Source organism: Erinaceus europaeus, chromosome 5 (assembly GCF_950295315.1).
Source record: "Erinaceus europaeus chromosome 5, mEriEur2.1, whole genome shotgun sequence".
Lineage (NCBI taxonomy): Eukaryota > Metazoa > Chordata > Mammalia > Eulipotyphla > Erinaceidae > Erinaceus > Erinaceus europaeus.
The window spans coordinates 118,406,128-118,478,216 of NC_080166.1; the positions used below are offsets into that span (position 1 = coordinate 118,406,128).

The window sequence follows — 72,089 nt, forward strand, 5'->3', positions numbered from 1 at the left end:
CCTATCCGACAATGATGACATCAATAACAACAACAATAATGACTATAATATTAAAAAACAAGAAGGGCAACAAAAGGGAATAAATAAATATCTTTAAAAAAGAAAAAAATAAGTAAATAAATAAATCTTAAAAAAAAACACATCTTGGTGTTTTGCTTAAGAGATGCTTTCCTCCTAGGAAGTACCATATGCTTTTCAGATGATTCTAAATAGTGGTATCCATTGTAATGCTTATTATTCTTTTACCTTCTGAGGCATTGGTTATGATAGAGTTAAAAATCATAATGCATCATGATTTCATTTTAATTGAGTTAATTTTTTAAAATGAGTAACCTTTATTCATGAACTTTTAAAATAAGTAAATAATTCTACTAAGGTAATTTTGCAAATTATTACAACTCAGGAACTTTTTTTTTTTTTCCCTGAAGTCCTAGTGGCAGTTGTTAAAACATCAGTGTTTTGATTACTAAACTTATACATTTTAGTTGATTATTTAGATAATTTTTCAAGATTTTGGAAAGCATGTTTAAAATTCTTTATGGGTCATGACAAATTAATTGTTGTTTTAAGAACTGATACATTAGGTAGTATTTGGAGACTAAAGCATTCCAGAATCTTAACTATCTTGCTGTGTCAGTTGTGCTTTTTATTAACTTATTTCTCATTTTGCCCCATGAGTGGACAGAGAGTGTATCTTAACTCCTTCAAAGTCTCCTGAGATATCCAAATTGCTCAATGTCTAATGGACATTGCGTGTGGATTTTTGTTGCAATACAGTGTAGTGTCTTACACAGTACGAGAGAATTATGTTTGCTTCTATTGACCCTATTTCTTGATTTGAAATCAAGTCTACAGACTTGATTTTTTTTTTTTAATTGCCACCAGGATTATTGCTGGGGCTCAGTGCCTGCACTATGAATCCACAGTTCCTGGTGGCCTGCTCTCCTTTCTTTCCTTGCTCCTAACCCTCCTCCCCTCCTTTCTTAATTTAATTTTTTTCTTTATTTTATTTGATAGGACAGAGAGAAATTGAGAGGAGAGGAACAGATAGAGAAGGAGAGAGAGACACCTGCAGCCCTGCTTCACTACTCATGAAGCTTCCCCCTGCAGGTGGGGGCCAGGGGCTCCAACCAGGGTCCTTGTGCACTGTAACATGTGTGCCCAACCAGGTGTGCCACCAGCCAGCCCTACGTTCATTGTAAATATTTTGCTTTCATAATTCCTTGTTTTTAAGGGAAATTTATATTGATGCAGTGTACCAGAGAAATGGTTCTTCAGTGTAGCCTTCTAGTAGACCTAGTAGAGAACAAAAGATGGCATGACAAGAGATTACTTCAGATCTGTAGTCATGGAGGCATTCCAGAATGACCAGAATACACTTTGGGCTCTTGACATCTTCCTCTAAAAATAGTACAACAGCTTGGAAGAGGAAACATGCTATAGTCTAACTGCAAATCTGGGGCCTCTGAGTTCCTGAGATTGTAGTTTTTATGATGTGACACTTGACTGTCAAAGTAAAGGTTGAAATCACTAGTTACTGAAAAATGAGGAATTGTCTAGTGAATGAACATTAATACAGATATATTGGGGGAAAATCGGTGTGTAGTTTACCCAGATGAACAGTATGGTCGTCACTCACTTTACAACATGTAATATGACTAGTGAATAGGAAATTATTGGTATTTTTCAGTTTTTTGAACAGCTTGGCTTAGTTTGAAGTTTTTTTCTTCAGCAATTTCTATATACATATGTTGTTGAATACATCATGAAACAGTAACTGGAAGCCATGAGACAGTGACTATAGGAAACCCCATTCTTCCTTTTATCTTAATAATGATAAATCACTATATGATAGGCTTAATATATACAGGCTGTTTGCTGGCCTCTCCCCAGGAAGGGCCACCTTAACTTGGTCGAGGAAATAATTATGATTATTCTTTTAACATGTGAAAGAGGTACTTTTTGTTCTTGTTTGCATATTTCTAAATACCACTTAATTTATGATACACATATTTATATGAGTCCAAGAAGCTATCTCCACAGAAATGCTAGAAGTTACAGTATTACACTGTAGTACAAAGAGCATATGGGGGAATGTTTTACCCCAAGTGTTTTAAAAATTAATTTACTTATTATAAATGTTAAAAATTAATATTTACTTATTTATAGTCTTAAAATATACTTTCATACTTATTTTTTAGGACATTTGTTTTGAGTAATGTTTATTTAATATTTTTATTTATTACTGGATAGAAGCAGAAAGGAATTGAAAGGGAGGGGGAAGATAGAGAGGGGGAGAGACAGATAGACACCTGCAGCCCTGCTTTACCACTCATGAAGCTTTCCCCCTGCAGGAGGGGACCAGAGGCTTGAACCTGGGTCCTGTTGCACTGTAATGTGAGCACTTAACCAGGTGCACCACTACCTAGCCCTTAAATAATGTATCTTTAATGTAGAAACTGTATATTTAACAAAAAACAACCCCCTCAGATAACATACATTTAAGCATTTATAAAGTAGCAATCCTTTGCATTCCAATTACTTCTTTAGCTCTTGATAGCTTTGTAATAGCTTTAATGATAGTTCTGACTTTTCAGGTAACTTGTTAATATAAAAACAAAAACCCCATTAAGGTAATGTAAAATTCTATTTTACTATTCTCTCTCTTTTAAAAATATTTTCACAAGAGAGAGACACACAGCAGAAGGTCAGAGCACTGCTCAGCTCTGGCATATGGTGCTGTTGGACTGAACTTTTGACCTCTGTGGCCTCAGGCGTGAACATCTGGTGTGTGCTGCCTCTATGCTGTTTCCCTCATTATCTTTTCTCTTTTCTTCATTGACCTCACCTTATACATGTAGGTAAGTAAACTGGAAATGATTTTGTTGTCAGCAGTATACAAGTTTTTGATCGTTTGGAAATTTGGCACAAGTAGAGAACTCATAGAAGGGGTTTCCTCCTATTAAAAGGCTTCCATTTGATTTTATATTCACAACTATAAAATGAACTTTTTTTTTTCACAGCATCTGAAGTGACTAAATATTGCCCTTTGGAAAACCTGAATGCACTGTGTCTACCTCAGTTTACCAGGTTTAGCTGTAGGTAGAATGAATTGAAATCATATTTAAATTTAGCTCATAAATTATCTAGAATTGTTTTAAGTGCTTCCTTTTTCTCACTGTGCAGTTCCCCTGTCCCCATTCCTGGGGCTTGATTGCTCTGGGGTTGACTTTCTAAGTGGGGAGGGAGCACCAAATATACACACCTGTCGCACTAAAGCTTCTTATAGTATAGAAGTGCTCCTCTGTGGTGTGTGGAGGGCTGGAACCTGAGTAATGCAATGGCAAAGCAGGTGTCATTTTTGGAAGGTAGCTTTCTGGCCCCTCTTAAACTTTTTTTTTTAAACCTTCATTTTTAAATTTGATAGACCTATCTTTCCCTGGCAAAGTCATATTTTCTTGTTTGAGCCTCTGAGATGTCTGACTGGTTCTTTCTTTCCTGTCATATTTTCTTGTTTGAGCCTCTGAGATGTCTGACTGGTTCTTCCCCTCTCAGCTTAATTATACAATTATGTTTTACTCTAAGGAGCAGTTTCCAACACAGCACACATTTTCTTATTTTCTCAGAGCTTCCTCTATATAAACCAATATGACAACATTTAAAATTTTGGAGCCTTACTGTTCTGTGCTCATTCACTAAGAGCCAAAGTAGAGTACACCCTGAGGTAAGGTAGATAGGCTCTTGGAAACTGCAATTTTAAGTGAAATGATATATAAAAAAGAGTAAGCCTTCCAATTAAGTTGCTACAACATTTTTTCTCATGGAAATTAAGCCCAGTATTTTAACAGTGATGCTCAATTAAGGATGCTATCACAGGACCTGCTGTACTTGATGAAAACACAGAAATGGACACATCTGTTCATGTGGTAACAGGGAGCTTCAGTTAACACTGTGGACGTGATCCCTGTGAGAGCACTACTTGTTAGATGGTTTGTGTGTTGCTAAGACTTCTGTTTCAGTGCTCATCTCCCAGTATTTTGAATCTAACTTACTGAGAAACACAGCTGTAAATTATATTTATAAATGTACTCTTAGCTCTTGTGCTGCTGTCCTGACTTGTGTTTGTGGCTAGGTTGTAGTATGGTAATAAACATCTAGTGTATTGCTTGTCAGTGTTTTTTTCCTTTCTTTTTTTTTTTTTTTTGTGGTTCATATTTGATCTGAACTGATGGTCCATAATTGCCACCAGTGGGAGCAACAAATCCCTCACTAGTAAGAAGTGACTTTCCCATACTTTTAGTTCTTAAAAATGTCACATATTGTAAATCTGACATTTTGTATTTGTTCTGCACTATATTAAATATTATATCCAGGATTGATGCAGGTAATGTAAGAATGGCTTTTCAGTTCTGATTGGTTTAATAAATCCATTTGTCCTACTGGGTAGCACCATGGTACTGTGGATGTTCCATATGATGAATTTTCCAGATGATTGTGTCTTATTTTATGGATCTTTAAAAACTACTACTTTACAATTTGTGGACAGTATTTTAAGAGCAGTTTTTGGCTCATAGAAAAATTAAGCAGAGTAGAGAATTTTCATATACTCTCTATCCTCTTATTCCCCCCCTTTTAGCAATATTTTACTTTAAAAAAATTAAATTATCTTTACTTATTTATTGGATAGAGACAGCCAGAAATCAAGAGGGAATGGGGGTGATAGTGAGAGAGACAGAAAGACACCTGCAGCACTGCTTCACCACTCACAAAGCTTTCCCCCCTGCAGGGGAACAGGAGGCTCAAACCCAGGTCCTTGCGCATTATAACGTGCACTCAACCAGGTGCGCCACCACCCTGCCTCAATACCTTACTTTTTAACCTAACAATTCAGAAAACAAAAGATGAAGTGGGGGTAGCACAGCGGATTAAGCGCACGTGGCGCAAAGCACAAGGACTGGCGTAAGGATCCCGGTTTGAGCCCCAGCTGCCCCCCCTGCAGGGGAGTCGCTTCACAAGAGGTGAAGCAGGTCTGCAGGTGTTTGTCTTTCCCTCCCCCTCTCTGTCTTTTCCTCCTCTCTCCATTTCTGTCTGTCCTATCCAACAACGATGGCATCGGTAACAACAACAATAATAACAACAACAATAAAACAACAAGGGCAACAAAAGGAAATAAAATTTTTTTTAAAAAAAGATTGTTTTAAAAAAAAGATGAAGTGGGTCTGTTTTGTAGCAAGGAATTGCAGTTTGGGGACCACAGATCCAAGCAGAAACACAAATTCTGTCTCAATAAGGGACAAAGTCAGGAGGATTTTAATAATCACTTTATTAGAGAAATGTTGATTTATAAAACTGTTGCCATAAGTGTACAGTATATGACTTGATAGTACATTTCTTGTTACTGCAGAATAATATTCCATTACATGAGCATGCCAATTCACTTACCTTATTGAAGGCTATCTAAGTTTTAACAATTTATAAAGAAAGCTGCTACAAACTTCCATATGTAGGTTTTTGTGGGGGTCATCACTTGAGTGATACATAAGGGTATTATTGCTGGACTGTGTGGCAAAAGTATAACTAAAATCGTAAAAAAATAAAAAAGAGGTCAAACTACGTTATTGGCACTCATCACCAGAAACAAAGAAGAGCTCTGTGGCTTAACCTCCTTGGCATTTGGTGGTGTCGTTTTCTGGATTTTGCTATTCTAAAAGATGTGGCATGGTATCTCATTGCTATCTTAATCTCCCATTTTAATTAAGTTACTTTACCTCAGAAGGAAAGCAAAGATGGAGAAGGCGAGAGAGAGGGGAAGAGATTTTCAGCGCTACTTCATCACTGAGGCTCTCCCTTTCCAGGTGGGAACCAGAGTTTGAACCTGGGTGCTTGTACACTATAATGTGTGTGTTCAACCAGTTGTACCACTACCTGCCCCCCTCCCCCCCATTTCTCATTTCTTCCTCTCCTTCTCCTCCTCCCCTTCTTCTCATTTGTTTATTTACTTTTGCCTCCAGTGTTATCGCTGGGGCTCAGTGCCTGGACTATTCAACACCAGCAGTACTCACTGCTTCCAGTGGCCATATTTCCCTTTTTTTTTTCTTTCTATTTTATTTGACAGGATACAGAGAAATTGAGAAGGAAGGGGTAAGGACAGAGAGAGTAAGGAAGAGAGACATCTGCAGATCCACTTCAGCACTAGTGAAGCCTCTCTCAAGCAGGTGGGGAGTGAAGGCTCAGACCTAGCTCCTGTGTGGGCATGTGTGGTCATGTGTGGGCACGTGTGGTCATGTGTGTGCTCAGTCGGGTGAGAACCACCCAGCCCCCTAATTTCTCATTTTCTAGTGACATGATGTTGAGCACTTTTTATTTATTTATTTAATTAATTTATTTACTTTTTATCTTTGCCTCCAGGGGCTTGGTGCTGGCACTATGAGTCCACTGCGCCTGGTGGCCACTTTTTCCATTTTTATTGGATAGGACAGAGAGAAATTGAGAAGGGAGGGGGAGAGAGAAAGATAGACACCTGCAGACCTGCTTCACCAGCTGTGAAGCGACACCCCTGCAGATGGGGAGCCGGGGACTCAAACCAGGATCCTTGTAGGAGTCCTTGTGCTTCCTACTATGTGCACTTACCCCGGTGTGCCACCACCTGGCTCCCTTGAGCACTTCTTACGTGCTTGTCTTGTTTTTTTTTTTTTTTTTTAGATAAAATACACCCCTTTTGCTGTGAAGGTAGATCTGTGACACTTGCATTGCTTGGCCAGGGTCAGCTGAACCTGTGAAATGGATGGGCACAATGGCAGGTGGACTTGAATGTCACCAGACTGGTTCTATCAGTTTGGGCTCAGATTCTAGAAGCTGGTGCTAAAATGCTCCCCTCCTGAGCTGAACCGAATTGTCCGTAGTCAGTTCCACATAACAATAAAACCCCCCACTAGGTCTTCTGTCATTCTTTTGGACTTGTAATCCTTCCCCCATCCCAGAGTCTTTTACTTTGGTGCAATACGCCAATTCCAGTTCAGGTTCTACTTGTGTTTGCTCTTCTGATCTTGTTTTTCAACTTCTGCCTGAGAGTGAGATCATCCCATATTATCATCCTTCCGTTTCTGACTTACTTCACTTAACATGATTTCTTGAAGCTCCATCCAAGATGGGCTGAAAACGGTGAAGTCACCATTTTTGATAGCTGAGTAGTAATCCATTGTGTATATATACCACAACTTGCTCAGCCACTCAAAAGATAAAAAATTTTTTACAACCAACTCTTCCCTACTTTAAATTTTGTTAAAATCTCAGTTTCTTTCATGTACATATGGAGAGGTTCAGCAGTAACTTAAGGCATTAGGACCTGAAACTGGGAGCATATGACTTGGTCCAGTCTCCTCATCCAACAGGTGAAGAAACTGAATCCTGGGAGATTTTAAGATATTTTTCAAGGTCGTATTCTGAGCCGAGCAGTAGCACTGGTGTTAACGAATGCTGCAGGTAAGGTGTAAAGAAAGCAAGTGAAACAGCAACACATATATGAAAGATTTGTAAGCCTCTGGATTAATAGACTAAGATAATGACAGTAATGAGTAAGAAATATTAACGGATATCATAGGATTAAAACGAACATAACGTTCTCTGTGTATGTGGTAGATCTTTTCCCTTTATTACTTTATTAAGTCTATACAGTAGCTCTAAGATGTTTCCACTTATCATCATCAAAGAAACGGAGGTTTGTAGAGAAACTTTCACAGTCAGTTGACTGCTAAAAATAAGAGTAGAATGTAGGTCAGCTTAGTGTCCAGAGCCTATTTCTCCGCTGTGTTCCAAGACTATCTCCAACATTGTTAAATGTAAAAGTACACAGTCCCTGAGACAAATATGTAAAATGTATCCATTTCCAGAGATTATTAATTATTCTTTACCTTCCCTTTCTTGAAACCCTTTTAGCAAGATTTTCAATTTTTTTGTATATATATATATATATATGTTAATATTTATTTATTCCTTTTTGTTGCCCTTGTTTTATTGTTGTAGTTACTGATGTCGTTGTTGGATAGGACAGAGAGAAATGGAGAGAGGAGGGGAAGACAGAGAGGGGGAGAAAAAGATAGACACCTGCAGACCTACTTCACCACTTGTGAAGTGACCCCCCTGCAGGTGGGGAGCCAGGGACTCGAACTAGGATCCTTGCGCCGGTTCTTGCTTTGTGCAGCCTGCGCTTAACCCACTGAGCTACTGCCCAATTCCCTATTTTTGTGTATTAACACTATTCCCTCCCCCATACCCCAGTGACGCTGAACATCTACCCTCATACCCCCCAGAGATTTTACTCTGGTGCCGTACTCCAAACTCAGATTCTGCTTTGAGTTTCCATTTCTATTCTTTTTCTTTTAGCAAGAATTTTTAAACAAACTGTTGTGATATATTCTTATAGTATTTTGTGTTTAAAATGGTAAGGGGGAAACCGAGATTAAAGTGAATCTGGTACTATTGCTGCCATTTGCTGCCTCAGAGTGTCTCAGTATTAATCCACTTGTTTTCCAAATGAAACAAACCAGTCATCCTCAGCATTTCCATGGGTGATATTTAGACCACTAACAAGTGACACAGAGCTTGGTTATTTCTATTTATAAGACTCTATCAGCTCTCAGCCCACTGGATGACAACTCTAGTCATTAACTGGACATAAGGTCACCATCAGTTACCAGGAACAGGCCAGTGGGCTTGGTCCTGGCTAGAGGTTCTATTTGAGACACTAACCCAGAGCTGAGTTTAGTTGTGAAAGTTGAAACTGTCTTTCGGTTAGCACATATTAAATAATCTTCAAACCCTTTACACAAGTAACTTATCATGGTATGACTACTGTATTCCAGACTATGAATCCTAAACTACAATGTTACTATGTGGCTATGGGTGACCCAAACTTCATTGAGGGCTTGTTAAATACCTCTAGCTAGTTTTCAAACACATTAAAATATATTTTGTAGTGTTTCTCAAACATACTTTACCAAGCAAATCTCCTAAGTTTTAAACCTTTGTGTATTTTAAGCAAAATTTAACACATCACATCTTTGATTCACTTAGTTGAATCAAAGTAACTCATCAAAGTTACTGTTTAAGAACAATTTGGTTTCCAAGAAGTCTTCTCATGAGTCTTATCAGTCTTTAAAAACCTTCCACCTTAAGCAAAACATTTTCCTCCAAAGTACTGATGAAGTGTTTTAGTTTAGATTACTTCACAGAGCCCACATTTCAAAATCTATGCTAACTCTGAACTTAGTACATTATTCTGACTTTAATGTATAACTCATGCCAGTTGCTTCCATTTAAAGTAAGTATCCACAGAGAGCTTGCAATAAAATGTGAAAACATTTTATGGACGTTGTATTCTGTCTTCCCAGGGTGAGGCATGTGAGTTAAACAAACATATTAGACAAAATTAGCTTTATGGGCGGGGGGGGGGGGGCGCAGAGGTAGCACAGCGGGTTAAGTGCACATGATGCAAAGCACAAGGACCAGCATAAGAATCCCAGTTCGAGCCCCCCACACCCCCACCTGCAGGGGGGTCGCTTCATGAGTGGTGAAGCAGGTCTGCAGGTATCTATCTTTCTCTCCCCCCTGTCTTCCCCTCCTCCATTTCTCTCTGTCCTATCCAACAACAATGACAGCAGTAAAAGAAATAATAGAACAACAATGATAAATAACAAAAGGGAAAAAGTGGCCTCCAGGAGCAGTGGATTTGTAGTGCAGGCACCGAGCCCCAGCAATAACCCTGGAGGCAAAAAGAAAAAAAAAAATTAGCTTTGTGACCTATCATCTATGTTGAATACATATTCAACGTACATGTACACACTGATGAAAATATCTACAATTTTACAGGCCAGCTTCTTGTGATTAATCTATACTTAAAATTCTAACAGCGTGCTCCAGGACCTAGATTAAATTAATTATTGTGACATGGCTAGAATTGTTGTCATCTCTCTTCAGAGATGTCTTTCATCTGAGATTTAGTTCAGCAGGTTTTTGTTGCCTAGCAGTATGTCTTAGAGACTTTCCAGCTCTGTGTATAGTTTTAATTGAACAGGTTTATTGTATGAAATCTTAGGAATGATAAGGTCACTGCAGTAGAGGAAAAGGAAATATGCTGACAGCTAATTGGTTAGAATGTCCTGAACTAGTGACTCTGGAGAAGATATGCAGAACCATAGCAACAAGGAAAGGGGATTGTTCAAGGCACCTAGACACTGCATTCAGAAACACTCAAAGGCACCCTTTTCAGATTCTTATCACTAAATGAAAGACATACTTACTAATTCCAGGAAATAACTTCTTCATTCCATACCTTTAATGACAACTGTCATTTTTTTCTCCTAAACTCTTTAGTGTGGGATTGTTAAACAACGAAAACGCCTTTTCAAAGTGTACCAGTGTGTACTGTGCTAGTCTCTGCTAGAAATGAGCCCTTGGGGAAAAAAAGAAAGAAATGAGCCCTTGATTTTTAGAAATTATTTATAACTATTTTAGGAAAGACTGTATGATAAAATTCATTTTAAGAGTCAAGCTCTACAGTTTTGTTTATTCAAATCAAAACAGGAAACCTTGCAGGAAGGGAGACTTTTACTTTGTATTTTTTAGAATGAGAATTATTTTACTTTACAAAGATGATGGTTTTAAATTCAGTCAGGTAGCTTTTAGAAAGCAGTATTTATGGAAAGCAAACAAACTTTTTTTTGGAAATGTTCTTTGATTTTTAAAAATTTATTTATTTTATTTACTTATTTTGGAGAGAGATAAACTGAGAGGTAGAGGGAAGGAGAGGGAGAGAGAAGGAGAGGGAGAGGGAGAGGGAGAGGGAGAGGGAAAGAGAGGGAAGGAGAGAGAGAGAGAGAGAGAGAGATGTAGACTTACAAGTACTGCTTTACCACTCATGAATCTTTCCCCCGCAGGTGGGGACAAGAGACTTGAACTCAGGTTCCTGTGCCTGTATCATGTGCACTCAACCAGGTACGGTACTGCCTGGCCCAACCAATAACTTTTTAAAATTTCTGTCTCTCAAAAGCCCTTGTTCTATAAGTTGTTCATTTCATTGGACTTATTGGGATGCTTGTGCTGGTCCTTATTCCTGTAACCTTAGACCATAACCCCCTAAATTCTGGGATAACTCACTTTTATCAGTTTGATGTTTATGAGTTACATGTTATTCTTTTTAAATTATTTTTTATTTATTATTGGATAGAGACAGCCAGAAATGAAGAAGGAAGTGGGGAAACAGAGAGACACCTGCAGCCCTGCCTCACCACTCACAAAGTTTTCCCTCTGCAGGTGAGGACCAGGGCTCAAACCCAGGTTCTTGGGTATGGTAACATGTGCACTCAACCAGGTACACCACCACCTGGCCCCACTATTACTTTTCTTTTTTCTTTTCCAGTTCATGTTTTTCAATTGTCTGTGTTACACAATGATTAAAATAATCTGTTCTTCACCTCCTTACTTAAAAAAAATTATTTATTCCCTTTTATTGTTGCCCTTGATTTTTTTATTATTGTAGTTATTATTGTTGTTGTTATTGATGTTGTCATTGTTGTATATGACAGAGAGAAATGGAAAGAGGAGGGGAAGACATAGAGAAGAGAAAGACAGACACTTGCAGACCTGCTTCACCACTTGTGAAACTACTCCCCTGCAGGTGGGGAGCTGGGGCTTGAACCGGGATCCTTACACCAGTCCTTGCACTTTGTACCACCTGCGCTTAATCTGCTGCGCTACCGCCTGACTCCCTCACCTCCTTATTTACTTCACTAAACACAATCACCTCCAGTCCCATCCATTTTGTGCCAAAGAATACAATGTCATCTTTCTAAATCCCAGAGTAATATTCCATTGAAAATAAACCCCACAACTTCTTTATCCAACCATCTGCTGATGGACATTTATGTTGCTTCCAGTACATGGTTATTGTGAGTAAAGCAAGTATGAACATAGGAGTACAGGTAGCCCTTTGGATTTGTGTTTGTGTCTTTGGAGATATGCCCAGGAGTGGTGGGGGCCAGTGCGAACCTGGGTCACACACATGACAGAACAGCACACTACCCAGTGAGCTATTTCACTAGCCAGAACAGTTTTTATGTAACATGGGCTGTTAGATGTACATCTTTCCTGGAAGGTTGAAGTTTATATTAATAGTTTCAAAATATACTAAACCTCTCACAGTCTGGAGAACTCTCAGAAGTCTAGAAATAGACCTACCCTATGACCCTGCGATTCCTCTCCTGGGGATATAGCCAAAGGAACCCAAAACACCCATCCAAAAAGATCTGTGTACATATATGTTCTTAGCAGCATAATTTGTAATAGTCAAAACCTGGAGGCAACCCAGATGTCCAACAACAGATGAGTGGCTGAGCAAGTTGTGGTCTATATACACAATGGAATATTACTCAGCTATTAAAAATGGTGACTTCACCGTTCTCAGCTGATCTTGGATGGACCTTGAAAAATTCATGTTAAGTGAAATAAGTCAGAAACAGAAGGATGAATATGGGATGATCTCACTCTCAGGAAGAAGTTGAAAAACAAGATCAGAAGAGCAAACACAAGTAGAACCTGAACTGGAATTGGCGTATTGCACCAAAGTAAAAGACTGTGGGGTGGGGGTGGGGTGGGGATGGGGGGAGAATACAGGTCCAAGAAGGATGACAGAGGACCTAGTGGGCGTTGTACTGTTATATGGAAAACTGAGAAATGTTATACATGTACAAACTATTGTATTTACTGTCAAGTGTAAAACATTAATTCCCCAATAAAGAATTAAAAATTAAGTAAGCAGAGACAAAGAGGGATACTAACAAGAAGACATAGTGGTTATAAATATATGTGCACCAACTCAGGTGTACCCAAATATATAAAACAAATACTTACTAAACATAAGGGAAACACTGACAGAAACAAGTAATATTAGGAGATCTTAAGACTCTACTCACAGCAAGAGAAAAATCAGCTGGGTAAAAATAATCAATAGGAAAATAGCAGTCTTATATGAAACCATAGATGAAATGGACCTAGCAGATAGATACAGAACTTTACATCCCATCCCATTTACTGTTTTCTTTTTTAATGTTTTTTATTATCTTTTAATTTATTTATTGGATAGAGATAGCCAGAAATCAAGAGGGAAGGGGGTGATAGAGAGGGAGAGAGACAAAGAGACACCTGCAGCCCTGCTTTACCACTCGCAAAGCTTTCCCCCTGTAGGTGGGGACTGGGGCCTCAAACCTGGGTTCTTGAGCATTGTAATATGTACGCTCAACCAGGTGCACCACCGCCCGGCCCCCAATTTACTATTTTCTAATACTCGGATTCATTTAGTACAAATTGTGAAAATATTATTCTGATAAATTGTGTTGGTTTGCCATACCTGTTACTATCTCTGAAATACAGAAAAGTCAATTAGGTTTTTGTCAACCATGCAATTCATAAATGCCACCAGCTGATATACAACTAGTTGTTAATGACATTCATATATATGTATAAATGTATGCTTATACATGTATCATATGTATACTACATATATGATGTAAATGTATATCTGAAATGAACATTTGATTAAATTCTGCTTATGTTACTATATATATATATATATATATATATATATACTAAATCTCTCAATTTGAGGGTTTTTTAAAAAATTTTTTTTTGGATAGAGACAGAAAGAAATTGAGAGGGAAAGGGGAGGCAGAGAGGGAGAAAGAGAGACCTGCTGCACCCCTCTTGAAGTGTTTCCCCTGTAGGTGGGGACCGGAGGCCCAAGCCCTGTGATATATGCACTCAACCAGATAGATGCACCACCACCTGTCCTCACTTAACTTGGAAGTTTGGTGTTTTTGTTTGTTTGTTTGTTTTTAACAAATAGGGAAGTTATTTCATGTTTGAGTGGCATGGGTTAGTCATTAATGAGAGCCTCACTATTTGGAGCAGCAGAGTCATCTTGGAGCAAAGCATGCAGGTCAGGACTGGGGAGTGTCCCTTCTCCCTGCACCCGTTGCTCCAATGTCCAGGAATTCTAGTTGCCAGTCAGTCCCACTATTGATATTTTGGCTTTTACTTAGTCTGAACATGACACTTCTTGAATGACTTAAGGCACGTTTAATTCCTGTTTTGACTTCTCCTCCAGTCTTAAAATAACCCTTACTTCTTGACTTAATATGTATGTCTTACTGTCCACTTCTTTTTCACTTATCAGTGGTCCCCGTGCTGGTTTCTACACTGTGTTAAGCCCTCCCCCTGGGGAGGCACACAGTCATTCTTGCATCACTGTGGAGGTGTTTGGATAGCTGGCTGCTCCCATGAGCAGTGCTGCTGCCTGTTGATCTTTCCTTGTTGATGGCCGAGGAATAGAGCTCTTCAGTCAAATGGGAATAGACTGTTAAAGGGAAGACCAAGATTAGACCAGAAACTGAGCTATCAACAGGCACATATTAAGGTGTAAGAGCCTTATTCAAAGAAAAAAACAAGGGAGGAAGACAGAGTTTATAAAGGAAAGGAATTCCTGGGGGCTGGGTGGTGGCACACCTAGTTGAGTGCACTTATTACTATGCTAAAGACTCTGCTCCAGTTCCCCACCTGCAAGGGGAAGCTTTGCAATCAATGAAGCAGTACTGCAGGTGTCTCTCTTTTCCTCTCCCTTTCTCCTCCTTCCCTCTTGGTTTCTGTCATTATTCAATCAGTCAGTCAATCAATAAACATATTTTGTAAAAATTAATTTTATTTACTTTATTTTTATTTATTATTAGATAGAGACAAATTGAGAGGGACTGGGGAGATAGACGGGGAAAGAGATAGAGACACCTGCAGCCCTGCTTCACCACTCGTGAAGCTTACCCTTGTAGGTGGGGACCAGGGGCTTGAACCTGGGTCTTTCTGTACTGTAATGTGTGTGCTTAAGCAGATGTGCCTGGCTCCTAAAATATTTTTTTAATATTTTTTTTTAATTTAAAAAAGGATTAATTAACAAAACCATAGGGTAGGAGGGGTAGAACTCCATACAATTCCCACCACCCAATCACCATATCCCACCCCCTTCCCTGATAGCTTTCCCATTCTCTATCCCTCTGGGAGCATGGACCCAGGGTCATTGTGGGTTGCAGAAGGTGGAAGGTCTGGTTTCTGTAATTGCTTCCCCGCTGAGCATGGGCGTTGACTGGTCGGTCCATACTCCCAGTCTGCCTCTCTCTTTCCCTAGTAGGGTGGGTCTCTGGGGAAGCTGAGCTCCAGGACACATTGGTGGGGTCTTCAATCCAGGGAAGCCTGGCCAGCATCCTGATGGCATCTGGAACCTGGTGACTGAAAAGAGAGTTAACATACAAAGCCAAACAAATTGTTGAGCAATCATGGACCCAAAGCTTGGAATAGTGGAGAGGAAGTGTTAGGGAGGTACTCACTGCAAACTCTAGTGCACTTCTGCTTTCAGGTATATATTTTGCAGTAGTTTATGGATACGTGTGAACATATGCTCTCTCTCACAGAAACTGGTGTATATCTAGGTTTTGGGACTTTGTTAGAAAGTGAATCACCTGAGATGAAATTAGAGTATACTATGAAAGGAAAGGTCTCACCCGAGTAATGAAGCTGAAGGGTTGTCATTCCACATGTGAAGTCTCTGGACACAGTCTGAGGTGAAGCATGTTGAGGTGGCGATCATTGTGTTAGTTAGGTTGTGATCGGCAGATGCAATATTATTTGATATGGATTGGGAGAGGCATACGGGAAAGTGGGCCCTATCCAAGGGTTCCAGGACTGGGGGAAATATAGGCTCTATAGTGGAGATGTGAGGTTCCTGCTGTCTTAGGGTTCAAAAAGACAATCGATAGTTAATGTTATCACATTATTTGGTAATTGGGTTAACTTTGAAAAGTCCTTTTTTAGGGTTTGCTGTGCAGTACCCAGTATCTTGTATATAGCTGTGCTATTGGATGCTTCTGATCTACTTGGTCTAGGCTTTTGACAGAGTCCGCATATCAAATACACAGCCTATATATTAAAAAAATTCAGTTTGTGTTTTGAAAAACTTTGAGACATACAATTGATTTTCACCCCCTCATATTAATTAAATAGTGATTTATATGTCTACATTTTGCTAGGAGTGTACATAAACACCATTCCCACCACCAAAAGACTGTGACCCATCCCTCCCGCCCACTCCCACCCCCCACTGGCCCAGGAAGCTGCATGTCTACCCCTCACCACAGGGTTTTTACTTTGGTGCCCTACTTACAATTTGGTCAGGTCCTGCTTTAAGTTTCCCTTTCAGGTCTTCTTAGTCAACTTCTGTTGATGAGTGGGATCATCCCATACTCATCTTTATCTTTCTGACTTAGCTGACTTAACATAATTCCTTCTAGCTCTGACCAAGATGGGTCAGAGAGGGTGGGTTCATTGTTCTTGATAGCTGCATAGTATTCCATTGTGTATATATACCACAGCTTTCTCAGCCACTCATCTGTTGCTGGTGGGAATGTAAATTGGTACAGCCTCTGTGGAGAGCAGTCTGGAAAACTCTCAGAAGGCTAGACATGGACCTTCCATATGCCCAGTAATTCCTCTCCTGGGGTTATACCCCAAGGACTCCATAACACCCAACTAAAAAGAGGTGTGTACTCCTATGTTCATAGCAGCACAATTCATAATAGCTAAAACCTGGAAGCAACCCAGGTGCCCAACAACAGATGAGTGGCTAAAATATTTTTTAAAAGAAAGGAACTCTCACATATTCTTTGACTGGGTCAAGAAGACTGACATGAACTACACATTATTTGTACTTAATACATACTCCGGTTCAAACATCATCTCTAATTTTTGGTGCGAGACCTACCAGCTGTTTAAATAAAGAATCTGTTTGCATGATCACATGAAGAATTATGGTATTGTGAAAACTTTAATTCTGGAGTCCAAACTCCAGCTCCAACATTCCCAAGTTATATAACTTTGGGCAAATTACTAATTGTCTCTGTGCCTGTTATCACACCTTAAAATGGAGATGATGATAATAGTAGCACCATCCCCAGAGGGCAATAGAGAAGGCAAAATGAGATGCCGAATTGAATGTGCTTATTGATTTCTGGCACCGTAATAAACTCTCAGTAAATGTTAACTGCAGTGGTGTGTGCTACAGCTGGCACATGACAGGCTTCCACAAGCCAAATGTTGGGCACTAAGGGCTGTAGCAAGTCTTCCAATTGTTGATGGGATGAACTTGGCCATGGTAAGAGTATATATATAGAAATCAGTAAACTCTCCAAGTCAAGCTTCTTTCACCCAGTCCCTTGGAAGACCAGATGACCAGCATATCAGTGGTTAGCTACTTTAATATTACATGGAGTTTGGCTGCCTGTTCTAGCTTCGTCAGTCCCACTGAAATAAGTAGATACACAGGATAACCCCTGGTCTTTGTCAGCCCTCCTTCAGAGTGAATGGGCTCAGTTTGACTTGCATAAAGCCATTTTTAATGTGTGGGGGAGTCAAGGGCTCTCTTATGAGGGCATACCCTCTAGATTAGAGATACTTTCATTGTAATGCAACAAATTTCAGGACTTCAAAAATGGACCACAAATGTTCCATTGGCTTTTTACTCCCTGACATATACAGCCAGGGCTATATTTAGAAAAATGCAAGTCTTTTGCCAAAAGTAAGATTCTTCAGCTGTCCAAAGACGGTCAACCTTAACATTAGCATGACTTGTCATTGTAGTAGATTGTGTAGTGTTTTGCCAAGAGAGCTACTTTTCCTGCAAAGTATGAGAGATATAAGGAAGAAAGGAAGGGTTCTACTCTACTACTTTTTTTTTTTTTTAAATACCAGAGCACTGCTCAGCTCTGGCTTGTGGTGGTGGTGGGACTTCGGAGCCTCAGGCATGAGAGTCTGTTCAAATAACCATTATGCTGTCTTTACTTCTAGTACTTCATCCAAATTAAAAAAAAAATTGATGACTGGTAGTAGCATCCTTTTGAACTCTTGCCTCAGTTAGTACACTGGGGTCAATTTTTTAAAGAAATGTTTAACCTGTTTTGAGAGACTTGTATTTGAGATTCAGTTGCCTTTTTTGTTACACAACTTTTTCTCCTCTAGATGGCGAGCCCTGGCAGGGTAGGAAGCACTCTAGTGATTGCTGCCACCCCCAGGGCTTTGCAGATTATAAGTGCTCATGTCCCAGTGATGAAAGAGAATCTGTAACCCCACACGCAGGTCTCCTCTTCTTCCTTGTAATCCTGTCAGCAAAGCCACTTGCAAGAACACCGACACGCAGAAACATTCTACCAAGTTACAATGGCAAAGCTTAGTTGGGAAATTTGGTCCTGAGTAAACCATTCAGGATAAAGCTGGATGTCTAATGTATAGATGTGGTCTACACACTCCCTTTCATTTGTATGTAGCTTAAGGGAACCCTGTTACGGCTGCTGGTTGTTGGGCTGTTGATAAACTATGTTGCACGCTTTCTCAAGAGGTTCTGGTGGCTGTGCGGGCCATAGTAGTTACTACAGCTTTGCAGGTACAGCAAAATTAAACTCATTGGTCCCTGCCCCCCCCTTTTCTTTTTCTTTGGACAGGACACAGGGGGAGAGAGTGAAAGACACTTGCAGTACTGCTTCACTGCTCATGAAGCTTCCCGCCTCCCCCTGCAGCTGGGGACCAGGTGCTTGAACCTGAGTTCTCGGTGGCTTGATTTGTATGTGCCATGCATGCTAATGCAGGCCTATAGACAGTTACCTCCTCATGGCTGTGCAGGCTCCCTGCACTCCTCCAGGGCCACGCACAGTTTTTGAGTCTCACTTGGAACTGACTAGAGGATAGACTTTTTTTTTCCCACCTATGAACCAGGCCTACCTTGTAAATCAAAAGACACATCTTAATTTGCAGTTGTATATTAAATTCACACATTTCAGATGGAAATTCACATGGTCTCCTTTGCATTACTCACACTTAATAGTAATTTCTTTTGGCTTTTGCCCTTAGGGTCTCTAAGAATGAAAAATTATATTTGAGCTCTTTATTTTGACCGTTCACAGATTGTAAATCTAATTAGTTCTCTCTTTTCTTTTTCTTCTCTCTCTCTTAAAGTAGCATACACACTTCTCTCTGAAAAAGACTGGTAAGTAAGAGCTAGGTTTACCTTATAACCACGTTCGTCTTGCCTAAACGATCCTGTCAGTTAATTCAAGGACACGCATCTGTTACTCTGCTCTTCTTCTTCTAGCGTTTGCCCTTCTTCCGTAGCCAGTTAATGGCTTTGAAAGTGAATGGGATCCATGTGGATTCAGTCGGCTAGGAAGGATCGTCAGTTTCCCCAATGAATGGGTACTCACGGGATGCACCACGGGAAGGTCGATCCAATGCATCCCATTGACTGCATCAAGTTGACGCACACCGCTTGGATATGGCACCCCACCTGTGAAACGGCAAGTAAAGTTCTGTCCAGGGTAGGTGATGCTTTAAGATTCGCCTAGTTCAGAACCGAGAGGGACCTTACAGAGGATTTAACCCAGTGTTTCTCATATAGAACTAGAGAATCTATTTGCTCTGCAGTAAGTATTTAAACACTGTGCTTTTGTTTAGATAAATAACCACAAAACATAATTACAGTCTGCCCACACTGATGATCTTTCTAAACTGAGTGAGGTGAGATTTCCCAGGCTTGGCTTCAGGAGTAAACTCAGTTCCCCTGCGCACTTAGAGGAGTTAAGCAATGAGTGATGGCCCAGTGCCTCTGGGCGGCACTTTCAGAGTCCTTAAAATCAGAGACGTGGTGTTGGGGCCTGCGGATGCCTGGATTGTTCCATCAGCCCCAGATTCCTGCAGGAGTCCCACATACTCACTTTCCTGGCCAGAAGCTGACATGAGGCCAAAGAAGGCGGTCTGACTGAGAACGCACAGCAAGACTTCGCCGTCATACTCTCTTCATGACACTGATTCATGAAAGTGGTCGAAAATCAGTTTTGCTCATCATTCAAGTCAAATGTTTGTATAGTTCTTGAAATCACACCCCATCTGAGAGAGAGAAATGAAACACAATCGGAGTGGTCAATTTTAAAATGAAAGCCAGATCCCTTTCCCCCCTCATTACATGCACATTAGACAACTTATGAACATTGATGACGTAGCATCAGCAGAGCACCGAGACTTGCTCAGTACTCGAATCACTCTCAGCTCCTGCCAAGGAGAATTACTTAATACAAATATGTACCCTGTGCAGTCAACTATGTGATACTTTCCACTTTTTGTGTGGGGAGCAGGAGGTAGGTGACTCTCAGCACTGGAAACATTAAGCTGGGTGAGAGTGACCCAGTGGGTGTTTCATGGACTTCTAGTGTTCTCATGGTGCCCAACTGGTCAACAAAAGATAACAAAAGCTAACACTCCCAGTGGAAAATATGAATAACCCTTATTTAGCTGCTCACTTTCCCAGCATACCACTTTTGCTCTGCAGAGATTACAAATACCGAGGTCATGACCAATGCGGGTGGGGGGGGGGATAAAAAAGGTGGAGATTACTTGAAAAGCTACCAGTAGAGAAAAGAGGCAAGATATAACCTGTCATATTGTGTGAGGGAGGGGTGGGTATAAGGGAGACAAAGTGTTTATTCCAGCAGAGGCTCACAAATACCATGAGGAGGAAAGAGGAGGTATGATTGCTTTGCTTGTGCGCCTCAGTCAGTTACTGATGTACAGTGTCCAGACTGGACCAAAGGGGAGCTTTGGGGCCAAGCACTGCTGGATGAGGACACAGATCTTAGTAGTGATCACTCTTTGCATCTGAAAACTTCTTATACCTGATACCAAAATAAAGGATAGTTTGCATCCATCAGTGTCTTAGACAACACAGACACAAAAGGAGGGCGTTGTATGTAGGTTGTCAGCCATGTTGAGACTGAGGCATACATAGGCAGTGCTAGAGGGTAGACAAGCACCTCCTCTCAGCCCCCCAGTTTCCACCTTTGATCCATAGCAGTGAGAGGAGATCAGGAGGAAAGGATGCACCTGAAAAGAGCTTTTTAGGAACTGCTTTGGGGGCAAACTGACACAGCCCCTTTGGAAGACTGTATGGAGAGTCCTTAAAAAATGGAATTACCTTAGATTCTGCAATAGCATTCTTAGGCATTTATCCAAAGGACACTCAAACACTAATATGAAGGGAAATATGCACCCTATGTTCATAGCTGCATTATTGATAGTAGCCAAAGAGTGGAAGCAGCCTAAATGCCCATCGTCACATGACCGGCTAAAGAAGTTATGGGGTATATAGTCCATGAAATACTACTCTGCAATAAAAAAGATGATTTGGGGGGAACAAAATGGATGGAACTAGAGGTGATTATGTTTATCAAACTAAGTAAAGAGATGACATGCAACTACTGGTTGGTTTCACTCATGTAGAATCTAGGGAACGGATACACATGAACTCACACACAAAAAAAAAGCAGGGGGCTGGGTGATAGTGCAGCATAGACCAGTGCAAGGATCTCGGTTCGAGCACCCAGCTCCCCACCTGTGGGGGGGGGTTTGCTTCACTGGCAGTGTCTATCTTTCTGCAGGTGTCTGTCTTTCTCTCCCCCTCTCTGTCTTCCCCTCCTCTCTCCATTTCTCTCTGTCCTGTCCAACAACAAAGATGGCAACAACAACAACAAGAGCAACTAGGGCAACAAAACGAGAAAAATGGCCTCCAGGAGCAGAGGCCTCGTGCTGCTGGCATCGAGCTCCAGTGATAACCTTGGAGAAAAAAAAAGCAGCAGAACAAAGACTTTCTAAGACTTGTGAGAACTATGGTGGTTATCTTTGGGAAGTAGGAGACTGGGAGCACGGAACCTTGGTGGTGGGTGTGGTACTATATACCCTGTAATCTCATAGCCCACTATTAATCACAAATGAAATGTGAAAAAAAGAAAAAAATCTGCTTTGACATCTGAATAAATTTTGAACAGTCCCCTTTCTGTTCTTTCACTTCTTCCCATCTCCTAAAACATCTCCCTACAAATCAGCTGCTCCGTTTCCCTGAGTTTCCTAAAACTCTGTTACAACAGCTTACTCAGTCTTCCTGAGGACTCAAGCCATCTAAAGCCAGGGAGAGATCTTGGAAGCCCACCCACCCACTCAGTCCACCACTTGTAGCACTTTACTCCTCTGTGGTCTAGCACTCAAGCACTTAGCACAGAACGTTACAGTTAGGTTTCTTATACATCTATCTGTCTTGGCCCCTTAATTGTAAATTCCAGGGAGCTATCATGCTTCACCCCTCTCCTACTGCCTAGGATCAAGCACTTCTCACAGACATGAATTAGGGAGCCCAGCAAGTGCTCACAAACAGGGATCTTTGTCACCTTTGCTTTGCTCATTGATGCATGCACAGGATTTAGAGCAACACTGGGCATAAGCTCAGTCTCTATGCATACCCGATGAGAGAATGTAGGGGCACATAGACACACAGTCAGCTGTAACCTTTCATTCTCAATGTGCCTGTGTCAGACTGGGGAGTTAGCATGGTGGTTATGCAGCAAGTTTCATGCTGGCGCACCAAAGGCTCCAGATTCAATCCCCAGAACCACCAGAAGCCAGCGTTCAGCAGCGCTCTGGTAAGGCAAAGCAAAACAAAACAAACAAATTTAATGTGTCTGTGCTGTGGACAAGTCACTAGCTGGTTGTTCTAAAATCAGCAGGAACTTCACAGCCTTTCATTTTGCTTCTCAGTTCTTGATCAGTTACCATCTCTGGTCACAATATGGATTCATTCAGAAAAGCCCTGATGGGACAAGGACATTGGATGATCCTCTGAGGGAGGGGACATGGCCCAGATGTGCTAAATTCATCACCCACAGCAGGAAGTTAGATGTACAGGCTGATGCTCAGGCTAGAGCTTGAACAAGCTACTTATGAGACTTAGGACTTTGTGAACTTAACCCGTTTTCTCAAAGTCTTGTTTTTCTTGTCTGTATCATGGGGAATAAAATCCACTCCAGGGGTTAGATAGATGCTGCAGAACACACAGTCCCATCTTAACAAATGCAGCTATTGTTATTATTACTCCTTCACTCAGGCCTTGGCTTAAATAAAAGCCATGAGAATGGAGAGGGAGAGGGACTCCTGAGGGGGGGGGGGAAACCAAGGAAAAGAAAAATTCAGAAATCGCTGAAGGCTTGCCTTCAAGGTTTAATTCTTTTGTATGTCAAAGCACCTGTTCCTATTAGACAAGTGAGAGCCTTGGAGGGGGCGATGGTGGCCCTGCATTGCTGAGGGAGCTCTGGTCTCCATGGTAACAGCACATTAGATTCTGATGCAGGCGCACCTGGTATTCTCAGGTTGCTCCGCCATATGGCACCTCATAGATCTCATCAAGGAGGGAAAGAAACCACCTTGACCTCTTCTTATTGTGCAGGCATACGTGCCCACCCCCACCACACCCTCTCTCTCTAAGTCAGGGCTGCTAAAAAGCTAGAAGCTTCCATCACAGAGACTGGAAACAGTTCCCAAAGCCATTTTGTCAAAGATCCTGAACAGTTCTTCTTGCTTCAAAGAGGTAGCCTAAAGAGAAGTACCTGTCAAATACATTTGTAATTTGCCTTTTCAAGGAGACTGATGCAGAATGAGATGCTACCCACCCTCCAACATACGCATACGCACACGCATGCACGCTGTTACCCGACTGGTTAATCAAGCAGCCCCATTCACAAGCCTATGGCTGAACCCCATCCTCAACCATGATTCATCTCATGACACCATTCGTGCAAGTGGCCTCTCGAACCCTCCCTATATACAAATGGCCATTAAATGCTCTGCTTTGAACTGCTTTAAAAGGAAAAAGACAGATTTCCTGGTAGGATTAGAAAAAGTGCAGGCACAACCAAAGAGTTATGGCTGCTTAGAGATTTCCTGCTCAGTTTCAGAAACAGATGTTTGAAAAACTCCTGTGTTAAAAGAGATGTCAGGAGTTGGGGACAAAAGTCACTGTTCCTTGCAGCATATCAAAGACTTCCATTTCAATGGGCATCTTATTGATTTGGCTGCTTCACACCACAGCCCTGCAAAGTCCATTTGAATTAACCACGCATGCTGCTCTGCCATGGTTGGGTGCGACTGTAGTGCCTTGGGTATGTCATGCTTCATAAAGGGTCTTTGAAGACAACATCTTAAAAAGCCACGACTGAGAAATGTTAGGATTTAGGTCCTACAAGTGTCGGTGGGTTCATCGCCTTCATGGCAGCTTTTGAAAAGTAACATGGAGAGTCTACTGAATGATAAATAATAATCACATGCATCTGTCCAACTTGGGAAAGTGAGCAGTGCTCTATAAAGTTCATATTTTGTGTTTGAAACTCATTCAATGCCTGGGGTTATGGGTAATCTGCCTCATTTTAATTTGTGGGAAAGGCATTATGTTTAGAGCAGTAAAAACTCCTCTTTCCATGTCATAGTATTAGCTTTCATTTGTGGGAAAAATACTCTGTTTGAAGCAATTAAAATTTCCCTCCCATGTCCCAGCAATCTCTAGGCAGGCTTACTGCTTTCTCTCAACAGCTTCCCGGAGGGAACTCCAAGGCTGTTTGTAGTTCCAAAAGGAACTGTCAGCCTCTTAGAACAACACATCTGACCTCTCCTAAACCTGCCAGGTGGAGTTGGAGTTCCAGTTTAAGCAGAGATGAAGCAGCCCAGTTTGTTTCAACTCTTACTGCTGAAAGACCACAGCCTGAATGTAACACTCAAGCACAAGAAGATTCTGGAAGGCAGACTTCCTGGCCTGAAACACAACTAAAGGGCTGGGCTCCTGGGTTTCCTTATCACCGTTGGCATCTTCTCCATAAAATTCTCATTGGGGGCTGCCAAAAGGCCCAGACAAGAAAAATCTTCAAGCAAAGCTTGTTCCCGTAGCCAGGAAACTGAGAAACGGGTGACGTAAGAACAGAGAGCCTTTGTGACAGTCCTCCTAGAACAGTCAAACAGTGGCAAATACACACTCCTTGCTTTCTGAATTTCCTTGGGGTCAAAGAAAGAGCTGGCCTTTTACCACAACCTCTGTGCCCCTGGGAGTGGGTGCTAGCTCTTTAACCTGCTGTTTGACTTGGTGGCAGGCAGCTCCCTGTGCTGGGAACTCTGTAGCCCAGTGGGGAGTTGGTCTTCCATCCTCAGCTTAGTGGAAGTAGGCAGCACTCCAATTTCCCGGTTAGGGTTATGCTAGTGGAGCCCAGTAGTTAGCTGGGCCTCTGCTTACCTGGTGTCTAAGAAGCAGAATGAGGTGGGAGGCAGGGTTAGTTGGTATGCTGAAGGGCCAGCAGGGGACTCAACTGAGTTTCAATCCCAACCCAGCTGCAGCAAAGCAGTGTGAGTCAGCCTTTCATCTCCCCTCTGCCAGGTGTCAGTGGGACCCCAGAGGGAGACAGGCTTATTCTCATCCTTGGAAGTGAGGGGGGAGAGTGGGATTTGGTACCCTTCATTTACTGGGGTGGTATCTCCAAAAGACCAAGTGAAGTTTCGATGAGATAAGCCTAATTGATGTGGAACCCAGGCCAAGGCATATCCTAGTTAAACTTTCAAAAGACAAAGACAAAAACAAAAACAAAACAAACCAAACAAACAAACAAAAAAAACCCCTTAAAATCAGCTATAAGAGTAAACAGCACATTTCTTACAGGGTCATAATCACTTGATGATAACAGATTTCTCATCGGAAACTATGGAGGCCAGAAATAAAGGTACAACATGTTTCAAGTATTGAGAGAAAAGGACTGGAAAAATATAAACTCTATATCTAGAGAAACACATTTCAAGACTGAAGCAGGGGCTGGGGAGATAGTGAAGTAGGAGTGCACTAGACTTTCATGCTGAGGCCCCATATGTTTCAAGTTCAATCCCTGATACCACTGTATGTCAGAAGGGAGTGGTTCTCTCATCCCTCAAATAAATCATCTTTGGGGGGGGGGAGATTGAAGGGAAACACAGGTCCATAGTAAAGTGCATGAATCACAGGCATGAGGTCCTGGGTGATTCACATACACAGAAAGAGAGAGAGAGAGAGAGAGAGAGAGAGAACATGAAGGCATTTTCAGACAAATAAAATCCAAGATTTCATTTCTGGTAAGCTTATCCTTTTACAATGGCTGGAGAAAATGCTCTATACATACAGGAAATAATGATGACACACAGGTTTGGAATTCAGAAGGGAAAAACAAAACATCAAAATGGGTAAAGATAGAGTGAGTAGACTTCTTCTCCAGAGTATCATTAAATGTATTTAATGGTTGAAGCAAAGACTGTACCACTATCTGATTTAGTATTCAGTATTTATGGGGGAAATACTTAAAGTTTATATTTGAATGGGGATGGGACCAAAATGAAATTAAGGTTCCTCTGTTCCACAGCATAAACATCATGCTGTGATAAGTTACATATGTATATTATAATATCTCTAGCAATCACTGAGCAAACTAGATACTCTAAAACAATATAATTCTATAATGATAGAAGCCTAAATAACGCTCAAGAAACACAGGGGAAGTTTAGAAAAGAGAAATGAAGGAATTAGAAAAATTGGCAATGGTGATGGAGTCAAGATGGCTGAATGAAGACAGCACCTAGGCTAGCTCTAAAAAAAAAAAAATCTCTTGTCTTCCAGGAGGTGGCACAGTGATCAAGTTCTGGACTCTGAAGCATGAGGTCCTGAGTTCGATTCCCTGGCAGCACATGTGCCAGTGATGTCTGGTTCTTTCTCTCTCCTCCTATCTTTTTCATTAATAAATAAATAAAATCTTTTAAAAAGTCTCTTTAGATCCTAGCATTTTAAAATGGAATTCCTTTCTTCTGTACCCCAAAAAGAATTTTGGTCTATACTCCCAGAAGGGGGAAATGTTAGGGGAGATGACCAGAGGCATCTGAACCCCAGTTCCATCTAGACCTGAAAATTTTGTGGCCAGGAACCTTTGTTTATGTACTGTCACTGAGAAGGAAGAGAATCTGGAGAACACCCGAAGACGTTAGGCCCTGTTTCTCTTATCTTAGAGGGAAGTGGAAAAAGAAAAACACCGGAAGTTATAATAGGTGTGGATATGGCTTAGAAAGGAAGTGAAAGCAGAGCCTTATTATTGAATTAAAAAATGGGCATCAGCTTCTATATTTCCCAAATTAAATTAAATTAAATTAAATTAAATTAACTTTCCTGATTAAAAGTTTCAAATATTGGGGCTGGGCAGGGCTATGAGGAATATTTAGACAGACTTGGTGGGGGAAGCCTTTAATAATGGAATAAAATCACTAATTGAGTCTTATAAATACAAAAATAAATAAAGTCATGGCAGATGTACTCAATGGAGAATTACTCTGTAGTTAAAAAAAAGATCATGATGTGTCCTTTGGGACTGAATGGATGAGACTGGAAGTGATTATGCTTAGTGAAGTAAGGAAGTGAAGGACAACTACAGGAGAATATCACTCATAAGTGAAATACAGAGAATTGAAAGACACAAACTTTAAAAGAAGAAAGAACATATAAAGTCAACCCATATCTTAGGAGAACAGTGGAGGTTACTGTAGGAGGAGCACGGGGGCACAGAACTTTGGCGGTGGGAGTGGTGTGGAATTATGCCTCTATTATCTTATCACCTTGTAAACCACTATTAAATCACGAATAATATATCTTTTAAACGGGGCTGGGAGGTGGTGCTCTTGGTTGGCCTGGGTTCAAGCTCCTGCTCCCCACCTGCAGAGGAGATGAGTAGTGAAGCAGATGGGCAGCTCTCTCTTTCTCTATCTCTCTCTCCATCCCCTCTTAATTATCTCTGTCCTAGCAAATAAAATGAAAAAAAAAAAGGAGCAGTCTATTTGTAAAGCCAGTAACCATGGTTGCTATAAAAATTAATTAATTGACTAATTAATCAACTAGTATGAAAGATATTGTCTATAGAAATTCAAATACAACATCACAGATTAAAGGTAAAAAAAATAGTGCCAAAGGTAATGATAATAATGATGATGATGCTTAGGATGATTATATTGATACTGGGTAAAGTAAAATTCGTAGCAAAGAAAATTATTGATAGTAGATACAAAGAGAGACAGAAGGTTCACATCATCAGGAAAACAATAAGTAGTAAGATAAAGACAGTCCACAGATATGGCTGAGATATGTCTCATCCTCACGGAAAGTGAGAAACTTGGGGGCAGATACCAGTTATTATTTTCTGTGTTACTCTTTCATCCCATCTGCCTCAGGAGGTGCAGGTGGGTGGTTAAGGAAGTTATGGTGTGCATGTGTGAGTGTGTGTGTGTGTGTGTGTGTGTTGAGTGTGTGTGTGTGAGAGTGTGTGTGTGTGTGTGTGTGAGTGTGTGTGTGTGTGAGTGTGTGTGTGTGCATGTGTGAGTGTGTGTGTGCATGTGTGAGTGTGTGTTGAGTGTGTGTGTGTGTGAGAGTGTGTGTGTGTGTGTGAGTGTGTGTGTGTGGATGTGTGAGTGTGTGTGCATGTGTGAGTGTGTGTGTTGAGTGTGTGTGTGTGTGAGTGTGTGTGTGTGTGTGTGTGAGTGTGTGTGTGAGTGTGTGTGTGTGAGTGTGTGTGTGTGAATGTGTGTGTGAGTGTGTGTGTGTGAGTGTGAGTGTGTGTGTGTGTGTGAGTGTGTGTGCATATGTGTGTGTGTGCATGTGTGAGTGTGTGTGTTGAGTGTGTGTGTGTGTGAAAGTGTGTGTGTGTGTGAGTGTGTGTGAGTGTGTGTGTGAGTGTGTGTGTGTGAGTGTGTGTGTGAGTGTGTGTGTGTGAGTGTGTGTGTGTGAGTGTGTGTGTGAGTGTGTGTGTGTGAGTGTGTGTGTGTGAGTGTGTGTGAGTGTGTGTGTGAGTGTGTGTGTGTGTGTGTGAGTGTGTGTGTGTGAGTGTGTGTGAGTGTGTGTGAGTGTGTGTGTGTGTGTGCGCGTGAGCGCGCGCGTGCACGTTACTCTGCTGTAAGAAATGATGACAACTTCTCTTTTGCTCTAGCCACCTTGGATCACCTCAAGGATAAGCCAGGGAGAGAAGGATGAATAGTGGATAACTTCACTCATTGGTGGAACTTAAGAAACACAGGATGAAACAGATGCTCTTGGTCTGGAGAAGCAGATCCAAAGACTCTAAAAGGGGAGGCAGGAGTGAATTGAAGGGGTGGGAGACCAGTGGGCTATAGTGAAGAAAGTTGATAGTTGGGTGAATGGTAACTAAGGAGTACAGAGACAGTAAGAAATGTCCCCCAACCCCCACACACTCAGTTATTTCCCCTAATAAAGTGAATTTTTAAAAACCAACAAACTTTCATGTATTTATTTGTTTGATAGGACAGAGAAATTGAGAGGGTAAGGGGAGGGAGAGAGAAAGGGAGAAGGAGAGACAGCTGCAGCACTGCTTTACCACTTATGAAGCTTCCCCGTTACAAGAGGAACTAGAGGCTTGAACTCAGGTCCTTGTGCATAGTAACATAGGCACTCAACTGAGTGTGCCATTATCTAGCCCCTAAGATATGCTTTTTTTTTCTTAATTTTTAAAATTTATTTTCCCTTGTGTTGCCCTTGTTGTTTTTTTATTGTTGTTGTAGTTATTATTGTTGTTATTGATATTGTTGCTGTTAGATAGATAGAAAGAAATGGAGAGAGGAGGGGAAGACAGAGAGGGGGAAAGAAAGATAGACACCTGCAGACCTGCTTCACCACCTGTGAAGCGACTCCCCTGCAGGTTCAAACCAAGATCCTTAGCCAGTCCTTGAGCTTTGCGCCACATGCGCTTAAGCCAACTCCCAAGAGATGCTTTTCAAGAGAAGATAACTAACAAAAGTTTTCTGCATGTGGACTCTGACTTATAGGACACTCTCTCCTCCTGTAAGGGCCTCAGGACTGAGGAGACCCTAGTTATTCATGGCGCCATGCCATACTTTGTCTACTGAGACACTCTTGGAAACAGAGCAAGTGAAAACTGGTCCCCTGTTTAAGTTGAGATGAGATGCTAAGGGGGCTGAATTTCTTCTTATTTTATTTTATTTTATTTTATTTTATTTTATTTTATTTTATTTTATTTTATTTTTTGGGGGGGGGCTGAATTTCTTAAAGGGCTCACCTCTGGCCTTTGGGTAACAGGGCCCTAAATGTGTGGAGTCTGCCCTTCACCTACTTTCTAGTTCTCTTAGGTCCTCCCAGGAAGCCTAGGGGCTCTTATGCAAATAGCTTCCCTGCTCTCCCGGAGACATGTAGATTAGGCCCCACAATGACCCCACACCAGCAACCATTTCCATAAATAATCCCAACTCTAAGATGCAGAGGGTTGACCAGCATGCCATTTGATTAAATAATGCATTGAAATGCAGTGAGAGGTCCCATCTCATGATTAGAATGTAAATCTGAGCGAGCCTGGCCAGGAACAGAGAGAAGACTTTCTTGGTTGTATCATTACGATGTTCGGTGATTGGAAAGGAAATTATTTACTTGGGAAATCTCCACAGTGACATTATGAGATCAGTGGTACATTGCTAATGATGTCTGCACTCTTGTTTTATAGCTTGGTATTTGCTGAGTGCCCAAATTTATAGGACGGGATGTGGTACAGGTTTGCTCTAAGTCACCAATGCCCTTGCAAGTCAGACTGTGGGGGCAGAAGAGGGCTTGCTCTTTGGGTCTTTTTTGGGAGAACCCAGAATTCCTCCCAACCCAGCGGACCTCAGCTGGAACATTCACAACTAACTTTCCTGATACCCTGCTGCTTTATCTCTTCATGATGCCATGTGGTCATGACCATGACTCCCTGAGCCAGGCTTCCTCCTCACAGCCATGCCCAAATGGTGCATTGACCACATATCATATGGGCAACCCCATATCATATCATATTGACCCCCCCTCATATCATATCATATCATAACATATCATATTGACCCCCCCTCATATGGGCAACCCCACTGCCTCTTCCCTGGGCCTTCCCTCATCATTTGTTCCTGGGTCCCTTGATTGACGTTGACACTTGTCCTCATCCCCAGCTTTACTGTTCATCGAGGCTTTGGCATGTCTCATGAACCTTTCCACTATTTCATTAATTACTTATTTATTTTATTTTATTTTAAAATTATATTTATTTACCCTTTTGTTGCCCTTGTTTTTTTATTGTTGTTGTAGTTATTATTATTGTTATTATTGATGTCGTCATTGTTGGATAGGACAGAGAGAAATGGAGAGAGGAGGGGAAGACAGAGAGGAGGAGAGAAAGATAGACACCTGCAGACCTGCCTCACCACCTGTGAAACAACTCCCCTGCAGGTGGGGAGCCTAGGACTTGAACCGGGATCCTTACGCTGGTCCTTGTACTTCGAGCCACATGCACTTAACCCGCTTTGCTACCTCCCGACACCCTATTTACTTACTTATTTATGTTTTATTTGTAACCTGGGTCATTGCTGGGGCTTGGTGCCTGTAGGACAAATCCACTGCTCCTGGTGGCTTTTTTTATTTTCTAATTTGATAGGATAGAGAAAAATTGAGAGGGAAGAGAGAGATAGGATAAGAGAGAGAGACATCTGCAGCACTGCTTCACCACTTGTGGACCTGCCCCTTGCAGGTGGGGACATCAGACTTGAGCCAAGTCCTTGTGCATGGTAATCAGGTGTGCCATCACCCAGCCATCTAATCTCTCCACTTTTGATCGTAGATATTCTAGAAGTCTGATTCACCCAGGGAATCAGCTCTTTCACAGAAGCCCATCATACTGGTTGCTCCTGCTTGGCAATGATTCCCTTCTTTGTTCCTTGTCCCTTAGCACTGAGCCTGAAACTCCCTTTAAGCTTCCCATAACTCTGTTATGAGAGGGGTGCCCTTCCTTTCTGTCCTGCATAGTCACTGTGGGGCTTTTATGTAGCAGGTAAGAGAGCACAGTAGTTACACGTGTGCATTCTGGAGCCCAGCTGCTGCCTATCTGCAGGTCCCAGCTGGTCCTCCCTCTACCATGGGGCCCAGGGTAAGTCTCTGACCCTTCTCAATTTCGGTGCCCTTATCTGTGCAATGGAAAGATTAGCTGTCTTGTGAGGTTATTGAGGAGAATAAACCAGTTATTGCACTTGAAGCACGTAGAACAGGGTCAGTCTAGAGTTTAGTAATATGTAGTGACTTCTATGGGTCTGCTTATGTTGCAAAAGGGAAGGAGCACGGTGAGGGGGCACCTGTCAAGGGGTGAGCAATAGGGAGAGATGGGGTCATACATGCTCTCGCGGATCTTGTGCTGATTCTAGGTGACGCCCCGCTCCAAAGCAAGCTCAGCTTTGTCCTGAGAAGGTATTCTGGCTGGCCAAACAGTTCAGGGTTGTCTTTTCATCTTCATCCGCACAAGAGGTATGCTTAGCATCTAAGAGGAGAGTTGAAAGCCAGCATCACCAGGCAGGCGGCCTCTGCACTGAGAAAAACCAAGAAGAGCTAGGGGTAGGGTAGGGGTGGGGAGTATCTCCTGGAGGGAAAGCCTTGGGATCCAGAGCTCAGGCTAGAGAACTGTAGGTGTGCAGTGGGAGGTTTATCCAGGCTCTGCAATGAAACTCTGCTGACCTGCTTTTAGGAGAAACCAGACTACTCTGATTTGATCCTCCCTTCAGTCAAGGGATTCTGAAGAAACAACCTGGCCAGATCCTCGAGTACTATGTAATTATTTATTAAGACCACTTAGTTAGACAATTATATTCAATGACTTGAGCACTTATGGGATGGCACCATATGACTTTTTTCCCCTATGTGTCTTGCTAACCAGTCTCACAAATTTTGATAATAAACCAAATGGAAGGTAACAGACAAAGGCAGAAGAAGCAACATAAGAACATAGGATACCCTCAATAGAATGGATAATGAGAAAGAGGAGACTAAGGATTAATTTTTTTTCTTTATTGGGGGATTAATGATTTACAGTCAACAATAAAATACAATAGTTTGAACATGCATAACATTTCCCAGTTTTCCACATAACAATACAACCCCCACTAGGTCCTCCTCTGCCATCATGTTCTGGGACCTGAACCCTCACCCCCCCACCCCAGAGTCTTTTACTTTGGTGCAACTATATGACTTTTTTAGTCTCATCAGCTTTTGACTTGTTAGAATAAGACGACAACTTCCAAACTCCTTACAAGTCGACTGGAAAAAAGATATGTCACCCATTTATTTATTTATTTTAATATTTTATTTATTATTAGATAGAGACAGACAGAAATTTAGAGGGGGAGATAGGAGGAAATAGAGAGGGAGAGGAGAAAAAGAGACCTGCAGCCCTGCTTCACCACTCATGAAGCTTCACCCCTGCAGGTGGGGACCAGGGGCTTGAACCTATGTCCTTGTGCACTGTAATATGAGCACTTAACAAGATGCATCACCACCTGACCCCTCCATCCATTTATTTATTGCAGAGCTACAAACACAATTTCACTTATTCAGGCTGCTATTTCAAATTCATCTACACACACACATACACACACACACACACACACACACACACACACACCACAGCACTGGGGCTTCTCTGGTGCTGTAGCGCCTCTCATATGTTTCTGGGGCTCAAATCTGGGGCGCGATATGGCAAGGCATCTCCCATACCAAATAAGCTATTTTTCTAGCCGCAAATCCTTTTCTTTAAACAGACTTAAAGCATATTATAAAAAACACTTCAAATAGTTGTTTCTGCAGGTTTTATTACAACCAGACATATAGCAGTAATTGAAAAGACTTAAAAATGATAGGGTTTTGTGAGAGACATTTTTTGTTACCAGGGTTCTTGCTGGGAGTTGGTGCTGGCACTATAACTCTGTCACTCCCCGTGGCCATTTTTTCTTTCTATTTTCTTTTCCTTTCTTTCTTTCTTTCTTTTTTTTTTTGCCACTTGCGTTATTGCTGGGGCTCAGGGCCTACACTATGAATCCACTGTTCCTGGAGGCTATTTTTTTCCCTTTTGTTGCCCTTGTTGTCTTTATCATTGTTGTGGTTATTATTATTATTGTTACTGATGTCCTTGTTGTTGGATAGAACAGAGAGAAATGGAGAGAGGAGGGGAAGACAGAGAGGGGGAGAGAAAGATAAGACACCTGTAGACCTGCTTCACCACCTGTGAAGCTACCCCCCTCCAGGTGGGAAGCCCAGGCTCGAACTGGGATCCTTATGCTAGTCCTTATGCTTTGTGCCATGTGCACTTAACCTGCTGCACTACCCCTTTTCTTTATATATAGATATAAAGATATAGAAGGAGAGAGAAAGATAGGCTGACACCTGCAAACTCTCTTCACTTTTCATGAAGTATGCCTCTGCAGGGGCTCAAACATGGGTCCTTATGTGTGGTGATATATACACTTAACTGGGTATGCCACCACCCAGCCCCTGTGGGAGGCATTTAAAATATTTTTTATTATTTATTAAATTTGCAGGGAAATCTACTTTTATTAATGTCAAGGTAATCATTGTATAATTTATCAGTTGGGCATTTCATGAGTCCTTCCTTCCAGCCTTTCTTTCTTTCTTTCTTTCTTTCTTTCTTTCTTTCTTTCTTTCTTTCTTTCTTTCTCCCTCTCTGGGAGTCTGGACCAAAATTCTTTATCAGATGCAGAAGATGTAAGGTCTGGCTTACGTAACTGCTTCTCTGCTGGACGTGGGCATTGACACATTGATCCATACTCTCAGCCTATTTCTGTCTTCCCTAACGGGGCAGGGCTCTGGAGAGGTGAGGTACTAGGACACATTGGTGAGGTCATCTGCCCAGGGAAGTCAGGATTAAATCATAGTAGCATATGCAAATTGGTGCCTGAAATTGGTGCAAATTGATATGATATAAAGCAGGACAAAATATTTAATAAATAGGAATAATAACGTAGGAATAGAGCAGATGGGAATGAAGGTTTTAAGGTAGATAGATTCTAGGAAGTCTATTTTAAGTATGTTCTTAGGAGCCCATGACTGTGGTAATTTTTGCTGAAGCTTGCTAGCAAACATGCAAGTGGACTAAAAATATTGTCTGGGAAGATGGTATCAGAGTTGAGAATAGGACTAGAAAGCTGGATCAGAGCAGAAAGTAGCTCCCAAATTTGAACAAAATATATAAATACGGTTAGTTACTTACCATGTTGATCTGACCCAGGGCCCATAACTACTCATTACTTAGGCATAAGAGCCTATATAATATGCAGGAGGCATTTTCAGGAAACATTCCTTTAGTCCTGGAACAATCCTCACAAAAGACTAGGGCCCTGCAGATCAGCAGAACCCATGAAGGTCAGTGGAAGATTTGTCAGCTTGGTAGACATGTAACTTCTACCAGTGGTAGCTTTGTGAGTGGGTGTGTGAGTGCACAGGCCTGGGCAGATGTACAGAAAAATGTCTTTGGAGCTTAGTATCCTTGTCTCAGGGCTCATGGACTTATTCCAATATGTTTTACTACTCTGATTTTTTAAAAAATATTTCATTGGGAGGTTAATGGTTTACAGTACATTTGTTGATACCTGGCTACAAATACTCATCTCCCTGTGACAGGTGTCTGCAAAACACTCTCACCCCAACCCATTAGCACAATTAGAAAGACTTTCTCCCACTTCACTCTGCATGGACTTCTGTACTGCAGTTTGCCAGGGGACCGAATTACCATTGTGAATATTATCAGCGTGGACACGTGGACTTGTTATTAGGCCAAGAGTTTGTTTTTCATTTCATTTCATTTATTTATTTATTTTGGTAACCCTGTGTGCTTAACTATCACAAAATTAAATTGCAGTTTTCAACCCAAATAGGCTATTTCTGCCTGAGATCCAAGGGCCCTCAAGTTTTGAAGATAAAAGACCAGGCTGTTTCACAGCTCAAACTTTCCATGACACGCTGCTGAGATGGGGGGTGGGGGTGGGAGGGAGTGTGCAATGTTTGGCCTGTTCTAAGGAGTTCATTCTAGGGAGAGGTGTCTGATTCAGAACCATCAGCCCCAGCTTTCTGAAATAGCAAGTAAACACAAGTGGCCCACAGCTCTAAGAGTCAGAAGTGAGTACAGGATGGAATTGCAGTCTGCACGCCACAGAAAAGGGGGGAGAAGAGGAAGCAGTGAAGCAACATGATTGAGCCCACTGTGGGTGATGGCTCCAAGGGAGAGGGTGGAATTGGTGGAAAGTGGGAAACTCCTATTTGCCAATGACAACACTTAAAAAAAAATTAAAGACCTCATGTAGAAAACTTGATTAAGGCCCAAATTCAATATATAAATGTTTTTATTTTCTCAGTGAAAACAAAAAAGTCTTAATTCACACATTTGTCATGCTCAGCAGAGCCTTAGGAGAGGTTAATATAGAACGTATTAGAGAATTACATTTCACAATTGCGAGGAAAAAGAAAAAACATTAGCAGACAAAGGATGCTCTCCCCTACCCCACCCAGTTTATTTCCATGCTCTGAGTATACTATTAGTTCCAAGAGGAGAGAGAAGACAAAGATAAAAGCTCTTAAAATTTAGGGCATAATAGAAAATCTTCTTCTTGTGCAATATTGTTTTAAGTTAGTTTATTCCAAAGATGGGTCAGGATGCCAGCTTCAGGTTGTGAAATGCAATGAATTCTCACCCGGGATCACTTCTTAGTGGGAAAGCAGGACCCTTGAGAAAGCCCTTTGACCCTGTGTGAAAGGGTACAAGGACATGTTCGTTCCTACCACATACTCACGTCTTTAGAAGTCAGCAAACACAGGTGAGCATTTGCTGACTCACATTTGAGCCAAGTTTATATTATTATTATTTTGCCATCATGTTAATTAGTGGCTACATAACTCCATTCCTCCATGCAGTGTGTGCTTTTTTTTAACAGAAAGAGAGAGAGAGAGAGAGAAGGAAAGACACTTGCAGCACTGTTCCACTGCTTGTGAAGTTCCCCTGCCCCTTCAAAGTTGAGATGGGGACCTGAACTCAGATCTTTCTGCATTGTAATGTGTATGCTCTGTCAGATGAGCCACCACTTGGACCCAGTTGAGTCATTTTAAAAACAGTTACTTAAATCACCTATAAACTTAGACCAGGGAGAACAGAAGCAACTGGTGGTGTTACTATATGCAAATAGCATTAAAGGACATAAATTAGGGTGAGGTCTTGTATTATACAGCAAGTCCTAACAATGGAATTTTCAAAGTTAATCCGACTGTCAAATAATTTGGTTATAGCAATAACTATCTATTGCCTTCTTAAACCCTAAGACAGCAGGAACCTTCCCCTTTCTCTACAAAACCCATATTTCAGTCCTGGAACCTTTAGGGTGAGGCTTACTTTCCTGCATGCTTCTCTCAATTCACACCAATTGATACTGTATCTGCTGATCCCAGCTTAATCCGTACAACCAGTGCCACCGTGACATGTTTCACTTTGGACTGTGTCTAGAAACATAAGGTATGGAATATCAACCCTCCAGCTTCATTATTCTGGTGACACCATTCCTAGCTTATGGGACTCCTTAATTCTATTTCTGGTGGTGCACTTCCTAAAAAGCCTAGAGATAGATCAGGACCTATGAGATAGGGCTTATGTAAACATGTATCCATAAGTTGGGGGAAACATATACCTTAAAGCAAAAGTGCACGAGTTTGCCATGAGTCAATAAGTGCAGCAAGCAAGTAGAAAGATCTAAAAAGACAGCAGAAAGTACCTAATAAAATAGTTTCTACTTAGATCTAGACACCCTCCTCACCTACTTCTAATTTCACTTCCTTCAGTCACTCCAAAGATAACTTTGTCAGACACAGTAAGGACTACAAAAGCTGAATAAGAGCAAGAGACTGGCACACTTTAATGATGACTCTTTAGTCACTACCAGGCCACCCCATCACCTGGGGCCCTAGTCAGAAAGTCTTGGGATTCCCACACAGACATGATGGGCCTAGACCTCTAACAGATCCCTCTCTCCACTGCCACTGGTCATCTCCATCAGAAACAGCATAATGAACCCCTTTGGGGGCCCCTACAGGACCTGGCCCTCAATGTGGATCAACCATGGTAGAGAATGTTCCATTCTCCAAAAGGAGAGTGGGCAACATACTCTACCACTTGAGGAAGATGGCTCTGAAATTAGTGCAGCCTGAAATGTCCCTAGCCGTGACCACATTTGGGAGCTATTCTCTTCCCTGACCCAGCTTGCTAGTCCTTTTTCCAACTATGACACCATCTCCCCAGACAATACCTTGGGTCCACCTGCATGTTAGCTCTCAGACTCAGGCAAAAGCTAGTATAGTCATGGGCCCCTTGGAATAGACCTAAAATAGACCTACTAGCTTTTTCCAAAATGGAGACCCCCCAAATCTTCATCTGCAATATTCTTTCCTTTAGGTTCATGATTAGTCAACAATTTGTTTTATTTTGTTGGTTTATTTGTTTGTTTATTTATTGTCTCCAGGGTTATCAGTGGGGCTCGGTGCCTATACTACAAATCCACTACTCCAGTGATTATTTTCTCGATTTTTTGGGGGGCATAGGACAGAGAGAAGTTGTGAGGGGACAGGGAGATAAAGAGGTGGAGAGAAAGATAGACACCTGCAGACCAGCCTCACTGCCTGTGAAGTGGACACCCTACAGGTGGAGAGGTGGGGGCTTGAACCAGGATCCTTGCGCTGGTCCTTAGACTTGGTACTATGTGCACTTAACCCGGTGTGCTACCATCCAGCCCCCTGTTCTGCTCTATATCTTCACTCTTTTTCAGCCAATAGGTTCCAAATGCTGCCATGATGCCAACCGGACTTCCCAGGGCAGACGACCCCACCAATGTGTCCTAGAGCCCTGCTTCCTCAGGGCCCTGCCCCACTAGGGAAAGAGAGAGGCAGGCTGGGAGTATGGATCGACCTGTCAATGTCCATGTTCAGCAGGGAAGCAATTACAGAAGCCAGACCTTCCACCTTATGCATCCCATAATGACCCTGGGTCCATGCTACCAGAGGGTTAAAGAATAGGAGAGCTATCAAGGGAGGGGATGGGATATGGAGTTCTGGTGGTGGGAACTGTGTGGAAATATACCCCTCTTATCCTATGATCTTGTCAATATTTCCATAAATAAATTTTAAAAATGTTAAAGAAAAAGAATATACTTCAAACTAAAATAATAATAATAATAGCAACAATAATAATAGTTACTTGTATGCCACCTACTATCTCAACATCAGTTCATTTAAAACCGGCTATAAAAGATGGGGTGATAGCTCAATGGGTAGAGTGTATGCTTTGCAAGTCTAAAGTCTCAGGATTGTGCCCATATACCACCTCTGGTCTCTTCCTTAATCTCTCTCTAACTAAGAAAATATTATAAAACAAATGATTTAAGAGAACCATTTGTAAGGATCATGAGCTAACACAATCGGTGCTTCACCATGCCCAGGCTCATGCCTTACTACCACAGGGGATCCTCTCTGCACTGGAAGAAGCTGCACAGATGGGGCAGTGCTGTGGTCTCTCTCTCTCTCTTTATCTCTCTCTCTCTCTCTCTCTCTCACACACACACACACACACACACTCACACTCACACACACACTTCAGCTGTTTCTAACTAAAATAGAATGAAAAAGTAGGCCCCAGGGCAGTGGAATCATGCATGCAAAAAATCCTGGTCACACACACACACACACACACACACACACACCCCTCAATAGATGAACAGGAACCCATATAGCAGCTGAGGAAATGACTCAGTGGGCAGAGTGCAGGACTTGCATGCATTATGTCCTGGGTTCAATCCCTGGCACTAAATATGTTGACACAGAGCTCTGGTTCCCTCTTTCTTCTTCTCCTCAACCTCTGTAACACCACCTGCTGCACGTTGGTGAAAACAGATGGCAAAACTGGGGGCTGCCTCAAAACAAAAGCCTCTGGAACTGATGTGGAGAACATTTGGACTCTGACAGCCTCACCAGAGTGGTTGTGCAAACAGCTATAGGCCATCCCTGTCCAAAATGTATTTATAGAGCAGCCAGTGTTGCTGGAGGGGGATGTCAGACTGTGAGAGGTGAAAAGAATAGAAACCATTTCTGCTCCTGTGTGTGTAAGTGACAGTGGTTGTACTTCTAATGCAGCTCACAGCACAGGCTGGCCCTTACTGTTTTTATAATTATTATGCCTTGCTGAGAAAGCATTTATGGAGTGAGTGAATGGCTCACATACGTCTAAAGGCAGGTGTGTTTGGTCCCTTCGCAGTGCCTGATGGCACCGCATAAAGGAACTACGTTCACATCCATGTATGGCTTGGCTAAATGTGCACATTTAGGAAGATAGCTCATCGGGGATGGTGTGTGCCTTGCCATACTGACACTAGGTTCAAGGCCCAGCACCACACAGGATGTGCCATGGTGGCTCTCCCTCTCTCAGTCAGTCTTATTCTCTCTGGAGACCTCGACTCATAAAAAGAAATATGTTAAGAAGGGGGCAGGATGGACTCCATGTGTCTCAGCTCTCTGTGCTGTGCTGGCTCCTCTCATCTGTCATTCTGCTTGAGTGACCTATTTGCTGAGGGTGGGGAGGCTGAGCATTAACTGTGCAAAAGTATCTGCAAGCAGGTCTTCAAATTTACATGAATAAATGCTGGAAATGTAAAGGGGCAAGTCTTTGTTTTTGGTGTGAGGACTTGAATGGGCTTTGGGATTGGACAAATGAGATTACCCTCAAAGTTAAGAAGGGAAGCATTGAGGGGCAGAGGAAGACGCTTGGAGAAAACCCACTCAGATCATCCTAAGTAAAACAAACAAACAAACAAAAAAAAACCTTCCTAAGTCAGTGTCATGAACAGCCACTACTCAAAACTCCCCAGACAGAAATGGACACAGTTTGCTAGAGAGAGTTCATATTCCCTGTGTGAGTTCACCTGTCCTTTCTAGGGAACCCGCCAGCCTACTGAGGAAGACACATTTCATGGCAGCAGTTCTGGTATCAATGAAGTCTCTTAATCCTTCTCGCTTCTCCCAAGCACCAGCCCTGCTCTTCCTTATGGGAGCCATCTTTTCATCCCATTGCCACATACGCTTCACCTCAACTCATGGAATCTTCTCTCTGAAACCTGCTGTCGCTGCAGTTTTTACATGAGATCTGGTCCATTCAGAGTGGCAAGGATGTAGACTATGGCAACGGTAGTTACTTATTAATATTATTTATTTATTTATTTCGGATAGAGACAGGGAGAAATTGCAAAGAGGAGAGAAGAAAGAAAGGGGGAAAGAGAGACACCTACATCATTGCTTCACAGCTCATAAAGCTTCCTCCTATAGGTAAGGACTTAGGGCTTGAACCCAGGTCCTTGTGCACAGTAACGTGTGTGCCCTCCCAGGTGTGCCAATGCCCAGCCCCAGGCTACAGTTTTAAAAGACTCACTAAACGGATGTGTTTTGCTATCCCACAGAAGGAAAGGGGAGATTTCCTCTTGGTGTCAGTTTCCAGGCATGGAGAAGAACATTACCCTCTGCTTCCTTGTTGCTCTACTGCTCATGCCACTTCCAGTCCTCAGGAAGACCAATCGTTTTTGTGAATTGATATGCAGGCACATGAGCTGTTATTTGCTGAAATCATTCCCATTCTTTCCTCTGACCAATCCACTGTGGTTGAAATAAAAGAGAAAACACATTTCCCATCTCAGTGAGGAGCCACTGCTATTGTAGCCTCTCTCTGTGTCACTGTGCCTCACAGGATGTTCATGAGGTAGCTATGCCTTTATTGCAAGCAGCTTTATTTATTATTACTACTGGTGGAAACTAGGCTTCATGCAGGCACTATTTCATGGCTCTGAGTCACATTCAGAGAGACAGAGACACACACACACAGACACAGTATCACTGAAGCTTCTGCTATTGTCACAGCACCTCCACGCAATGCCACTTAAAGGTCTTGAAAAAGTTCTTTCTTTCCTATTCCAGAGCTATAACTATGCACTAAACACAAAGCATACCCCAACTGCACAAGGATGCTGGTTTAAATCCATTTTCCCCACTAGGTCCAAAGAACTGCGATATCTCGCCTTAAAGCTATACATGCCTGCCAGAGAGTTTCTCCACAACTGTGCCTTTGTGGGACCCATATCACTTCCCAGAAAGGATTTCTCATTTTCTGAGTTTGTGCTTTTGGCATAGAATTACAACTGGAGTTAGAGCATCTTATGTTTCTTATTTGCCAACTCTTGTAACACTGAGCGTGTCAGCTGCTAAGAAACATCAGAGGTGCATGTGATCCAGTCAATGGCATGGTGAGAAGCTGGTCTATGCAGTGTGGCTTGGTTTGGACATGTTTAAGAAGGAGTCTACTTTTCAGAAATCTAACCTCCACTTAGAGCAGATACTTTGTGTCACTTGAACATTTTTGACTGTGCAACAACCAAATAATTACAAAATTCAGGCTACCGTGATTTGGCAGATTAACGCCAACAGAGAAGGCTCAGGTGACAGCCAGACATTCATGCTGACAACAATTTCAGTTAGACTTAACTTTCGAAGATAACAAGTGGGGACTTGTTTGAGAAACCTGGGAGTTGGTAACACACACACACACACACACACACACACACACATACACACACACACACACACACACTTTTAAAATTTTGTGGCTGACATTGGGAACACGTGGTTATAAATTTATAGGTTAAATAATTATTTTTGGACTAGAGAGACAGCATAATGGTTCTGCAAAAGACTTTCACGCTTGAGGCTCTGAGGCTCCAGGTTCAACCCCCAGCACCATTATGAGCAATGCTCTGGACTCTCTCTCTTTCTCATTAAAATAAATAAATATGAAATAATTATTTTAAAATTTATTTTTATGGAGTTGGGCGGTAGAGCAGCGGGTAAAGAGCAGGTGGCACAAAGCGCAAGGACAGGCATAAGGATCCTGGTTCAAGCCCCTGGCTCCCCACCTGCAGGGGAGTCGCTTCACAGGTGGTGAAGCAGGTCTGCAAGTGTCTATCTTTCTCTTCCCCTCTCTGTCTTCCCCTCCTCTCTCCACCTCTCTCTGTCCTATCCAACAATGACAACATTAATAACAACAACTACAACAATAAAAAATTATTTTTATATATTTTAGTATTTAGATACTTAAATATTTATTTTTATGAGAAAGATCTCATATGTTTGGCTCTGGTATATATAGTGCTAGGGATCAAGCCTGGGCCTTTGGGCTCGCAAACCCTGTGCTCTAACAAGTTGAGCTATCTCCCTGGTGCTTAGGTTGAATAATTAGAGGTGGATTGTGACCATTCTTGACTTATTCCTCCTTCACTTGGTGACTTGGGTAAGTCCCAGACCTAGAGATAGTGTCAGCCCATACAGTAGCCAAGAGTCAGGGGGGAAGAAACCACAAAAAGCTGGGCAGGTGGACAGTTTGAAACCTGCAAGGCAGGCATTTCTGAATATATTTTTGCTGCTTACAAAGGACTCCACCAGGAGGTAGACTGGGAATACTGAGCCTATAAGTTGGAGAACCCTTAGGCCTATTTAAAAAAAAATTTTATTAGTGATTTAATAATGTTTAACAAGATTGTAATACAACAGGAGAACAGTGCCACACAGTTCCCACCACCAGAGTTCTGTGTCCCATCCCCTCCATTGGAAGCTTCCTTATTTTTTATCCCTCTGGAAGTATGGACCAAAATTCTTTATGGAGTGCAGAAGGTGGGAGATCTGGCTTCTGTAATTGCTTCTCCACTGGACATGGATGTTGGCAGATCAATACATACCCCCTTTTCTATCTTTCTTCTTAGGCCTATTTAAAGAGTTGATTCTGAGGGCCCAAATTTCCATTCTCCTTCTAGCTGGAGTCAATATAGTGGTTGTATTAGTTTGCTGGGGGTGCCATAATCAAGTTGTACAGGATAGGAAGGGGGCTGGAACAACAGAATTATTTTACCCCCCACAGGTCTGGAGGCTGGAAGCCTGAAATGAAAGTGTTAGCAAGGTTGTTTTCCTCTGTGGTCTCACTCCTGGGCTTACAGATGGTCATCTTCTGTGTGTCTTCACTCTGTGTCTTTCGGCTTGTGTCTACATCTCCTTTCTTTATGAAGAGCGAGCTCACATTAGGGTGGGCTTTCCCTAGCAACCTCATAGCACCACGAGCACTTGTTTTGATTTTCCACATCCAAGTACAGTCACATCTGAGACGCTAGGGCCTGGATCTTCCACATGAGATTTGGAGAGGGAGGAGAGGATGATGATTTCACATTACTTTTCAGATTAACTTTATGGCAGAAAACAAACAACCAGAAAGCAACCATTTTGACCTTATATGTCCAAATGAATCTAGAGTATTATTATAGATCACATTCTATATATAGAAATTTCAAAGGCGAAACAAGTAGAATGAATATATATATATATATATTTGTCCCATTATCCAGTGGACCATTTTGGTCACATCTGGGACACAGGCACCCAGCTGTCAGGGCCCACAGCTGCCACTGTGGTTACCAGGTCTGTTCTGATTCTTAGCTTTCAAGGCTTCCTCTGGAAACCTGCCCACGTTCCATATGGGCATGTGTATTCCTCAGCTGTGGACACTTCTTATCGTATTACCCTCAGGTGTCTGCCTTAGAGGACACTCTCTTCCGTGTGGATTCTGTGTGAAAATTCAGTGACTGGATTTCCTCTAGTTCTCAACCCTGGAGGGCACATGTCAGCCTCCCATCAGGTCTAGAGCTAGCACTTTCCATCTGACACCTAACAATGTTCTCTGACATCTGCATCATTCTTCTGATACATAATTCCCACTTTGCCTGTAGACTGTGCATTTTAAGAGGGGTTGGATTAGTCTAAAGTCTGTCTGCTTCCCTGGTGCTAATCTTGGATTAGTCTAAAGTCTGGCTGCTATCCTAGTGCTTTGGAACAGCAAAGGTATCATAGCTTGATGTTATAACCTTCTACATCACTGCATAGAGAGATAGAAAATGATTTCTTTAAGGGTTAAAGTTCATCACACAAATAAATGTAGAGGTAGGCATGGCTGTAAAGCAATAAGAAAAACCACTTATCCTATACATAACCTTCCTAGTTACCCTTAGAGATACGGCCCCGGGGATAAAAAGATGTAGAAAGGCTGGTGAAGGGCTTACTTGGATACTGCACCTTATCCAGGTTCAAGCCCAGCCCCCACAGCATTAAAAGAAGCTTTGGTGTTGTGGTTTATCTCTCTTTCTCTTTCTCTTTCTCTTTCTCTTTCTCTTTCTCCTTTCTCTTTCTCTTTCTTCTTTCTCTTTCTCTTTCTCTTTCTCTTTCTCTTTCTCTTCCTCTTTCTCTTTCTCTTTCTCTCTCTCCTCCTCCTATTCCTTCTTCTTTGTCTCTCTGTCTTTATCTTAAAAAATATATACGAATGGCTGCATCGCAGCACAGGACAAAGGACCACTGACTAGGGAGTATCTAGCCTCAACTTTCATTTCAAATCTACTGTAGGTAAAATGAACCCTCAGTGCTGCCTGAACTGTCACTGAAAGTAGAACAAAGGCAAGACTGAGGAGCTCTGGGATGTGGGGGTGGGGTGGGACCATGTTATAGAGGTCAAGAGGCTGTGAGGAAGAGTAAGTCACCACAGATGGGTCCATGGAGGCAAGGAAACATTGGTCATCAGGCATCTACTACTTGTAGTCATGGATCTAGAATGTTCCTACATGAGCTCCTTACATCCCCACAATTCCACTAGACAGAAAATGCCTGTGCTTTACATGACTTAGAGAGCCTGAGTAACCTCAAGGTCACAGAGCAAGAAGGTGGGTGTTTTGAAGCCAAGGTGTTGTGACTGAGGAAGGTGAGGGCTTGCTTAGCTGAAAATCCCACTGTAACCTGTGATCCAGGCAAGGCCAATCTCAAGCTTCTTTCTTTGACACTCCTTTCTCTACCAGTATCTCCATCCTATTTCCCCAGTAGACCTCCCTCCTAATTCAGGTGGGCTGGTAGAGCAAAGGTGGTGATCACTGACAATAGGCTGACATCCTTTCTGATGATCTGTGTCCACTCTGACATAGGGACTTTGCCTGCCACAACTGTGATAGAGAGATCTGAGAACAGGCCAGCCTGTAGGGCTTTCTCAGATCCTGTCTCTTGTGGTTCTTCTCTAGGCATGCTGGATTTTGTCTGGTCTGACTCCTGACAACAGTGGGGGATGAATCATGGCATATTATGCTCTCAGCAGCCCTTCCTTGGGCTACGGTAGAGAGACCACTGATGCACATATGGGCAGGTTCTATCTGTTGCTTAATTAGAAGGAAGGAGCAGTGAGTTCTGTTTAACAAGGAAGAGGCTCTCTCCTTGTGCTGGCTGGTCCTCTCTTCCTGTTGAATTAAAGACGTACATGTGGGTGCTCTGGAATATGATCTCAATGAGTCTTGCTCACTGACCAAACTCCTCCTGTAAGTTTATTTGCCAAAGGGCTTTAGCTTCCAGCAACGTTACCCATGGCACCTTGATGCAGAAGGCGTGCTTATCACAAATTGCACGCCTTGTTATTGAAGGGCATCTCAGTATTTTGACATTTTCTCTGCAGCTTGCTCTCTGATCCTTACAAGTCAGCGGAAATTCAACTCTAGACTCTTTCAAGTCCAACACATCTTTTGTCATTTATTTATATTTATTTTTACCATCAGGCTATCACTGGGGCTTAGTGTCCACATAGCTCTGTCACTCCCACTATCCATTTTTTTGAAAGAGGCTGAGAGACAGAGAGATAAAGGGAGAGAAAGAAAGAATAGGAGAGACACCTGCAGCACTGTTCCTCTACTTGTGAAACTTTCCCTTGCAGATAGGGACTGGGAGCTTGAATGCATATCCTTCAGCATGGCAACATGGGCACTCTACTGCTCATTCCCCGTTAACCTCTCTAAAGGCCCCATCTCCAAGTACAGTTACATTCTGAGGTTCTGGGGTTAGGACTTCAATCTATAAATTTGGGGGCATCTGCTTCAAGCCATAATCTTTATTTATATGTCCCCCTCCCCTGATGCAGAGGTGTGGCTCCTCTCTTCGAATGCCCCACTGACCTGGCTGTGCTGATGACACTGGCTTCTCAAGAGAAGGAAGGTCACTGAAGTGGTGTCACAGTGGGCCTCCTTCAACAAGGTGGCATAGAGCTTCAGTAGCTTCTGAAGCTACTTCAGTTACCTTGTTTGTGTCAGAGAAAGCTGGGGCCAGTGAAGGGGATGTGACTCCCCGATGTCTCACAGTGAGTGAAGTGAGCACAGTAAGTCCAGGTAGAGCACTGGTTTCTGCCCCCACCCCCACCCCACCCCACCCCACCCCACCCCAATTAGTATGGCTCCTTTATTTCCTATGGAAAATAGCGGTAGCCATAATCACTTCATGTCTTCTGAGGTGGGGAGAGAGCAAGAAAAGCCCATAAAGCTCCACAAAAAGGACAGGGAGAGAAACTTGTTGTGTGACACTGAGCTTCTAGGAAACTGAGTCTGAGAGACATTGGGAGTAGTGGGAGGTACTTGAACAGGACTCGGAGTGGCTGAGTTGTGTCCTAACTTTGCCAGGAGCCATCTGTACACTCTTTGGAAAGTCACTTGTGTCCTGGGAACCTGATAAAGTGAGTTCTTGAACTCTGAGTGGTTTCCAAAAGTGTCTAATAGTAAAATACACTTTCCACATTCTACATAGTGGAAATGTTTGTCAGAAACCTTGTGTGTAAGATTATGTATAAAATAGGTGCTGCACACTCTGAGGTAAAGTGTAGACGGGGACAGGGATTCACTTGCTATAAGCACTTCTCCAGCTGCAACACCCCTGGGAGCCAGGAGGCTGGACATCATCTGAGAATCTCTGCACATCTCTAGCATCTTACCGTATTTCTTACCAGAAGACGGCTCTCTCACCTTGTGTCTAAAATGCACTGTTTAGAGGAGGAGTCATCTTTAATCAGAGGAGTTTGTGTACTTGCTGAGGAAAATCACCCTCAGAACTCAGCTCCTGAGGCTGCCTCAGGAGACAGGCCGTCTTTGATTTGGCTTCTTAGGCTTATGGGCACCTTCATAGAGATGGGGCCCTACAGACTGTTGAGTTGATGACCAGATACCCTATTTATAGTCTGCCTTTGCTGCATATCTGACCAACTGATCCTCAAGTGGCCTGGAAAACATAAATTCCCACTGCTCTCAACCATTCCCTCAAGCCCATAAAATTCATGAAAAACAGAACTACAAAAACAATTTTAAAAAGTAACCCTAAATGAGCATGGAAATCAAATGGACTTTCACTTCCAACTGGTAGAGTACCAACTATCAGACCAACCCCATGTTGAGAACAACAAGAAAAAACTGGATAAAAGATTTTTTTAGGGGGCCTGGCAGTAGTGTACCAGGCTGAGAAGCACAAAGACTGTCTCAAGGATCCCAGTTCAAGCCCCCAACTCCCCATCTGTGGGGTGGGGGTGGGTGTCGCTTCACAGGCAGTGAAGCAGGTCTGCAGGTGTCTATCTTTCTCTCGCCCTCTCTGTCTTCCCCTCTTCTCTCAATTTCTCTCTGTCCTGTCCAACAACAATAGCAGAAATAGCTGCAACAACAATAACAATGTACAAAAGATGGCCGCCAGGAGCAACGGATTCGTAGTGCAGGCACAGAGCCCCAGTGATAACCCTGGAGGCAAAAAAAAAAAGTGGTTTATTCACACACATACACATACAATAAATTGCATGTCATGTTCAAAAAAAAGATTTTAGGAGATGGGATACAGAGGTCTATTGGTGGGAATTGTGCAAAGTTGTACCCCTTTTATCCTATGGTTTTGTCAATGTTTCCTTTTTATAAATAAAAAATTAAAAAACAAAAACAATAAAAAATATTTTATTTACTTACTTATGTATTTATTTAGCTATAGAGGGCAGAGAGGCAGAGTGAGAGAATGAGAGACAACAGCAAGGAAGCTTCCTTCAATATTATGGTGGCTGGGCTCAGATTTGGGTCTTGTACATGCAAAACAGTGAGCTATTTTACCTAGCAGTAAAATAACCAAGTATATGTATTCAATGAGCTATTTTATCTACCAGTCCTAAAAGACTAAAAAACAAAAACAAGTGAACAACAACAAACCTCTGTTAACAGTACCAGAGGTTATCAGGACAGGCAGGGTTTGAGGACATAAAACTGAAGAGAAAAGGAATTACTGAGAGGGCACCCTCCCCCTTCCTGCATCCAGACATCAGCCAACTCTAAGTGCCAGCTGAGAGGCTGAGAAGCTGAGCACGACTTCCAGCAGCAGTTCCACAGGGCTTGGAAAACAAATACTTAAGTTCAGGGTCTGCCAAACAAGAATGGTGTCTGGTAAAGGCACAACAGGCTTCTGATGAGAGCATGAGAGCAAATGCAGGGCCAGCTCCAGGTGCAAGTGGGAATCAGAAACAGACCCGCGTTCACAAAGACCAGCTTAGAGTCCATTCAGCCAGCTGGATCCAGTCTGCTGCCCCTGCTGCAAGTGCCTCCTAAAAGCAAGCTGACCATTCCATAAAGAATCTCAGGGGGTCAGGAGGTGGTGCACCCAGTTGAACACAAAGACCTGGGTTCAAGCCCTGATTCCCCACCTTTAGGGGGAAGCTTCACGAGCAGTGAAGCGGGGCTGCAGGTGTCTCTCTGTCTTAGTCCCTCTCTATGCCTCTTCCCTCTCCATTGCTCGCTGTCTCTACAAAGAAGAAAGAAAGAAGGAAAGAGAGAAAGAGAGAGAGAGAGAAATTTAAAAAAAAAAGAGCCTTAGGTTGCTGCTGTCGTTTATACCTAAACTGCCTAGCAGTTAGACAGGCAGGCCTCCAGTCCAGGTTCAAGCTGCGTGTGCAGCTGCTCCAGTGCTCCTGCCGCTCTGTGTGCTCTTCCTGACTGAGAGCCCTGAGCACCTCAGCTCTTTGGAAGAGGACCTGGCAGCGTGAACAATAACAGAAGCCGAACAGACGCTTTCACACTGACTCTGAACAACTCTAGGGTGTTGAGATCAGTCAGATGGGGGGAGAAGCAGGAATTTGGGTCATTGTACTTGCTGGTGGGTCTGGGTTTGGACACAGGGAGTATGAGGAGAGCACATTCTGAAAAGGTCTTTGACTAGTCCAAGATCACATGGGACACTGGTGGCAGTGTGGGTTTCAGATCCAGAGTCCTCAGTGACAGGAGTGGCTAAGGAAGTGATGGTGTGTGGACACAGTGGAAGGACCCAGCTGTAGGAAATGCTGACATCCTCTCTTTTGCTACAACTTGGGTGGGACTTGAAGGCATCATGTTAAGTGAGATCAACTGGAAGGAAGAGGAGGAAGAGGAGGAGGAGAACGGAAGGGCCTCATTCATAAGTGGGACTTGACAAAGGAAAGGCAAACACAGGAAGAAACTCAGACTACTGCAGCAGAACCCAGGACTCTAACGTGGGGACTGGCAGCCATATGTAGAGGTGTTGAGGGGCTGTTGGCGACCCAGTGCATGTGCCAGGGGAACAGTTACGGAAAATAATAGTCAAAGCACACCTGTGACCTGTGATCTCGGTAGGTCTACTGCAGTTTCCAGGGAGAGGGTGGGAACACGGAAGTTTGGTGGTAGGAACTCTGCGGAATTATACTTCTGTTGTCATATAATTTTGTAAATTAATATTAAATCACCTAAAAGAAATAAAGGAAGAAAGAGAAAAAACAAACTGGGCAAAGAGACTCTGAATGCTAGTTCTACCCGGGACTACTTTAAACTATGGCCACCCATGCCCATCCCCACCTGTTTCCCTCATGAAAGGGGAAGAGTTTTGAGGGAGCACCAGGGAATTAGTGGGACATGGGAAGAGTTTTAGGAGTTCACCAGGAAGGTAGCCACACCTGGAAAAATTTGACTCCAGGTGGAACTAAGGCTGGGAATAAATTAAGCAAGAGAATTCAGAGAGGGGCCACACTTGGGTGTCTGTGCAGGACACCTTAAAATCTGTTCCTGCACACTTACTACCTCACCTCTTTGAAAGAAAGTTTGCACACCTAATCCAGGAATTCATCTGTGATTTTTTTCCAAAAGGGTATCTGTGAAAGAACCAACAACCCCCCAAAAGGGACCTGTTCTTAGGCCCCCTCCCTTTCTTGGACCCAGGGCCAGGTCTCTTACAACACATGATGATAAAGAACAATTTTAGTTGGTGGTGGGAGTGGTGGGCAAACACCTATTATGGAAAGATAAGAAACAGTGCTTGTGTGACAACTACTGCCTTGTAAATCACTATTTCCACAATAAAAATGATCAAAAACAATCGGACATGCTTGTCTGGATGCCCAGGCCTTATGCTGTATTCTTGTCCTGCAGAAGCAATCTCTTGGGGTCACAGAAGGGGGGTGGGGGGGTGCCTGGATGCTATTTACCTAAGTGGGGAATTTACCTTTGCAGACAGCCTCAGAGAATCTGGCGTTGGGCAGGGGTAAATAGTGCAATGGTTATACAAAGAGTCTGTCGTACCTGAGGCTCCAAAGTCCCAGGTTCAGTCTCCTTCACCACAAGCTACAGATGAGCAGTGCTCTGGTAAATAAATACATAAACACATGAGAAATCAAAATAGAAATCTGGGGCTTCCGTGCTCTGCCCCATTACTCCCAGGAAGGCGAGTTAGACAGGCACTGTCTCTCTCCCCACTCAGGCCAGCACACTCTGTTCTATGCTACACAGAAACTTGCTACCCAGAATAGCCCACAAAGCTGTCTAGAAGCTGTCTGCAACTCTCCTGTGATAAACAAGCTTCTTTCTCTGGCCAGGAAGAACCAAAGTGGAGGCCCAGTTCCCTCACTCCTTGCAGGAGTCTGGGCTTAGGCAAAATTTAGCCACAAGCCCTCTGGAAGGGGCAGGGGAGCTGGTGTGGACACCATGTAGATGCCTAAGCAGGATCACAGCCCCACACAGCCTCCAGCTTCCACCCTGGCTTTCACGCAGGTTGGGAAGTATCGCAAGCCCCCTCAGCCAGCTCTCCACTTATAAACCGGAAGGTGACTTTCACAGTGCACTGTGACGTCAGCCCCCGGCTCTCAGAGAGGCACAGGCCTGACCCTCACCCTTCACCACCGCCCCCATAACTGCTCTGTCCCTGAGTCCACTTGCTGCAGCATATCCTCTCCCTGGGTTGTCATGACGATCACCTAGAAGCTGTTTCTGGAGGGGGAGCAGGGAGAGATACAGAAGGAAAACACTTATTGAAGTCAGGCCTAGCCAATGCCAGGATTTTTCTGTGGCTCAATGCAGTTTCCAGTTCTCTCTCACAGAAAATGAGCATGTCTGTCTTCTCCCAATGTGCTGCTGGGGGTGCTGCAAAGCATGAAGTCCAGAATCTATGAGATATTCCTCATTATAGCAATCACCATAACAGCCATTCAACGGGAGGCTGGGTGTCAGGTCCCCTGTGGCATAATCCATTACAGAGGACAAAAATAATTATTTTGAAAATAAAGCTGATGATTCAATTTGGGGTGGGGTGGGGGTAGAGGTATCTTGGTGACTTGATTGCTTTCTGTCCTTTGTCCTTGGCCATCTGGGTCCTTCTGTCCTGTTTCGGTGTCAGCCACCTGCCCAGACATGTCCCTCTAGTCCTCAAAAAAACCCAGAAAAACCTTTTGTGCAGCCCAAGAAGCTAACCTCCTGTTCCACTGATTAGCACCTGAGGTCCTTAACTTTAAGGAAACTGGGGAGGGGCTCTCTGGAGCCTCCATGTGTCCTATAGAAGAGCAGGATCCCAGGCCCTGTTTGGATCAGTCACAGTGAAAATGACACACTAAGTCAGGCCTGTATTTGACCCACTCTTCCAGTTTGCCAGGACTAAGGGGATGTGGGGACTTTGGTGCTAAAACTGAGCATGTCCTGGGGAGTTGAGCGGTAGCCCCGCTGGTTAAGCACAGGTGGCACAGAGTGCAAGGACTGGTGTAAGAATCCCAGTTAGAGTCCCCGGCTGGCTCCCCACCTGCAGGGGCGTCGCTTCACAGGCGGTGAAGCAGGTCTGCAGGTGTCTATCTTTCTCCCCGCCCCCCTCTGTCTTCCCCTCCTCTCTCTATTTCTCTCTGTCCTATCCAACAATGACGACAACTATAATAACTACAATAATAAAACAACAAGGGCAACAAAAGGGAATAAATAAATAAATATTAAAATGTCCTGGCTACACCCACGAGAGGCAGCTGCCTTAAGAGTTGGCTAAACAGATATTCCCCAGAAGCTAGGTCAGTGGCTCTTAGCCAAGCCTGACTCTGCCCCCAAGGTGACACTTGACACCATGTGGAGACACTTTTGGTCACCAAGCCTGCAGTGGGAGGTGCTCCTGTCACCCAGTGAGTAGAGGCAGGAGACACTTCTAAACGTCCCACTGTGCACAGGACAGCCTCCCGCCTGTGACAAAGGATTAGTTATCTGACCCATATATCCATGCCCGTAATTTCAAGGGTGAGACACAGAGAGGGTGAAGTCTACAGCCCCCGATTTTCACTTCTGAGCCCATTTTCCTCTGCCTCCATTCTTATTCCTGGGGGAGGACTGTAATTCTGATCACACTTAAAGTTAAGGGCCTCGTCTCCCTTCAGAATGTGTCCCCACTGCCATGGCCTCAGCATGCAAAGATGCAACATGCCTGCCTAGTCAGCAGTAGGGCCTGCCCACCTGGGCACCGTGTTCACCTCCCTGTGCTCCTGGTCTATCTGCCATCAGCTCCTCTTCCCAAAGACAATCTCTGGCCTGCCTGGATGCCAGGCACCCAGCAGTACTCCCAGTCTTTCTGGGGGTGAAGGGCTTGCTGAGGTCTCTGGCTTGAGCTCCAGCCTCCCCTGTGCTGGGCTCTCCTGGTGTGCATGGACGGCAGATCTGCAGCAGAAGGTCCTGAGCTGCTCTGTGGCTATGGCCGGGGTGACGGGGGTTGACCATACATCCTGCCCAGCCCTTTGCTGCACTGACAAAGGTCTTGCCTGTCCGATATAGGCCTGGGTTTGGGTTGGGGATGGGGTCCGGGGGTGATGACCTGAGACTGATAAATTGGGCTGCAGTTTATTCAAGACATTAATCTGCTAAAGCCCAATCTGGAAACAGAGAAGAAACTGTCTCAAATCCTGCTGACCTTGATCTCCTGAAAGAGCAAAGAACATTTGAGGCCAAAGTGGGCTTCGGGCTGGGAGACTTGGGGGACCTTCGACCCTCCCCTGACTGCCCCCAAGTCCAGCGCCTGACTTTCTGGTCCTCCTCTACTTGCACCTGTAGAAAAGCCTGATGCGAGGGTCAGGCAGTAGCGCACTGGGTTAAGCGCACATGGTGCAAAGTGCAAGGACCGGCGTAAAGATCCCGGTTCAAGCCACCAGCTCCCCATCTGCAGTGGGGGTCTCCTCACAAGCAGTGAAGCAGGTCTTCAGGTGTCTATCTTTCTCTCCCCCTCCTCTCTCAATTCCTCTCTGTCCTATCCAACAATAATGACAGCCATAACAACAACAATAACTACAACGATAAACAACAAGGGCAACAAAAGGGAGAAAATAGCCTCCAGGAGCAGTGGGTTCATAGTGTAGGCACTGAGTCCCAGTGATAACCCAGGAGGCAAAAAAAAAAAAAAAAAAAATCTGATGCTCTTTGGAGGGAGAGATTGATCTGAATGAATATACTCCTACCTCTGGTTGTGGGTTTTGGTGGCAAGAAAGCCGTTTCCCTTCAAACAGACACTGGTGTTCCAGGGTCCAGGGGCTTTCCCAGCTCTGGAGAAGAGAACTGGGGCCAAGACCTGCTGGCACCAGGCTCCTGGAAAGCTCTCTCCCAGCTCTGCGCGCACACAAGCTGCCTCACGAGGGCTCGAGATCCACCCCTTATCTTTCCAGTTAGCAGAGGAGACAAGCAGGTGGGTTCAATGTCCCAAGCCACTGGGCTCCCTGAGCGCTTTGCCTCTTGCCAAACTGTGAGATGGAAGGTGGGATTGTAGAATTTGGTTTCAGCAGAACATTATCAGCTCAAGAAAGATTAGATAATATCCAGAGTACAGATTTTAAAATCCCTGGGGCCTTCATAAGAGTTTCCTGCTTCCCCAGAGCCCTTCCCCACAAGGGAAAGAGAGAGGCAGGCTGGGAGTATGGACCGACCTGTCAGCGCCCATGTTCAGCAGGGAAGCAATTATAGAAGCCAGACCTTCCACCTTTTGCATCCCACAATGATCTTGGGTCCATACTCCCAGAGGGTTAAAGAACAGGAAAGCTATGGGGGGGGGGGGGAGAGATGCTATACGGAGGTCTAGTGGTGGGAATTGTGCGAAGCTGTACCCCTCTTATCCTATGGTTTTTGTCAATGTTTCCTTTTTGTAAATACAAAATTAAAAAAAATAGTTTCCTGAAGGCTGAGATATTTTTAAAATTCCTCCAGGAACTGAAGTTATGCAAAAAGATTTGTATGCCAGAGGCATCAAAGGGCCCATGTTCAATCCCTAGCACCACCGTAAGCCAGAGCTGAGTAGTGCTGTGGTAGAAACAAAACAATCTACAAACAACAACAACAACAACAACAACAACAACAACAACAAAAACTGAATGTTTTCCATCCAGGAAACTCAAAGTTCCAGCATTTAGCCCAGCCTGGGGAGGGAGTTTGATAAACACCTGATGTAAAGAATTGCCTCAGTAAGAGGATCTACCCCAGGAACACCCTCTCTCTCTGCCTCAGGTCCCCAGAGAGGGCTCCAGCAAAAGCTGCTCCTTACACGTCAGAGTTGCGGGGAAGCTGGCCCCTCTCCTGAGCTCCAAGATCGACCTTCCATCTCAGATCAAGGCCTTTCTGACTCCTGCCTGCCTGCATGAGCCCTCCGACCCCTTCTAGATCATTTCCATGCGCAGTTCTCAGTGCTGCCTGGACACATAGCAACTGTGTCACAGACTTTGGCTGCTGGACTGTGGGGATGAAAGCAAGAGCAAGCTCACCCGTGCGCTGTCCGTAATAAAAGGCCACCCAGACAGGCAGAGTAAAAGCTCTTCATTCAGCCTAGGACTGCTGAGGCCTGCTCGCTTTGCACCATTCTTGCTTGGCCATGAGACATGTAACTGCCTGCCTGACTCACTGCCCTTGCCCAGAACTTGCCCCTGGTGACAGGAGTTGGACGGCCTAGCTGACAGAGGGCACCACGAGAGGGCACCTGCGATCGCCAGGCATTTGCTTCCTGCACGTCTGGGGCTGAGTGCTTGGAGCGGATCCACCACTTAGCTGCGTGCAACTGCAGGAGTGACAGGCACGGCCCCGCTCCAGAAGAACCTTCCCGCCCAGAACGTATGGTGCATGTCGGAGGGGTGCTTGAGGTACCCGGAGCCCTGCCAACTTGCAATAATTAAGTGGTAAGACCCAAATGAATGGGTCTGTGGAGGTGGTGTGACTGTCAGGAGCCCGGAGTGTGTGGTGAAGCCCAGCATGTCTGGTTCTCAGGGCTGTCTTGTTGGCACTCTGTGACAGCCAGTAACAAATGGAGAAATAATGACAGTAGTCCTCAGGAGGCAGCCAGCTCTCCCTCTCACCATGACAACATCCCAGGAAGGCATGGGCTTGACAGACAAACAGACACACGGGCAGGCAGAGAGATGCACCGAGTCCAGACATCCATCCCGGTGCTCCTGCATAGGTGAGCAGAGAGACTCTCTGTTGTTAAAGTTCGGAGGCTCCAGCAGGCCGGGCTAGCGTGGTGGCGGTAGACAGAGACAGAGACTCGGGGACACACGGCTGGGCTGAGAAGCTGCAGTTTAATCTTTGTTCATGAAGGGGCAAATCACCACACCATGTGCTTCCCCATCATTCTCCCTCTGCAGCTGCTGCTGGGACTCTGGATGTCCTTAGCATAGGGGCGGGGAGAAAGCGGGGCAAGAAACTAGCAAGGGCCAAACCAATTCCCTCAGAGGTGGGGGGGGAAGGGGAGCAAACCAATATGAAACATACCAACAACTCTCGAGTCCTTTCTCCCGGCCTCAGCCTCCCCTTCCTTTCCTGGGTGTTGGGGTGGCCTGCAGGGAGCAGGCACTACCTTAGGACTTCTTTTGTTAGTTTTGAAATTTCACTTATTTTTTAATTTGCTAGGATAGAGAGAAATTGAGAGGGGGGAGAAAGATGGAGTGAGACCCTGCAGCATTGCTTCACTACTTATGAAGCTTCTTCCTTGCAGGTGGGGCCCAGGGTCTTGAGCCCAGGCCCTTGAGCATGGTGGCATGTACGCTCAGTCAGGTACATGGCCACCTGGCTTCTGAGTCAGTGTGCCAAGCCTCATAGCAACTCTTTGAAGCAGTGCTACCGTTCTACACCGGAGGCAGATGAGACTCGGGGCTGTTAATTATCCACCCATATCATACAGCTTGTCACAGATTCGAGTGGGACGCAGGTCTGCTTGATATCGCAGCCTGCTGCCTCTAGGAAGAAATGGAAATGAACGTCCTACCTGGGTTTTTGTTCCGCTTCCCAGGACGACTACACCAAAATGTGTCTGAACATAATTCAGTGTGTCCTCAGTCCCCTCAGGAGAGCAGGTGTCCACACGCCCTGCCCTCCTGATGGTCGAGACTGTCTAGTATGGTGCCGGCAGGGCCCTGAGCACTGCCTGGCGTGCAGCTACAAGTGTCACCTCCTCCATGTCATGTAGAATTTTCCTTGTGAGGGTCTGGCTTCTCAAGGCCACCTTAGAAAGGACATGAGTCACACTGAATTACTCCAGTACGACTGTGTCTTTGTTTAGTTAATTAGATCTGTAACGATCGTCTTTCTCAATAAGGTCACATTCAGAAGCACTGAACATTAAACCATGAACATACCTATTTTGGGGAGACATAATTCACTCTGGAGCAGATATCAAATGGTTTTAAATCTGTGTTGAGCATAGAATAAGGGGGGCTATAACTTGAATTTACAGCTGGGTTTATGTATACTACTCGTAAGGCCCAAGAATTGCCCAGTTATGACCAGCCAATTCTGCAAAAACACAGAGGTGGTTCCTTCCCTGGGTCATAAACAAATGCCAGCCCTCACGAGCTGCCCCACCAGAGCTTGGGCCACAGGTCCCCAGAGGGGCCTCAGACTTCTTAGTCTTGCAGAGTGGCCTGGGGCTCAATTTGATGCACTGACCTTCAGCTCTCTGCCCCTCTTCTCTCTCTCTCCAAAGGAACTCATGATAAACAGGATACCTTAAAAAAAAAAAAAAAAGGGAGTCGGGTGGTAGCGCAGCAGGTTAAGCATATGTGGCGCAAAGCACAAGGACACAAGGACCGGAGTAAGGAACCCGGTTCGAGCCCCCGGCTCCCCACCTGCGAGGGAGTCGCTTCACAAGCAGTGAAGCAGGTCTGCAGGTGTCTATCTTTCTCTCCCCCTCTCTGTCTTTCCCTCCTCTCTCCATTTCTCTCTGTCCTATCCAACAATGACATCAATAACAACAACAATGAAACAACAAAGGCAAAAAAAAAAGGGAATAAATAAACAAATATCAAAAAAAAAAAAAAGAAAAAAAAGGTATCACAAGAATTTCAGTTTGTCAAGAAGAAAGGAATGACTGTTGGGGACTTGTCAAGAATACAAGAGGGACAGAGACAGGTGACTTATTGTTGGTGACACAGATTCATTTTATTAAGGCATAATGAACAGTTGTGCCTGGCAGTAAATCAGCAAAGCCTTCTTCCCGGAGCTCGAGGAACTGTGAGATGACACGATAAAGGCATATGGCTGCAAAGAGCAGTGCAGCTCAACACAGCAGGACTTCCAGGCTGGGTCTGCACAGCCATACTACTGGGGCGAGGGCGGGTGGAGTTTGAAAGCTGTCACTGCCCATAGAGCTGGGAGAGAGCTCACCTGGTACAGCACACACTGTATCATGCAAAGGTCCAGCCCCCCATCCACCACATGGGGGCACTGTGCAAAGGAAAAGCTTCATGAGTGGTGGGACACTGCTGTGTTCTCTTTATCATCCCTCTAGCTAAAGAATGTAAGGGGGCAGGGGAAACACCGTGAGGAGCAGTGAAATCCTGCAGGCATGAAGACCCACTAGACCCCCCCCTTCTCTCTCTCTATATATATGATGCACCCCAGGCCAATGAAACAGAAGTCTTTGGCATGAGACCCAGGTACCTCTGTTTTTTTAATCAGAGCACTACTCAGCTCTGGTTTATGGTAGTGCAGGAGATTAGGAGATTAAACCTGGGACTTTGGAACCTCAGGCATGAGAGTCTCTTTGCATAACTATTATGCCATCTATGCCCACTCGGTAGCTGTACTTTTTAAAAGCAGTCTAGGGACTGGGGAGACAGCATGATGGCTATGCAGTACCTTCTCTCCCTCTCCCTCTCCCTCTCCTTTTTTTTTTTTTTTTTTGCCTCCAGGGTTATTGCTGGGGCTCAGTGCCTGCACCATGAATTGACTGCTCCTAGAGGCCATTTCTCACCCCCCCCTTTTGTTGCCCTTGTTGTAGCCTTGTTGTGGTTATTATTGTTGCTTTTGATGTTGTTCATTGTTGGATAGGACAGAGAGAAATGGAGAGAGGAGGGGAAGACAGAGAGGGGGAGAGAAAGATAGACACCTGCAGACCTGCTTCACCACCTGTGAAGCGACCCCCCCCCCCCGCAGGTGGGGAGCTGGGGGCTTGAACTGGGATCTTTATGCTGGTCCTTGTGTTTCGTACCACATGTGCTTAACTCGCTGTTCTACTGCCCGACCCCCCCCTTAATGTCATCAAGTTTATTACTGGGGCTCAGTGCCAGCACTACAAGTTCACCCCTTCCAGTGGCTATTCTTTTCTTTCTACTTTATTTTATTTTTTGATAGGTCAGAGAGAAACTAAGAATGGGTGGAGAGGTTTAGAGGGAGAGAAAAAGATAGACACCTGCAGTCCTGCTTCACTAGTCTTAAAGCCGCCCCTCCCCCCGCAGGGGGGCAATGAGGGCTTGAACCCAGGCCCTTGTATTTGGTAACATGTGCACTCAACCAGATGTGCCACCACCGGCTCCATCAGGCCCTTGTATTTGGTAATGTGTGCTTAACTGGGTGTGCCTCTGCCTGGCCCCTCAAAAGACTTTCATGCCTGAGGCACCAAAGGTCCCAGGTTCAACCCCCAGTGGTGCCATAAATTAGAGCAGAGCAGTGCTCTGGTAAAAAAAAAAAAAAAAAGAGGAGGAGAAGGAGGAGGAGGAGAAGAGAGAGAGAGAGACAGAGAGAGTAAAGGAAAAACCGCAAAGCAGTCTAGATGATTCCAGTGTGTGCCCAGGCTGGGACCTACTGACCAGCAGCCTCAGCCAGTGGCTCTGGTCTTTCCCAGTGTCTAGAGTCAGAGCAGGAGTTGACCCTTCACCTCTTCTGATCTCTCCAGTGCCTCTACATTTCTGAGCCAGCCGAGACGGGACTTATTTGCAATGCTCCTTTCCTCAGCCCAGCTTCTTCTGGCACTGGGGAGAAGCAGGGATTGGTAAGCTCTGAGGATGCCACTTTGCCGAGGTCATTTGAGTGGCTCTTCTATACAGAAAGAAGCACAACTAGATGATTCAAGAGCAGACCTTGAGCCCGCCCTGAGTCCTGGCATCCTCTGGGTGGCCGTGAAACACGGGAGAGGCCCAGCTGAGGCCAAACTGTCTGCTTCTCTTGTCCCTGCTGATAAACAGAGCTGATGGTTTCTGTCTACATTAAAAATGTCCTTGGGTGAAAACCATGAGTAAAACATGAAGTTTGGGGTGTTACTGAAGACAAAGTGATACATTCCTGAGAGCCCTCAGCTCCTTCTAAATTTTATTTTTGGGAGAGAGAGAAAGAGAGAGAGAGAGAGACCCAGAGCGCATTCTGTCACATGCGATGCTGGGCACAGAATCCAGGCCTCATGCTGACTGGGCTGCCCCGTTTTCTCATTGAGGAACAAGACCCCCCACTCTGAATCCGGTCGCTATTTTATTATTATGACTTTTTTCTTTGTTTTTCAGAGAGAAGCAGAGACACAAAGATAGAGTGAAAGAGCCCACAGTACTGAACACTTCCTTCCATGTAGCGGGGTCTGGGCTTGAACCTGGGTCACACGCGTGGCAAAGCAGTGCATTATCCAAGTGGACTGTTTTCCCAGCCCAGAGCCTAGTGTCTTATGAGTTGGGGAGGGGGGCCTGGAAAACCCCTGAGTTCCAGTGCTCCCTCTGCAGGCTTAGAGATTCACAGGCCGAGTTCAGGCACAGGGCTTGGAGAGGTCTGTCTGCATCGTGGGGCTGGGCTTCCCTGGGGGGACTCAGCAAGCAGGCTGCCTTCCTAGGGTGCTGGGGTTGAACAGTGTCCTCAAAAAGGGGGGTGAGAGTGCCCTCTGGACATTTCAGGAAACCACCAACTGGACCGCTGGGCTGAGTGTTTTCCTTGTTATCTGTAGGGAAATTGTGAGGATGTGGTTGAGCTTGGCAGGGCTTGACTTGAGGGGACAGCCATCCTGTCAGTCTCTCTCTCTCTACTGAGAGGTCGAGCGAGGAGAGACACGACTCTCCAAGATTTGCCTCGTCTTATCAGACTCCCTGCCTCACAAAGCACCCTGCATTCCTGATACTATGACTTGCTCCCTTATTATCTACATAATCATTGTTTTGCCTGAAAGATCCCCACCCATTCCATTCGGACTTTTAAAAGCCTTGGCTCTCTGATCAATAAAGAATCAAATCGCCTCACCACCACCAGCTCTGTCCCTGGGTCATCTCTCTCCAACCCAGAGGATACGCGCCTGAGAAGAGGCACCCCCACGCTAGCCTGCAGTTATCCACCTGCATTGGGGCGGAGGAGGAATGTAGAAATGTGTGGGTCTCCTTGCAGAAACACCCAGCCAGGGTCTCGGGCCAGAAATCAGATGTATTTCCATAGCTAGAAAACAAGAAGGCAGGCCAGGTGGTGGCACACCCTCTTGAGCATACGTTACCATGTGCAAAAACCTGGGTTCAAGCCCTTGGTCCCCACCTACAGGGGGGAAGCTTTACAGTTGGTGAATCAGTGCTGCAGGTGTCTTTCTCTCTTCCTTTCTATCTCCCCCTCCTCTCTCAATTTCTTTTTTAAAATTACCTTGTTGGGGGATTAATGTTTTACAGTCGACAATAAATACAATAGTTTGTACATGCATAACATTTCTCAGTTTTCCACATAACAATACAACCCCCACTAGGTCCTCCTCTGCCATCATGTTCCATCATCATCCAGGACTTGAACCCTCTCCACTCCCCACCTACCCCGGAGTCTTTTACTTTGGTGCAATACATCAACTCCAGTCCAGGTTCTGTTTAGTGTTTTCTCTTCTGATCTTGTTTTTCAACTTCTGCCTGTGAGTGAGATCATCCCATATTTATCCTTTCATTTCTGACTTATCTCACTTAACATGATTCCTTCAAGCTACATCCAAGATGGGTGGTGACTTGATGAGTTCCCAAAATAGTCCTAGACGTAACTTGTTGTGGTCTCAGGTGAACTTCTTTGATATTCCTAGTTGACCAGGGAGCGAAGAGAGATGCAGCTGTGACCACTCTGTAGCCCTGCCTCTGGAAGGCTCCCTCCTCTCTCAATTTCTCTCTGTCTTATCAAAATAAACAAATATTTCAAAAGTAAATTCAAGAAGAAGAAAGATCACATTCAAGGCCTCTGTCCTCATTACTGCTGTGTCCGAGAGGAGAGGTCCAGACAGGCTAACAGGCAGCCTGCAACAGCAGATCTTGCCTCTGCAGGGCTTTCTTATTAGTCCGAACCTTCTAGAAGGAGCGGTGGCTTTTTAGAAAATTAATAGCTTTTATTTAAGCCTCAAGAGAGAAGCAGCTGGAGTCACCTTGTGCCCTGATGTCACGGGTTGTCACATTGGTGGGGTGGCTGAGCTATGATCACGGAGAAGGTGGATGGTAGTGATGGAGGGGGTGAGAAGGGGGTGCCCTTCATCTGGGGGGAGCACTGTGGATACTGCCAGAAGTCTGCAGCAGCCGCCTGCCCCCCAGTATTTTCTCCAACAGCTGCCTTGATATCTGTCCTAGGAGGTTGGTGGATGTCACAAGCTTCCATAAGCAGCCACTGCCTGTCATTGTCACTGTCACTGTCACTGTCACTAAGCATTGGGGCTGCTGGAGGTAGAAGCCAGGCAAGCATCCTTGACTCCTTTTGCATTCAGGGGTCCTCCACCTGTCGATCCCAGGGAAGTTCAGTCCAGTGGGTCACCCAGGTGGCTACAAAAAGAGACTGAGTTCAGCAGCACCCAGGCTTCTCTGGGGACCTCAGGTTTCTCAGCATCATGACAGAGGATACAGGTAAACCAATAAGCCTATTTTATTTATTTATATATTTATTTTAATTTTCCCTTTTATTGTCTTTGTCTTTTTATTATTGTTATAGTTATTAATGTCATCGTTGTTGGATAGGACAGAGAGAAATGGAGAGAGGAGGGGAAGACAGAGAGGAGGAGAGAAAGATAGACATCTGCAGACCTGCTTCATCACCTGTGAAGCGACTCTCCTGCAGGTGGGGAGCTGGGGGCTGGAATCGGGATCCTTGCGCCACATGTGCTTAACCCACTGCGCTGCTGCCCAACTCCCCCAAGCCTATTTTTAAGTAAGGGTTACATGTAGTTCTGTGATTGCCCCAGAAAGTCAGCCACTGCCCTCTCCCCACCCCAATCTTCACCTTAAAGCTTTCAATAATGAGCAGAGTTGCTGGGGGTGGGGAATTCCAGGCGTTTTTTCCTCTGCTCAGAGCTGTATTTGTGTCATTATGTTGAATATAGTCACAGTGAGACACCCCCACCGCCACCCCCCACACACACACCGCCGCCACCGCCAGGATGTGGGTTCAGTGTGGCTCTTGGCCGCTGTGCCTTCACGCTGGCAGGTGAAGACAGGGCAGCTCCAGGGCCTCCTTTATCTCCCCTAGCTTGTCTGCGACCTCTGACCTCTATCCAAATGTTGAGTTCCTTAAAAGCAGGTGCAGGTGTCTTTCATCTTTGCTGCCCTCCCACTCAACCCCAATAAACACACATGTGCTGATGACCTAGCAAGGGATCTATCTTTCCACCAGCCCTTTTCTACCCTTTCAGTAGAGGCAAAAGGCTAAGAGGTGACTGACTTACATCCTGCAAACCTGCTTTCTCCGGGAAAACAGCAGCTCCAAGTGCCTTAAGCAAGGAGGAGTCTCCCTCTGCTGGTCATATTTGGTACTACCCCGTGTGGGCTGGAATCAAGACTTTGAAAGGGGAAAGACTGGAAACATTGCTTTAGGTTTTAAAAGTCACCGTTTCCTGTGCCCATTTTTCTCTTTTACTAGGTTTTTTCCTAGTACGGTGCCTTCCCCATTCCTGCCAACTCAACTATGAATACTGCAAATGCCAGCTGAAGCTAGAAACGTGTGTTGCATATAATTTCATCTCAGAAGGTAAGAGAAGGCCTCCTGACTTTAGGAGAAGAAATAAAAAAAATCGTTAGATTCTCAAACTCACCACCAGGTTTATTCCTTTTCACACCTGAGATTTCACTTCCATGTGTTAGAGAAACAATTATGCTTTGAGGGGACTTAGTTCTTCTCTAAAACAAAAGCAAGTGTGTGTCTTAATGATTGATATTTGACATGTGCATTCCTGTCAGTGGGTGTGCTGGTTAAATCTGAATCTTCCCACAGAAGTCTCTCTCAGTTTGGGTCTACACAGCTGGCATGAGCCTGAGGGCTGCGAGGCCTTGGAGGAAGTTGATATGCCCCATTTCAGAATTCACATCAAGCTTCTTCATGTCTGGCTTTTATCCTGTTTGTGTCAAAAAGAAAACTGCACTACAAAGGGATTCCAGAACATAGGCCCAGGTGGCAAAAAGAAAGCCTCAACTCCCTTCTGCAAAGCTGTCCCTAGAGAGTAAATCCCAGAAACTCTTGAGAGAGCTCTGTCCTCTGCCCAGCTCTGTATGATCAGGGTCTTGGAGTCAGGCCTCCATTGAAATTTTGGCTGTGCTCATTGTTAGCTAGGACAAAGGCCCTTTAAAAATGTGGTTGTTTTTTTATCAGAGATAAAGAGAAAGGAGAGAGAGAGAGATAAGGAGACTAAGCCTGAGCATTGCTCAGCTCTGGCTTATGGTGGGTGGTGCTGGGATTGAACCTGGAACCTGAGAGCCTCAGGCATGAAAGTCTTTTGTGGAACCATTCTGCTGTTTCTTCAGCCCTGAAGGCCATTTCTTTGGCTGCGGAACCCTGTATCTACTTCTATACAACGAAGGCTGTGAGGATCCAGTGTAGCATTTGACAAGGCAATTGCCACCTCAGTAAATGACATGGCAGCTTGGCTAGTAAAGGCTGACATTTCCCAGTTCTGTGTATGAGGCCTGTGCCCGGCAGGATGGGGCCTCTGTGAGGTGAAGAAGCTAGACTAGTCCCTCTGAGATAGCTCCCCCAGGAGGGTGCCCGCTTTGCTGTGCGCCACTCAAGTTCAAGGCCAGCTCCTAATGCCCTGGGGAAAGCTGGGATGCTGTGGCATTTCTTCCTTTCTTTATCTCTCTCTGTTTTTAATCTAAAAACATAAGACTGGAGCAGTGAAGTTCTGGAGAAAAAAGAGGAAAAGAAAAGAAAGGGAAAAGACAGGAAAGGAGAAAGGAAGAAAGAGAAGAAAGAGAGAGAGAAGGATCTAGTTTCCCATCTGAAGTTTGGTTCCTCAGGGTAATATGGCTTTTTTTTTTTTCCTGGAGTGAGATTTTTAAAATTTTTTTTTAGGTTCAATTTATAAATCTGCAAAGGCTTCTTATAAGTTTCAGGGTAAGACTGCGGAAGCAGAACTCACAAGTCCATCTTTTTATTCTCAGTCCTCATGTTTCCTCCAACACACTCCGATCAGCACCGCTAGCAGTGTGGAGCCTCCAGCTGCTGGCAGTCACTGCCTGCCCTTTCACTGCTGTTCCTTCTACCTACCCAAACCAGAGCTCAGCCTTGCAGAGCCAGAGGAAACACAACCTCACTGTCTTTCTTGACTGACACGGATACAGAGAGGCCCTTCCTATGCCCAAGTCATACAGGGGGGTGACACTTTTGCTCCATCTCCTACAAGGGCATTGGAGTCTTCCTCCACTGGGCTGTGGGGCTGTCCAGCCCCCCCACAGGAGTTGCACTGTTTGCTCCCTTCTAAGTCCAAGATTTCTGTTCTCTCTGTGCTCCTCCACCATAAAAAAAAAAAAAAATCTGAACACATGTCCCCTGCCGTACACATGCTCGTTTAAGCTCAGACACATCTGCCTAAGTGCTCATGAATATTCTACTACCAACATGCACACCAATATTTACATCTCAGTTAAGAACTCATTCTTCTTATACAAAATAACTAAAGACAGAACTTCTCATTTCACCTTCCCCCATCTCCTGAGGTTGCTTGGCCACTGGCGGTAGGGTACTGGGGTAGGGTCGGTCACCTAGGTCCTTCCAAACTATCCTCATGCCATCTGGCCAGCCTGCCAACAGCACCTCAGCATCCCGGTGGCAGAGTTGAGGTGCTACTGGCAGGCTGGCCAGATGGCATGAGGATGGCATGATGGGTGTCCATCATCCCCAAGATGGGCATGTGTGTATGATGCAGGGACTAGTGAAGAAATGCCACGTTAGGGACTTGGGCTGAAGGGAAGGGCTAGAGTGTTTGAATGGCCTCTCTGATGTTTGGTCTCCCCAGGTCATTGTGAGGCCCATCTGCTAGGGTGTTGTTATCACAACTAGGTGAGGTTGGCATTCCATAGGGAGAACTCCCAGGGGCAGGTGGTAGATGACCTGGTTACGTGCTCATATCACCCAGGTTTGAACCCCTGGTTCCCATCTACAGAGGGGAAACTTTGAGTGGTAAAGCAGGGCTGAAGATGTCTCTGTCCCTTTTTCTATCTATCTCCTCCTCTGTCTAGATTTCTCTCTGTCTCTAGTTAATAATAATGATGATAATAATAATAATAATAATAACTCCACTATACTGCATGCCACACATGCATTTCCCTGTGGGCTTCACCCTCACTACTGTCCCTGTGACACAGGCTGACTGAGTGTGACAGACTGTGGCCACTCCTTCCAGTGACAACCAAGAGTCTGTGACTACACCAGTAATCATCTAACTTCTGATATCCAATATAGTCAGGATATGCCATGCAATGTGCAGGCAACATATATATACAGACGCATCACGATGATCTGCCCTAATGATACCAGTTGTCGGAAAAGTCATGATGCCTTTTTGCATGGAAAAACATCACGACTTTTCTGACAGCCCAATATAAGGAGGACTGGTGAAAGAATGACGCGTTTCTAGGTTTGATTTCACCAAAGCTCAAAACATTCCCTGCGGTTAGAGATAATTCACTTGTGTGCAAGAAGTTGGAGTGATGTGGAGGGGTTCCAGCCTCAGAAGAGCTCAAGCAGGCTATGAGAGCCCAAGGACCACTTCAAGAAAAGAGAGAGAGAGAGAGAGAGAGAGAGAGAGAGAGAAGGGACAACTGCAGGTCTGAGCCATGGGGGCAAGCGGGGTTCCTCAGAAGCAGGGTGGTCCCAGAGGCTCCAGACAGTAAGCAAGAGGAGCTTCTGGGGAGCCTGTAGCACCTACTGACTGGACTCCCCTGCTTTGCTGACCATCATGAGGATGGGTAGCACACCAGACACTGCTGGCTCTTTGATGGGTTTTGTCCTGAGCACACAAGCTGCCTTGAGGAACTCTCACAGGTAAGGCACACAGAAAGGAGCAAAGTGCCCAGAACGTTTCTCAGAGCCACTAATGATCGTGCAGTTGACTATATGAGACAGCAAGGACTCTCTCTTTGGGGTCAAGGAGGGCTCTGGTCAAGAAGGGATTGTAGGGGGCAGAGCCAAGATGGCAACTCAGAGACAATGCATGGCCTGAGCTCTGCAAGGTGGCTACTTCAAAACTGGGAAGTTTGGCCACCAGGTTCCAGATGCTACCATGATGCCAACCTGATTTCACTGGGCAGACAACCACACCAATGTGTCCTGGAGCTCCGCTTCCCCAGAGCCCTGCCCCACTAAGGAAGAGAGAGACAGGCTGGGAGTATGGATCCACCTGTCAATGCCCATGTTCAGAGGGGAATCAATTACAGAAGCCATCTTTCTGCATCCCACAATGACCCTGGGTCCATGGTCCCACAGGGTTAAATAGGGAAGCTATCAGGGGAGAGGATGGGATATGGAGTTCTGGTGGTGGGAACTGTGTGGAATTGTACCCCTCTTATCCTATGGTCTTGTCAGTGTTTCCATTTTGTAAATAAATTAATTAAATTTAATAAAAAAGAAGGGATTGTAGAATAAGTGGGAGTTCCTGAGTGAAGGAAGCAGTGTGTACAAAGGCTGGGGTCCACGACGGAAGGACTTGGCAGGACTTGGGGAGGGGAGGGCTTAGCATTCAGTATGAAAGGAGAGAAGGGAGAGTGTGTGAATGAGATGGAGAATAACATAAGCAGAGGAGGTTTTGAAGAGGCAGACTCCAATCCACTGGTGAGAGTGGGCAGCGTGAAGAGGGAAGCAGGGCAGCAGGAACCGAGCTGTGAGAACGGGCTGCCTTCTCAGTTCGGAGTCTCATCCCTAGGCTTGAGGGGCCCCCAATCTCTGGCCATCCATGCCCGGGAAGTGGCTTTATTGCTTTGTGCTCTGTTTGCCAAAAGCAGCCTTGCAAGGACATCTTGTTATGCTGAGGGAAATGGCCCTTCTGGGTCAAGAGCCAGCCGCATGCTCTTCAGGCAGTGTTAAGTGTTGAGAGAGGGAATGAGTCAGCCCTGTCATTGCTTGGCGTTTTGTGGCCAGGAACTGAATCCCAGGCAGCAGCTGACCCCAGACTGAGTCAGTGGAGCTGATGGTTAAAGTCAGTCTCCATCTGGAGTCATCAGAGACAAATTCAGGCCTGACTTCCAAACACGGTGCACTGAATTGAGTGGCAAAATTCAGTCCCACTTTCTTTCTTTCTTCCTTTTTTAAAAAAATATTTATTTATTTTCCCTTTTGTTGCCCTTGTTTTTTATTATTGTTGTAGTTATTATTGTTGTTATTGATGTTGTCATTGTTAGATAGTACAGAGAGAGAACTGGAGAGAGGAGGGGAAGACAGAGAAGGGGAGAGAAAGATAGACACCTGCAGACCTGCTTCACTGCTTGTGAACTGATTCCCCTGTGGGAGCTGGGGGTGGGGGCTGGAACTGGGATCCCTACGCCAGTCTTTGTGCTTTGCGCCAGGTGCACTTAACCCACTGCGCTTCTGCCTGACTCCCTCAGTCCCACTTTCTTACCTGTGGCTAAATGCAGGGCTCACAGGAGACAATGCAAAGTGTTTCAGCTTCACTCTGAGCCCTTCCCAGGCCAGAGCAACCCCTGCTGGCAATGACCTCTGGGAGCAGCAGCCATGCCTGTGCTTATCTCTGACAGAGATGACCCCCTCCTGAACCTGGGCAGACAGCAGGCGGCAAGGGGGACCTTTCCCTGGCCCTCCCACCTGCTGCACTCAGAGGAGGCGTTTTCTGCTGCCAGCCCTGCCCTGTGGCAGGCTGCACCTGACGCTGCCTTCCTGAGAACCCGCCAGGCCCACCAATCACAGTCAGGAAGGTAGAGAGACATCCTGGACCTTCAGCACCGCACTCCTCGAGCACTCCTTGCTAAGGTCTCCTCAAAATCAGAGCATCACCTTGTGAAGAGCAGAAGCCTTGCTGGTCTTCTCTGGAAGAGGCCATGACCAGCCATCAGGGTGTGCCCCTGGAAGGGACAGGAATCACCACGGCAGAGAGGGCAGCAAGGAGGGAGCATCTGCAACCAATCAATAGTCTCCTCCATTTCTAAGTACTGGGCAGTCTGTGCTGCTTCACCCCAGCGCGATGTATTAGCCTGGAGCCTATTAAGAAAACTAGCGTCCCTCTAGTTTTCAGATGGGAAGCAGAGGCACAGGGGGATTGAGTCACTGACAGCAGCATTGCTTGGTTCCAATAGAACTTAGGAACACTGGGTTCTGAATTCTTAAGGTTCCATTGCAGGAAAATAAAGAAATGTTGGTATGCCTAGAGCCACACAAGATCACATCCTCATCAACAGAGAATCTTTTTTCCCCCATTCTTTTATTATTGCTTTTTTAAAAATTTTGCTTACAGGGTCATTGCTGGGGCTTGGTGCCTACGTCATGAACCCACTGCTCCTGGAGGCCATCCTTCCTCCATTGCTGTTGTCCATGTTGTTGTTGCTGTTATTATTATTGTTGCTGCTGCTGTTCTTGTTTCTGTTGGATAGGACAGAGAGAATCTGAGAGAAGAGGGGAAGACAGAGCAAGGAAGAGAAAGATAGACACCTGCAGACCTGCTTCACTACTGTGCAGCAACAACCTTGCAGGTAGGGAGCTGGGGACTCGAACCAAGATCCTTGTGCCCATCCTTGCACTCCACACTATATATGCTCAACCTGATGTGCCACAGCCTGGACCCCTAATTATTACTTTTTTGTTTTTTTAAATTTATTTTTATTTCCTTACTATTACTTTTTATTGCCACCAGGTTTATCTCTGTGGCTTGGTGCCAGTATGGTAAACTCACTGTTCCTGGTGAGATTTGTTTTTTCTTTCTCTCCTCCTTCCTTCCTTCCTTTCTCTCTCTCTCTCTCTCTCTCTCTCTCTCTCTCTCTCTCTCTCTTTCTTTTTTGACAGAGAGAAAGTGAGAGGAAGGGGAGGTAAAGCTGGAGAGCTGGAGAGAGAAAGAGACATCTGCAACACTGCTTTACCACCAGAAGCTTCCCCCTGCAGGTGGGGAGCAGGGGTCTGAATCGAGATTCTGTGCTTGGTAGTGTGTGTACACATCCAGGTGTGCTACTGCCCGGCCCCAGTGGTGTTTTTTCTTTTTTTTTTTTTTAACATTTGGAGCTCCTTACTGATGGATCAACCACCCTGCTACTCTCCCATCCCCACTTGTAAGGATTCAGGCACAAAGGAGACCAGGATGTGAAGGAGACAAAATGTGGGGAGGGGAGTTGGGCGAGTTTGGTCTTCAAAATTCCCCTCACTTGAGAAGCTCTGAGGAAAGAGATCAGTGTCCTCTGACTCACTGTGCCTTGAGCCATGTCTGCACTCACTTGGTAGAAAGGGACAAAGGGATGGGTCAGGAGGTTCCTACAGTTCCTTCCAGTTCACAGATCTCATGATTATGTGTAAGGAACATGAGGGGGGGAAGAATTATAGAAGGACTCTATTTTTTAAGAGCTTTCTTAATAAAGAAAAAAGATGGCTGAATGTTTGGAATAACTAATAGGATATTGCAGCCAAGGCATTTTCACATAATTCTTAGTCTCGGTTCGCCCAAAGGGACTCCTGACATACACTCCTGGGCTCTTTCTCCGTATCAGATCCTTACAGCTCCTGAGCTCCCAGAACATTCTGTACAGCACAGTCCACAGACTCAAGAGGAAGATGCATTTCTGTGCAATTTCAAAAGTTGTTTTTATTGTCCTGCCTGTGGCCTCACTTAGCTCTGAGCCATCCTTGCCAAACCTATTAGAATGACTCACATCCAGCCAGGCCTTTCATCTCTCCCAGGGTCCCTTCCAAGCTGTGTTTGCACAGGGAACACTACTCCATTCTTGTGCAAGGCCCAAGGTGATGGAGCACCTGGCAGCATACACACATTCACAAGTACACACCTACATGCTCAAGTCTGCACACCCAGGCTGGAGCTCAGGGCAATGATACCCCCACTCCCCACCCCAAGCAATTGGCTTTCCGTATGAAAGGCAGAAAAAAACATTTCTCTGGCAGACCAAGTAAATGTGCTGCTGAAAAGTGGACAGGAGGAAAACAGTCAATGTTTATGTTCCACACCAGGCAGCACGGTTATGTAGTGATGGGAGAAGTGGGCACATTTCCTGAAATAAGGGAGTGATAGGGGTTGTGGAGTGTTAGTTTCCTAGGTGTAGTTGCTGAACCCCTTGGTACCTCAGTTTCCTCATGCATCGATTAGAGGTAGCTGTCATTCTAGCCTTATAGGATTATTTTAAGGATGAGGGGATAATCTATGTGAATGATTCAGCACACAGAGTGGCTCCGACTAAGTACCCAGTATTGGTCCTACTTCATCACTAAAGAAATTGAAGCTCAGAAAAGTGCGCTCGTTCAGACTGGGGCCTCAGAGTGTCCTCTCTCTGCACACAGAACACTCAGTATCTCAGAAATGACTTCCTGTTAATAGAACAACATCACCCTCATGTTTCTGTTCA

General features: G+C 44.4%; 1 protein-coding gene and 1 long non-coding RNA gene across 9 annotated transcripts in view; one reads left to right on the forward strand and one right to left on the reverse strand.

The window, feature by feature from the left end:
* KATNAL1 (katanin catalytic subunit A1 like 1) overlaps nt 1-4,167 on the forward strand; it is a 239,003-nt gene extending 234,836 nt beyond the window's left edge. For all 8 annotated transcript variants that reach the window (XM_060191680.1, XM_060191679.1, XM_060191681.1 and 5 more), the window contains one exon: nt 1-4,167. This exon is cut by the window's left edge and continues 2,251 nt beyond it. The gene's annotated coding sequence lies outside the window, so the exon portion shown is untranslated.
* Nucleotides 4,168-40,720: 36,553 nt separating this feature from the next.
* On the reverse strand, nt 40,721-47,039 carry LOC132538727 (uncharacterized). The gene is made up of 3 exons (XR_009550083.1): nt 46,963-47,039; nt 41,328-41,548; nt 40,721-41,075 (listed from the first exon to the last, which is right to left on the reverse strand). It is a non-coding gene; the product is annotated as an uncharacterized LOC132538727 (long non-coding RNA).
* Between the last annotated feature and the right edge of the window lie 25,050 nt (nt 47,040-72,089).